General features: G+C 42.6%; 2 protein-coding genes across 3 annotated transcripts; both read right to left on the reverse strand.

The window, feature by feature from the left end:
- Positions 1–417: 417 nt before the first annotated feature.
- galnt16 (polypeptide N-acetylgalactosaminyltransferase 16) lies at positions 418–37,276 on the reverse strand. Its single transcript, XM_022751102.1, has 15 exons — positions 36,895–37,276; positions 26,788–26,969; positions 25,118–25,216; positions 24,949–25,016; positions 20,689–20,754; positions 16,899–17,020; positions 10,486–10,573; positions 10,056–10,140; positions 9,105–9,208; positions 7,877–8,003; positions 6,669–6,761; positions 6,227–6,310; positions 5,421–5,547; positions 4,360–4,476; positions 418–1,347 (listed from the first exon to the last, which is right to left on the reverse strand). The coding sequence occupies exons 1-15, from the start codon at positions 37,093–37,095 to the stop codon at positions 1,204–1,206; spliced, it is 1,707 nt and encodes a 568-aa protein (XP_022606823.1). The 5' UTR covers positions 37,096–37,276; the 3' UTR covers positions 418–1,203.
- Positions 37,277–49,012: 11,736 nt separating this feature from the next.
- Positions 49,013–70,897, reverse strand: vps39 (VPS39, HOPS complex subunit). Of its 2 annotated transcripts, none has more exons than XM_022751163.1 (24): positions 70,310–70,897; positions 70,001–70,066; positions 69,441–69,505; positions 68,906–68,948; positions 68,608–68,702; positions 67,596–67,694; positions 67,375–67,467; positions 66,407–66,590; positions 63,657–63,777; positions 62,720–62,840; positions 62,207–62,333; positions 61,516–61,658; positions 61,207–61,347; positions 59,893–60,034; positions 57,568–57,654; positions 56,154–56,227; positions 55,688–55,904; positions 54,376–54,504; positions 53,998–54,100; positions 53,610–53,655; positions 52,701–52,850; positions 50,262–50,396; positions 49,839–49,930; positions 49,013–49,374 (listed from the first exon to the last, which is right to left on the reverse strand). In XM_022751163.1, the coding sequence occupies exons 1-24, from the start codon at positions 70,380–70,382 to the stop codon at positions 49,293–49,295; spliced, it is 2,628 nt and encodes an 875-aa protein (XP_022606884.1). In that variant the 5' UTR covers positions 70,383–70,897; the 3' UTR covers positions 49,013–49,292. The 2 variants fall into 2 exon arrangements, with proteins under 2 accessions (XP_022606884.1, XP_022606883.1); XM_022751162.1 differs by having other exon boundaries at positions 62,207–62,336.
- Positions 70,898–72,089: the final 1,192 nt, after the last annotated feature.

A 72,089-nucleotide genomic window follows, 5' to 3' on the forward strand; every position in this document is an offset into this window, starting at 1 on the left:
CGCTCTGTAACTGGTTTCAGACTTATCCTGCTGTGGCGTGAAGTTTTGGATAAGTGAAAGTAAAATAAAAAATAAAAAGTCAGGGATTAACCTGTGAATCATTAATATTGATCCGCTGGAGAGCATCAAGGTTTGTGCCAAAGTCCATGGTAATTAATACAGATGTTGAAATATTTCACTCACAGACTAACCTGCTGACACTACCGGCATCTGAACTGCACTGTTAAAATACTAATGCTTGTTTGAAACATGTTTAATAGATGTCTCACACTTTAAAGTTTTTTGTTGCGGGTCAGAATTTCCTGTATTTGTATTATTTAGTAGAATTTACAAAGTGACTCCTCGTGTCTTTGTTGTGGTTTTTGATGCGGAGATGATTTCTGTAGATTCAAGACCAAAACAGCACAATCGTTTCTTTGTTACCACATTTTATTTTTCAAACAACATATAGAGTACTTTACACAAAAACCAAGCCATTATCTGCTTCAAATATTTACATAAAACTTTGTAGAGAGACAGAAAAAAACAAAAAAAAAAAACATTCTTTGGGTCTGACCATGCAAAACAATAAATAATGTTCCTGACGGCGCTCTGCATGGTGCTTTCAAGACTGCTATTCAGCAATAAAAATAAAAAACAAAGCTTCAGATTTTAGTTGGCGATACATAAAGCTGCCCTGGTCCACACAGTCATCAGACATGCCTCGACCTAAGACTAGGCAACAAGACAAGCAGGGACTTTGACTCAGAGTAGGTCAGGTGCACCTCAACACATTTGCCACAGCACAGTATGCACTCGTTTGTTCTGAGGCAATCCACACTATTCCAATTTTAAGCAAAGTGTTGACCAGGATAGATAAGAGAAATTAAAAAGTGAGATGTGCAACAGTTTTCAGTGAAAAGCTTAAGATTACGTAGAAGAACTGCAGCATCCTGGAAGGACGAAGCACTGTACACGAAGGACCTCAGATGTTTTGCTCAGCAAGGCCTTAAAATGTCGTCAGCGACGCTCTCGTCACCGAGACACAACGAGCGGGAGCTTGAAGTTGACATTACAAAAGTACAGTTCTCACTCCTTTCACCCCTCAGCAAGGCGACAGACAGTGTGCAGATGTGATCCCCCGAGCCCTCCTCCCGAAGGCCCGGGTCCAGAATCTGCTCCTCTCCTCCCTCTTCCTCCCTCTTCCTCCCCATCAGCGGTGGCTCAGGTGATAACTTGTGGCTCCCAGGTCTGGCTGGCCATCTGGGGGCGACACTGTGTGATGACTGGGGGACCCGTCGGGGTGTTGCTGTCCAGACAGAGGCCGCTGACCATGTGCTGCAGAGCCGTGCCTTTTGGTTTCCACTTCTGCAGCGAGAGGGAGAGAGGGAGAGAGGGAGAGAGAGAGAGAGAGAGAGAGAGAGAGAAGAAAAAACGGAAAAAACATCGATTCATCTCTGTCGTTCAGTTTTAGAGAAAGCACACACGTCCTCATGCGTCCTGTGTTGTGTAATATTCCCTGCACATGAATGATGTATATCAGCACCGGAGGTTCATGTTAGAAGTGAGTAATGGACTGAGTCAGACCTGGATTACAGTGATCAGACCAATGATTGACCGCCTCTACTCACAGTGGAAAAATCAAAGTAAAAGCAGGCTGCAGTGCACGGCAGCCTGCCACCCCACAACACAAGAAACTATTTGTTTTTGCTGATAAACGTCCTGTGTGTGCTCCATTAGTTCCTGAGATCAGCAGCGCTGGAGTGTAACTTACAGGGGCAAATAAAAAAGAAATGTGATGCACTGCGACTAATTACCTAGTAGTATTTAAACTTAATTAATCCAATTACGTAAAACGCTTTTAATCTAATAATATAATATATAACAGTGAACCACTCGCAGGGGCCGTTTTTCTGTGTTATGTAAACTTTTATTTTGACTTATAAAGTATATACGTACATGTAGGTGAAGGTGTCTGTGTTAGAGTCTAGTGAAATTTATTTTTACATAAACACAATATACAAACAATAATATATTGTTTGTAATAATATCTGACTAATCTATGCATCGAGCTCCAGTCTGTACGTGAATATTTGTCTGTACATAACATATCATATATAATAGTTGCATTTTTTAAATGTGCAAACTAATAAGTAATTAATATTTGTGATTAAGTGTCCAGCTCTCAGTATGATGCAACATAATTTAACAGCACTATATCCACTCTATCCAACAAACACTGGACATTATAACCTTCATGAGGGATTCACTGCAGGACTGTAAACCTGAATACAGAACATAATCCATACAATATCAAGAGGTATATTTAACTGTAGGATAGAGCTTATTACCAATTCATATTATCACCCTTGCTGCAAAAATTGGTGTGAAAAAGCCGTTGTAATTCTTTATTTTTATCTAGCTGTACTTTCTGCTAATGTCTATCAGTGGTTATCGTTGAATCAGTTAATCCTTCACCCTTCCCCACAATCAATCACAGCGCACTCCGATAAGGCGGATTCAGACATGTCATTTAATTTCACTTCTTTCTTACCAACGCACCAGATTAGTTTTTGTCTTGTGATGTTTTTTTGTAGTTTTTTTAATCTCCATAAAAGTGTGTGTAAAAGCGCCGGAGCGAGTTTGGCAAAAGAAACCTTTAGAACAAGAGTAAGAGAGAGTGAGAGAGTGTGTCCCTCATAAACAGGCAGTCTATAAATCAGCTGATATTAGTGGTTTGCTCATTAGCTCGCTGATTAAATAGTTGGAGCAGCAGCAGAGCAACAGAGTGCCACGTACAGATGTCTTGAGCAACGTGGAGGCGGATCATCAAAGTGCGGTGGTGAACGAGGGGTTAACCTTAAAATCCCAGAGGGGTGTGTCTGTGTGTGTGTGTGTGTGTGTGTGTGTGGTGTAACTGTGCAGAGAGGGAGGGAATGAAAATGTAACAGTCGAGTTTTAAAAGCTTGAAATATTATATACAACAGTAAATGTGTAATAAAGCTGCAGAGAGAGAAAAGATTCAGAGCCAGTTTTCTGTCTTGAAATGCAGCTCGTTCACGCCAAAGACTTTCCAAGTATTTCATTCTGTTTATTGTTGCTGGACGAGCCTCTAGAGCAGCTTTTAGACCAGGATCGGACAAAGCATCACCAGTAAAACCCAAACTAATGAAATTCTTCCAGGATTAAACTAAGAAATTATTTACAAAAAAACAAAAAAACACTCAATAAAAAAATTTATGCAGAGAAAATGAAATGTTGCAAAACTTACAGGGAAAACCCTCTCATTATACTGATGTCATGAAAGCTCGATATTTCTAACATCTGTCAATAATCTGTTTTGGTTTAATGATGAAATGTGACACATATTAACATTTAAAAAAAAAAAAAGGCACCACAAATCTGTTGTTGCTCCCAGAGTTAAACGCTTCAGTGCTCTTTCATTTAGACAGCAAAGTCAGAAACAAGAAAGAGCGCAAGTAACTTTTTCCTTTCTATGGGATTAAACACTGAGGACAAAGGAGCCAAATGTCTCCCACAGCACAAACTGATTGCTTGTTAATCTCCCAGTGAACTCTCGGAGGACTGCAGCGGGCCTGCAGAGAGATGAGAGGATGGTCTGGCAGGAGTCCCGCACACTCACACACATGGTTCAAGTTAATAACTCCCTTCTGCGATGTCGTAAATCAACCGCGCGGCCAACGCGGGGTCCACACGGGATGCGAGTGTTCGACATTCACAAAGGGCAGAAACGAGAGAGGAACAGGGTGGGGTCTGGAGTTATGGGAGCGCTTGTTCTACGAGCATCTACGAATTGGACTTCTCTTCCTTCGGACAGGGAGCTGTACCAATCGGGCCGCTCGGATCGCGTCAGCCTCCCGGCAGCTCAGCATCTGTCACGGAACCACCTCTTATCTCCAGATCGACTCAGATCGGTCCGAGTTCAGCGCTGTGAGTGGATGGTTCCACTATACTAACCTAAGACCTTCTGTTAACATGACTGATAGTGGAAGATTAAAGCCTGGAGTCCTGTTTCTGCTGTTAATCCTTAGTTTAACCCTTCGTTTACCTCATAACTACACAAATGTCACTACTATAAAACACAGTAGCTACAGATGTCAGAGAGGAAACTTCACTGTTAACTAGGTCTGAAATGATGCACTTCGCCTTCTATAAGTAAACTTATTTTATTTTAATGATTTATTATTTAATTTATTATTCTATTGTTATTTCTTCTCCTTTTACATTCATGTTATTAATGTTTTTCATTTTACATCAGTGTTTTGTTTTCATGTGAAGCCCTTGGTGCATGAAAGGTTGCAGGTGCTCTACAAATAAAGTTTATTATTATTATTATTGTCATTACTACGTTCTTCTTACCTGTCTGGGCTCTTTTGTGTTGCAGGGCTCCATCTTGACCTTTGACCCCGCTGTGAAGGCTGAAATGGCCAAGCAGAGGTCCTGCTGTCGGATCAGCGGCTCTATCAGCTCCCACCTCTGGAAAACACAGAGGAAAACACACAGGACACATACTGAGATTTTCAGAGGAACTTTTTTTTTTTTCTTTTATAATGCACAAATATCACATCTGACATAACAACCTTTCAGTTCACAATTAATCACAATAATTGATTTCCATACTGCACAGCAATCCAACAGGTTTGTGTAAACACTGGCACCAAGGCAGTTAACTTTACTGCATTGCATATTTGCACTGCTATCAATCAGAAAACCAAAATGTCTCTGTCCAGCTGATTTAAAGAGATGCAGTCTGAAATGAAGGAACTCGCTTGGATTTGCTTCCTGGAAAGAAAAGAGCTTTTCCAAGATTCTCTCACATTCACTGGCCTGAGCCACGTTTCCTCGTCGCTGATGTACTCCTGAATCTTTTTGTATCACTTGCCTGTTTTTTATCTGAACCGCAGAGTAGAGGTGTCGACCGAACGACTAATAATAACTGTGATGAAGTTGAGGGTAAAATCGCAGCAGTGATAAATGTTGACTAATGTGACCAAACTTAAATTAAGGTTTTAGCACGTTCTTCCTTATTTAGCATATGTTTCTCAGCTCTGTAACCCAGCAACAGACCAGGTTTTCTTTCACCTTGGCAACAGGATACGAAGCTTGAGATGAACATGTTGATAAATATGTCGTATTTTCCAAAAGGAAAAACACAACATGATGAAGGCATCTCATATCAGAGCCATTTATGTTCCTTCATTTGTCTTAAAAGAACATTGCTAAGTCACGCAGTCATTGCATTTTCTACACCTCTAAGGATCCATGTAATCGTCCCTGCGGCTTCTATATCCTCACATCAGCGCGTTAATTGTTAACACGCCCGCATGTCTGCGTCATCAGGTCAAATTCCTGCACATTTATTGTATTTAAAAGCAATTAATTCAGACTTTAAGAGCAGGGAGTCTCCTGAGAGTCCGGACCTGTGATGGTGGCCTGTTGGCGCCGATGCCCCTGCACTCCGCCAGGCCCAGGATGTCGGTCCCACGGGTCTCCAGACACAAACCGCCTTGTTTGAGCACACTGGACACCGCCTCCTGCTCGGGGACCCTGAGGGACGCGTTCACAGAGAGGAGAGAGGTCGGCGAAAGGTCGTGTTACGACAGCAGAGAACATTTGGATTGAACTGACTATTCGCCCTGTTGAGTAACTGAATCACACCACCACAGAGTAATCTGCCTTATTACAACATGTGCGATTACGATTTGAGAAACCAGTTATCTGGAAAGGAGCCACAGGTCCAGCTGGAGAGGTGGGGGCTTTCTCTTGAGAAACAAGCTGGTGGGACACACACTGATAAACCATCAAGAGATTCCCATCCAAATCAGATACAGACCCCGCTGTATATTTAGATTACTGGCTCTGAACTTGAGGGTCATGGCACCCCGAGGGGTTTCAAGATTATTTTGTGCTGGGGAAAAAAGAAAAAAGAAAAGAAATCCCTGGTGCATTTCTTATTGTGTCTTTTTTTTTTTTTTGATATGAAATGATGGTTGAAAGTGATTTCTGCCTCATTTCTGGCTCTTGGCCTCCTCCAATAATCAATCAAAACAAACACAGGTGAACAAACTTTTCAAGTATTTTCCATTTGTTGGTTTTTAATGGCGTTTGGAAGAAAACCTTGGTTCTCTTTGGTGTTACATAACAGACAGCACAACTAGAATATTAAGATTTTCATTAGGCCCACAGGTGAGACATGAGACAACCTGCATACGGCGACGTGTCGTACCTCAGCTCGGGATAGACGTTCTCCATGTACCAGCGGAAAGGTTTGCAGTTCAGCTTCCGCCGCAGGGTCAAACGGTCGGCGATGCTGCGCGAAACAAAAGGTGCGATGTCGAGACGAAGGGGGGAAAAGTAGGGATGAGAAAGACATTTAAAAGTTAGAGCTAAATCCAAACAGGAAACTAGAGCGTGTGGAGCCCAGAGGACGACAATCAGCAGCTTGGTGAAGAAAAACTCAGCTACAAACTCAGCTAATGGGGATTTTACTAACAGCAGTGTTAAACCAGCAACAACTCATTTCTGCTAATCAGGGCTTTTTGTTGTAATCCACAAACACAGCAGTGGCTTTCATGCAAATGCGCTGGTCCACGCATGCAAACGTCACTGCAGCTAGTGAGCCGCTGCCTCCGTAACACACTGAGAGAGACGAGGATGAAGGTACAAACCTCCCGAAAGCCTTGCCCTGGGCCGACGGCCTGGCAGAGTAGTAGTACTGTTTATACTCGTCCATCCACACCTCGGCAGCCCGCCGGGTGTTCCTGCACGGACACAGACACAACACCTGCTCAGACAAACAGTAATGACAGAGCTGCTGGCATTCCTGCAGCCAAAATCTAATGGCAAGTGTCGCAGACACAGACGCCCTCAGACGCCAGAGAAGCCAATAAACAACCAAAAAAAAAAAAAAGTTTCCATCAGGAATTTCATCATCCTTAAATTCCTGGTGTATTTGCAAGTGAAGACAAACAGGAAGATGAGATTTGAGGTTTTGGATTCTTTCAGAACACTTCAGCTTGTTTTCGACAGTGGAAGCACAAGATGTTTATACAAAAACTGCATCTATATTTTCAGCATCAGCTGATATACTGTGTTTATTATGTGTGTTCAGGGCAGAATGAAGCCTTTTAAAACTTTATTTTTCTTTATTTTATTTTGCATTTAATTTTGTTTCCTAAACTGATCATGAAGGCTAATAAGTAGTTAACAATCACTATACTGGTGCTAGGAGCACAGGGAGCAGGGTACCACTTCACAATCACACTAACCTCATAAAGGATTTATCTTACTATTATATCATTTATTTATCTTATTTATCTTATATCATCTTATATCAAATGATCAGATTCATACTTGTGTTGTCTAACTCGACACGCTATCAGCAGCCGTCCTCATGATAATCACAGGCGTTGATGTGACATGTGGTAACTCATTAATAAATGATGATGTGTTTTACACTTTACGATTATGATTTATTAAGTGTTGACAACCGAATGAATAACCTAACTGTAAATCATTTTGTAAGGGAAGTCTTACTGTGAAGTGGTGGCTAATAAAGTTGTATTGTCACTGTTGATCTTTCGACATCATTTCCTGTGAACGTTTCTCCCTCCAGAGAAGGTCAGATCTGGAGTTTAACAGTCAGTGTCCTGTTTTTAAATTACATAAGGTCTATAATGCCTTTTCTAAATCCCACTCGTTGCCACTTCTGGGTCAAAACGTGTGAAAAGTGTGAAATGTGTGAAATGTGTCCGCCGAGGCACTTAACTTGCAACATGCGACACTTCAGATTTTAAGCTTCTCTGCAGCTGGGAAATCGTTATGCAGTGTAACAACACAGGACGCCAGGTTTTCTCTCACAGATCGACCCACTCACTTAATGTAGGTGAGAGCGTTGCCTTCTGGGAAGTCGTACGGGTGTCGCTTCCTGAACACGTGACCCACGCGGCTACAGGGAAGAATCTCCAGACTTCCTCCACACATCCACACCCGGAAGGAAAGCTCTGCAGGGGAAGAGGGGTGGGGTGGGGGGGCGGAGATGATGAGGCAAAGAATGCAGACGTTACACCGTTTAACTTGCACCACCCCAGTTCCAGCCTGGTCTTGTTCACCTGCTTCATTTTTCATGCAGCACATCACTATAACCTGTTAATCAATACTATGAAAGCTGTTGTGGCCGAAGAGTTAACGCTCTGCTGCTGCCTTGTTTTAATTGCGAGGACACGTTTGTCCGCTCGACCTCCGCAGCATCCAAAAGGATCTGCAGTCGTCCGGAGTCAGACAGGCCGCGACACGACGGATTACTGGGGAATGGAGACACAGTCAACAGCAGCAGGAGGGAGGTGTGGCCATGACGACAGCATCACGTGACGACAAACAGCTAAACTAAAAGTTAAAGAACAAACACCCACGTCAAAAAAGAACCTGCTACCGCAGAGAAACCTAAATATATAAATGTATTTAAAACATAACAATCACAAAAAATATGATGTTTGTTCATTCGTATGATCTCAACAGAGAAAAAGATGATTTTGAGACTGAGAATGTTTCAAGGGAATTAAGACGTTAAAATTTCCACTTTTCCACTCTCCAATTTTGAACATTTCATTGTTATTTATGAGTTTAACTTCGTGACTCTTCAGTTGTGAGTTTCTCACATAAACAAACACTTTTCTTCACTCTTGAATAAACATATTTTTTTTCTTTGGTAAATGAATGATTTTTGTTCTTGTAAACACGAGACTCTTTATTAGTTTATGCTGAATGGGGAAAAACCATTATCCTTCTCATTGTGCACACTAATGGGGTGAATCCAGGTCAAACCCATTATCTCTCATGGATTTTCCTTTTAAAATAAGTGACCTGTGGCATGTCTAAGTTTAGAGACAACATATAGGAATCTGGTTCAGTTTTCCAATTCAGTGCTTTTTATCTCATCCTCCTATTTCCCATCTTCTAGCCTCTTATTTAAAGCAAAGCTCTTTTACAAAATGCCAAAGTATTAATTATTTAAAGATACTGCGAGTGGGATTTCTGCGGAGGATGATGAATAAAAAGTCATTATTCTGATTCAAGACAAAGTTCAAAATCATCAGTGAGCTCACCGAAGTTCTCCCCTCCCCAGATGTCCATGTGGGTGTCGTACTGGCCCAGGTGGTTGAACCAGCTCTTGTCCATGACGAAGATCCCGCCAGCGATGACGGGCGTCCTGCAGGGAGCGGAGGGAAGGAGTCAGCGAGGTTTTTAGGAGCCTGAAGACGGCACAGCTTTCTAACTCTGCAGATGAGTTTGACGTACTTCAATCCGAGTTATATATCCATGGAGAAAAACTACAGATCAAAGTAAGTAACTGAGTTTGGATTCCTATATTTCAGGATGTTATAAAGCAGCTGAATCCCGCCACGGGTAAAAGAATTTAATCTGTAAACAAGAGATATCACAAATGTTCCCACGTGACAGAAAATAAAAGACAGAAAAGGTTTTATATTGTTAAACAAGAAGAAATCCGCCAACTAACGACATGACTTGAACATAATTTGACCTTTTTGTCTTCGAGCATCACTGAAGGTCCCACTTCACAATAAGACTGGCCTTATAACGGATTTATGAACTTGCCAAATAATGAGACTGATTCTTCCCCCATCCATCTTCATGTTTCTTCATCTACTTTTTACAAACCGTTTATTTATCAGTTAAAAACATTTATAACTGGTAAAAGTGTGAAACACATCACCATTTATTAATCAGTTGCTATAAGGCTCCTTTTACCAGTTATACAAGGTAGTAAGCATTGATCAACTTGATCTTGCCAAATAGTGAGCCTGCATTAGTGTGTGAAAACTGTGTTACAATTTGTTCATAATTGTGTATTTATGAATAAAAAAATAAATCCTTTATAAGGGTGGTTTTATTGTGAAGTGGTTCCCAGTGTATTAATGAATGAATAATAATAATATTTCATACATATACATGATATACTGCACCATGTACACATGCACTGGATCCCTGCACCATGAAAGAGGAGGAAGAGGAGTGATGATGAGTAGCAGACGTACCTGATTGGCTGCGTGGGGTCACTCCTCGCCATTTTCTGCTCGATGGGAATCTGCTCCCATTTGAAATGGAGACTCCAGTCGAACCCTGACAAGAGAACGACAGTGAGACAGCGAGTCAAACCCGGCAGACATCAGTCCTGACGCAGCCGAGAAGACGACGAGAACGACCCCCACCGTTCAAACCCATCATGGCTACAAACACCGACAGGGAACCGTTGCTGTTGAATGAAAACTTTCTATCTTCACAAACTTTATATCCAGAGTGACTTCAATCAAAACTTTTAAAATTTGTTACTGGCTTCGAGTTGATCTGGCGAAGAACGGTGATGTCTCATCGAGGTATTTGTGAAACGGGGGTTTTCCTCGACGACAGCTGTGTGCTATTATCTGGTGCTGTTAGTGATTTGTTGTGTGTTTTTTGCGTCCTGACCTCCTCTCAGGTCCGCAGAGGCAGCCAAGTAGGCGAAGTTATCCAGGCTGATGACGTCAATGATGGGGCTGACCACACGCGTATGGTCCTGCACGGGAGGAGAAGACACATCACATCATCATCATCGAGACTCTCCACTGACGTGATTAAACGTGTCGCACTTGAACTCCTCAGAGTATTTCTGTGCTTCCCTTGCAAGGATGGAAGTCATAAAAGTTTTTAAAGTCAGCGTGTTTTATATTAGAATCCATTACATTTAAATCACAGACATATTTTCGGTATAAGAACATTAGAAAGTGGGTATGAAAATGAAAACATGTCGTGTAGAGATCACCAACAGAAATGCTCCCATCTAACCATCACAGTGGTTTCACTTGTATCTATCCTGCTGATGTCAAAAAGTCTTCTACAACAAACAACAAACAAACAGTGTAATATCACACACTGAACTCTCACTTCCTTCTTCAGAGAATGTTATATCACAACTTTTATCCTTTATAGCATCCTCTCCCTCTGTGCTGCAGATTAGATTTGACATCAATAAAAACACGACATGCAGAATAGTCATTGTAAGATGTAGTTAAATCTTGATGCACAGTTTCTGACTAACGATTAAAAGTGAACAAACGACGCAGCAAATAAAGAATATAAATGACAATTACTTGTTTTGCGCTGCTGTTTCCGCCTCGGGTGGATTTAACACCGAGTGAAACATTGACTCTTTATCAGAATAATTCTGTCTCTTTTATAAACTTCATTCACCGTTGGATTTTTCCGTGATAAATTTGACTTTGGACCAAGTAAAGAGATAAGAAAAAGGTACGACACGCTGTCTAAAGCCAGAACATTTCATCAAACAACGTTTTAATCAGATGAGAATCTTTCCCAGGATGTTGAAGTTCGGCAAATTAATCAAGTTGTCTTAGCGTGTGTCAAGAGAATAAATCAGTGCATACTGATGAATATTAAATATTGCACCACCCTGTGGGGGCAATGACTTCGTCTCCCGGTGGAATATGTGGCGAAATCCAGGCTTGATGATTAACTGCCTGAGGATCTTGTGGTTTTGATAAGCAGAGATGATTACTGGTAACAGAGCGCCGTTGTATGTTTGCAGTGTTTTTGTGTGTTCGGCTTATTAGAATAAAAATTAGAATAAAGAGAGAATGAAATAAATAAATGGCACCAGTTATTTGTGCAGAACACAGAGGGTTTTACCCACAGTTCATAGTGGACACGGACTCATGAGAAGTGAACTCTGAACCTCCTGCTGCACCAGCAACACGAACCCAGAGCGAACGCAGCAGAGCGAGGGAGCCGTTGATTGCTGATGAGTCTCTGCGTGTGAGCGTCGCCTGCATCTGTCCGCGAGAGCGCGTCTGTGCCAACGCCGCTGTTTGCCCATGAGGCATCGGTGCGACGGCTTCACATCGGGACGCCACAAATGACTGTTTCCAATTAGAGCTGTCCCTCTCTTCTGCTCACAATCTGAACCCAACCTGAACTTTGTGCTCATTGCACCAAAAAAAAAAAGTGCGGGGGAAGAGCGAGTGTGAAATGCCACTCTGCCAGAGAGCAATTTGGAAAGTGATGCTCTCAACAGCTTCAAGCAATAGACATTTATTGGGCTTTTAATGAGGCTGTGTGATTTTCGTAATGTGTGAGGAGGCTGCACTTCCAAAGTGGATGTCATCGATGATCTCTGGATATCTCTGCTCTCTTTTCCTCTTTTGTTCTTTTCTGTGTTTGAATCTATTACAGAGTGAGAGTGCTGTGATTTTTTTTTTTGATAAAATAATTTAAGCTTATTTCTTTTTGTATAAATATATATATAAATATATAGCTGTGGAAAACAGCTCTGATTTATATGAAAAGTAGAGAATTAAAAAGCTTTATCTGTGACTCGACATGAGTTTCTCCACACGACGTGCGACATGTGGAGATCTCTGTCCCTTTGCTTCATCACCCAGTAATGTCACATCAGTGTCTGAGTAATAGAGCAACAGAGGACACACTGTCCAGCTGGGGTTAAAGGTCAAGAGCCAGGCTTCTGTTCCTCTGCCTTGAATCATGTTCCTCTGCTGCTCGTGCTTATACCGCCTACACCATGTGGAGATATAGTATTCTGCCGCTGGTGGTGCCGATCACACGTTTGACTTCACAGAAACAAGGCAGCAGTGGATGAGGTTAAAATCTCAACACTTGTTATCTTGAGTGATTAAGAATGAAACTGGTCAATCAATACAATCAATTAAAAATGCAACAGATCTGTAGTACTGCAAGTGATCAGCCTAATTTACTAAATTAACAATCATCTCAATTTATTTCTTAAGATATTTAGTGTTTATATCAGCTCTGTCTATAATGACGCACCTTTCTTTATCCTGTTCCCTCTGTGCAAAGAGATAATTGATAAAAAAAACGGCACAACATGTGAGTAAAATCGTAAATAAACGTGTAATAAATGCCTAAAATGCATTTATAAAGTGTTGTCTGTCTCTCTGCTCTGAAGCCTTGTAGCTCCGCCTCTGAGTCAGGTGCGATCTCGCCAGAATATGAAACCGAGAGTGGAGAGTTCACAGACTTTTAACAACATTTAAACCACATATCTACATTGTAGATATTGATAGAAACATCCGTCGACCTCAGAGGGTTAATATAGAGCTGTACATTGGTATTAGTATTGTACTGAGGTATTTCTACTAAACCGGGGTATTTTAATCCTCTGCCACTTCCGCATTCACAAACTATCCAGACCCCGTCACAATGTCGCAGCCTCATGCTGAAATCGTTTAAATCTGGGCTTCCCACCCTGATTGTCCGCGGCCTCCTGGTGAACCGTGATGGCACCGCAGGGGGTCCCTCACCATGCATTCAATAATGTAGTTTCACTGTGGGAATCATAATGTTTTGATTTCTTTTTTACTCCCCTTCCTTTTTCTTGTCCCCATCCACCGCTGTATTCCCAATAACAGACAGACTGTGTGGGATTCACCACGCCCAGAAACGGACACTGGTTTAAATGAATTGTTTCCCTCATTAATCTACACTCAGTGACCTGCGGCATAATGATAAAGCAAAACATGTAAAAAGGAAAAACTTAACATCACCCTGCATCAGTAATAATGAGTTAATAATAAAGCGACAGGCGCCTTTTGGGACTTTCACTACATTATACTGACTCAACTATAACTTTACTTGTAACAGAGAGTTTTTACATTGTGGTTCTGCTACTTCAACTCAAGTCAACGACTCGAGTGTTGACTCCGCCCCCCCCCCGGCCCACAGGCCTGTCTGACTGCAGTTAAAACAAACAGCTATTCACAGTGATACTGAATTCCTCTTCTTTCGCTCGTTTCATTGGCTCTCATGCTAACGTCGGCCTACGGAACGTTTTGGCTCCAGCTTTCACTTCATCAGAGAGACTTTCTGCTTCAAGAGAGAGATGTTCTCATCTGAAATGCTAATTGTTTTTTGGTCTATTAGACAAACGGTTCCCGCCCTGGAGTCGGGTCCCAGGAGAAACATGAGAGGGCGACGGGGTTTGAAGATGAAAAAACATATTTTTATTGCACTTTGCTATCATCTGTGATTTTCTTTCTTGTGAATTAGGTTGATGTTGGTGACGAGAGGGTCGACAAGACGGAAAGGTTTTGTCATGAGAACAACAGGGAGGGGACAAACATATAACAAACAGGAGGGAAAAAAAGGGGGGAGAACCAACAGATATGAGGTCATAGGATGATCAATAAGTCTTATAAAGGATCCGCCTCACTGGCTAAATAAAAAAACATTTTTCCATCCTTTTTCTCCCAATTCTTTTTGGAGTCAGTCATCTTTTCTAGAAGATTCTATATAGACTCTATAATCTATAATGTTTGACAACACTGATCAGGAGTTTTCAGGAGACAGGTGTCTCGGTCCGTCAGGAGCGTGTCCGAGACAGAACGTTACATTGATATTAAAACCCTGAGTTTTTCAGATAGTTGTTGCTCCATCCTTCCAGAAAGAGCGGACAGAAGCTACTGTGAGTGTTCAGTGTGTAACTGAGGGAGCAGATTACCTTCAGCACATTACAGTTATTCTCTGTGGTGTACGGAAGGTATTAAATATCACCTCAACCCAAAGACCACAGCAGAGGGAGTGAATATTACAGGCTGTATCTTCAGCTGTAATCCCTCAACATGTGTGAGCGGAGAGCTCATTATTGGCACTTAATTACTAATTAACTTCAAAGCTTTTTTTCAGTTGCTGTTTTAATGAAAAGCATCGTTAAAGAACAGACTGGACGGTGACCCCCCCCCCCATCAGCACTCCTGCTCCCGGAGGCCTTTATGAACACGAGCCTGTGGCGGCGGGAGGATGAATGAATCCAGGCCCGAGGAGCCGTTACCGCTGAGCCCTGCGCTCTCATGACCGCCGGACCAAGAGACTGTAATACAAGCCGGATGATTCAGAGCCGGGGATGAGTGTACGGAAAGACAATGTGCACACACTCACTCGCAGCGTGTAGAGGCTCCTGAATAAAACATTGAGATTTTCTGAATATGTGGTTTGAATATGAGTTTTGTTGCATGCAGAGTTTCTGAATGAGTTCAGGTTGTTTTCTGGTTTGTTTACTTTCTGAACAAACTGCAGATCCTGTCCTTCAGCAAGGTGACTGCTCACTTTTTACACTGCGAGTAAATACCTCGACTTTTAAAGGAACAGTTCGGCAATTTGAGTCACTTCTTTTCTTGCAGAGCGTTAGATGAGAAGTATCGAACGACAGCACTCTCATGTCCGTACACTGAAACATGAAGCTACTTTCATTAGAGCAGTGGTTCCCTCCTTGCAATACCCTCACGGCCCACCAGGGGGGCGCGGCCCCACGGGTTGGGAACCACCACATTAGATGGTTAACTTTGCTTCGCATGAAGGCTGGAAAAAGGGGGAAACAGCTGTATCTGAAGGGAACAAAATCCACCGACTAAAACCTGTAAATCACATTATATCTTCTGTTTTTTCATCTGTACATGAACCTGTGTGAAACAGCAAACTTCTCTTTTGGCTCTTCAGGTTGTGTTTGAATAAAACGACATAATGTGTTAGTTAGTCAGCTTTAAAGGTGCTAATAGGCTAAATTACCTTCAGACAGAGCCCAGTCTTTATGCTAAGCTAAGCTAAGCTAAGATAACCAGCTGCTGGTTCCAGCTACAGAGAGTGGTATCAGTCTTCTCAGCTAACGCTCAGCAGACTGTTGAACTATTTCTATGATTAAAAGGCAGAGTTGAGTGAAGTGTTTTTTTGTGTGTTGACAGAACTTCCAGTGAATCGAGGTGGTGGATACAGATGCAGCGCCGCCTTGAAACCAGAGCGGAAAAGGGAGTGGGCGAAGTAATGAGGCGCATTGGAAGCAGCTCGGTCTTCAGAGTCAGACTCATGAGAGGAGACGCGATCACTGAGAGAAATATGAGATGAAACAGTTCCCGATGCAGAGTCGACGGGAGTGTTCGGCCGAGTGTGATGGGAGATTGGCAGCAGACTTGGGGGGAGCAGCTGTGCTGGTTAGAGCCCAGTTGCAGGTTCATAATGTCAGGGGAGGGAGGAGAGAGCCAGCAACGCTCTATCAGTCATTACTGAGTGATTCAGCTCTCTTTCCACAGCTACATCTCTCTTTATCAAAACGCCAGACCCTCATGTCTCAGTAAGTGCTCACAGTTCACTTAAGTGTCCGTGGATGCATGTGTTTACATGACACTGGTAGAGAAGAGCAGAAAGTGAGGGCTGACAGCCAAAAACCCCCCCCCCCCTCCCCCCGATGATGAAGAGTGGCTGGTTTTGCATTTCATCCTGTGCACATTTGAACAAACATTCATGTATGGATGCGGTGCTTCGGTGTCCCTGGTGCGCTGCATGACTTAATTTGTTAGGATGCGGTGAATTGGGAGAATCTTCCCACCGCATTAGGAATCAGAAAAGAGCCCAGCATGCAGCATGGAGCCGGAGCCAACGCTGTCACTATGCGCAACACAAACCACGGCTGCGACACAAAACAGACCACCTAATCTAGTGAGACGCTCCAGCGTCAAGTGGAAAACACATCGGTCGGGAAAATGGCACCGTGCTCTTTCCAGCAGTGGCGAAGCGGAGTGTGACATCTGGTCTACAATGACTTAAATCTGAGCTGAACAAATTGAGTGTTTATTTAACAATACGCCATGCCAACGTATTACATCATGGCCAATAAAATCTGCCCTGAAAGGAGCAAATTCCCCTGAAGCGTTACATCACAGGGGCAAAAAGAAAAAAGAAAAAGCAAATGTTCCACTTCCAAAATGTGTGTGTGTGTGTGTGTGTGTGTGTGTGTGTGAGTGAATGAGCTGCATGCAATAAGAGTCTAATTGGAGAGTGTGAATGACGGCAGACTGTACCTCCTTCACTCGCTGGATCATCGGCTGCAGCCAGTCGGCGTTGACCTCGCAGTGGCTGTCCAGGAAGGTCAAGATGGAGGCAGAGGCCGTGTTGGCTCCTCGCACACGCGATCGGATCAGACCTGAGGGGAAGCACAGGGCGGGAATGACACTGAAGTCTGAAACCAGCGTTGGATCTCACTCGATGCCAACAGGGAGGGAGTCGCCTGATGTTGAAAAGGAAAATGCCGCCGTGAAACCAAAGCACGTTTTCTGGGTCACTGTTAAAGTTGCACTCCGCTGCTTTAACACGTCATAGTGAAGACCTTTTGTAAACGATGACGCTCCCTGATTGGCTCTCATCAGCCTGGACTACCAGTGGTGAATACAACATGGATAATGAATTACAAGTATTAACTGACCTTGTCGTCTTTGCTAGCAGCTGTTGTTCAGTTAAATCCTGTATTTTAACACTGCAGCTGTTTTTGTTCTTGCTCGTTCGTAGTATTTTTTGCATCTAATCAACTGCAGAGGAGGCAAATCTGCTTCCTGTTGACACCAGCTCATGCACGCCCGGTGTACATGAATGCTCAGGACAGAGATCTTTATCGTTTCATTAAAATGAAAAGGTAGTGGACGTAGTCTGAAACTGAAATCATTGGTCACTCTTTATTTTCATCCATTTCTTCACCAAACTTCCCTGAACCACTTACAATGCTCAGCTTTTGACCGGGTCCTCCACAAGATCTCACACTGATCTAGATTTCTTTACTCCGGTTCTCCATCAAATTCACAACTCAACTTCAGATCCTTGTGATAACTTACAGAGCTCATTTTTACTCTTCTTTAATTTGCATTTTATTTCTGCGACCTTTATTCTTTGTGACGTTAAACTCTGTAAATAAACTCACAGTTCAACTCACTTCGCTTGAATCATCTCATCCTCGATTTGGAGACTCCACTTTTATGACCATTACAAATTAGCTGTGAGAGTTTGAAAGTTTATGGGCATGTGGAGTCTATCAAGCTATCAATTAAAAAAGAAAAAAGAAAAAATGAACCAGAGACATTGTGTTTTTTATTCCACCTATTCTTTTTCCTGAGCCTACATTACTCACAGTGTAACGCTCCAGCCAACAGTGTGGTAACTCCACACCCCCAGATTCATTTTTATATATATACTCACTGTCAGTTCCACCTCACACAGTTTTAAGACTTTTTTTTAATCCTACACAGTTTATCAGATTTTGTACAACTCCCTCTGGAGCCACAAAGGCTTTTATACAACTTCTCCCACATGCGCAGTACGTGACCCGAGACCTGTAAACACACTGTGATGTGTAAGATTGACGGAGTATCTTCTAATGTTGGGCTGAGCTTATGTATTTTTGTAATTTGACCAATATTAGGAACTAAAATTCAGGATATTTCAACCTCCTTATATATAAAACCAAGTCCAGTACTAAACAGCTGGAGCTCTGCTTTAAAAGTGTTGATTGACGCTGCCCACCCGCCCGTGCGTCGCCTTGTCTACTTCTAAGTTGACTGTCGTTTCCTGTTTCAGCAGCAGCATGTGAACAGGTAAGAGCTTGTCACTTCAGGTAAGGATCTCGTGTACAGGTGGAGGGAATGATGATGAAAGTTTTTCCAGACGGCTGCTTTGCATTCCAGCGCGCTGAGGCAACGTGTTGACAGACACGTCGGCCTCTCTGCCTCCTCTGTAATACATTCATCCTTCTTTATTATCGTTGAAAAACAGAAAGAAACTGCTGATATTTGATTCCGAGACACTGACATCATGTTTACAAGTGATGCTTTTAAATGGCTGAAGACGTTTTCTGCCGTCAAACTCAATTCAAACTGTAATCCGAGAGGTTATCGGAGGTCAGACTGGCTCTGTTTAGTCTGCAGAACAAAGCAAATGCGAAGAAGCTCTCCAGTGTGTTTGTCCGGAACAATTTGAAGACCTCTCTCATTGAAGTTATTAATCTGTTGAGAAGCAATCATCTGTTTCTGAGATATTTATATCTGACTTCAGCTGGCAAAGCTACAAAACAACCGGCCTTTAGAGATGAAACCAGTTAATTGGATTAGTCTGGAGTAGATACCAATATGCGTCTTGCTTTTTGCCCTCGCAACTGCTCTCAATTACTTGTTAAAAAACAACAACAACAACAACAAAAAAGTGTTTATTTGGAGCCGAGGGTTGAATCTATTTTAAAGCAAATCAAGTTAAGAAAAGAAGGGGGGAGGGGCGGCAGCGAAGGTGTATTTCTGCATCAAAAGTTCGTCTACAATCACAGTAATTTGCATTTAACATAACACAGGGATCGTGGAGGAGGTTAATTGTCTTTGCACTTTATTTATTTATTTTTTTTTTGTTTAATTAAACTGATGCATCTCATCATCTGAAGAGTCTAAAGATCATTAAAACAACACAAGATTGTGGAACTGTTATGAAAAGCAACGCCGGAGTTTAACAGGATTATTTGCACCTGCTCTATAGAAGAGATGAGTCGCAGGGACGGACGGATTATTGTGTTAAAAAATCACCACAGTTGTCCCAGTTAAAGATTCACATCTGACCTGCCTGTTTATTTGGGGTTTTTACACCGAGTGCTGTTTTAGCGGCTGACCTGAGCTCACTCCTGATCATGTGACCCGGCTGCCGGTCGGGAAACCACTGGCTTAAATCCAACCTGCTCATGTTTTGTCAGCATGTGGTCCGTAAACCCAAACAAAGCCTTCAGTCGGCAGCGAGAGCTGCAGCACGGGCGGCAACCTGACTGAGGGGAGTTTATTGTGACGGATCCAAACGCACCGGTAACACTGGTGCCTTTGGCTTTTAGTTTGGCTGAACTTTTGTTTTTGTGGGTTTGGATTTAATCTAATTCACAGATGAAATTAATTCAGTTCAGAAACCTGTGGCTGATGACTGTAACAAGGGCTGCATGTTGCTCTGCACTTTGTGGTTTTGCAGCATTGGAAAGAACAGTCACAGACTTTGTAGAGTTGAGTTTCTCCAAATGTATTTCCAATGTCAGGTGTGTACACCTGCGCACAGGAAGTGATGAATACAAATGAATGTTGTGTGTGTACCATGTGACCAAGCACTTATAGAGCAGCTTGAATATGAAGGTTATTGAGCATTTTATGACTAAAGCATGAAACTTTCTCCATGTTTCTATAAACCAGGACTTTTCTTCCTGGAGTAATGAGTGTGGTCCAGACCAAACTAGCATGTTAGCTTCTGAGTGTTCGCTAATGTGCTAGCTAGTCATGTAATTCCATAGAAGACACAGCAGAGGTTTTCAGTGTTTTTAACAAGCTATAGCTCATTAACACCTGGAAATAATAATAATAATAATAATAATAGAACAAACGATTATTATTGAGAAATGGGGCAAAAACTGGAAAAATGCAAGGCTGAGGTCAATGACCTCTCAAGGTCACCAGAGGTCAGATACAAACAAAGATAAAACCTCGGGGCGTGTAGATTATCTGCTGAAACCTTCGTGCTTTAATAAGATGAACAACATTTTGTCACAGTTTTATCATATTTGACTGACTAAACAAACAAGTGATGATTGGTTTCCAAACAGTTTCCTTTTATTTCTCTATTGTAACTGCATGTAAACTGTATTCCCTGTCCAATATTTTTTTGTCTATTTAATTTGACTTTATTTGGTTTATTTTTCTTGTTTTAACAGTTGTTTCTGATGTAACACCACCTTTAAGCTCAGTCTCTTTTCCATTAAGCCAATCTGTCTCCTCCCCCCACCCCCCCGGTCTCCCCTGTCCCTCCACTCACCCTCTCTCCTGCCGTTCCTCAGGCAGCGCACTTTGGGGATCTGAGAGAGCAGCTGGCAGTCCTCAGCTGGAGGAGGAGAGCAGAGGAGATGGGATGTTATGGTGGAAGCAGAACACACACCGAGAAAAACACATCTCCCCTCGCCGCCTCGCCTCACACTCTGTCACTCACACGGACCCACAAACACACCACACTCCCGCTCTTAGCTCGAGTCAGAGCACTCAAACACACATAAACACGGGCACTCGAGCACGTAGTTGTGCACATTACGCACACTCGGGAAAGGCCACTGACACCGCAGCGCAGTATGACCTCAACACATCGCATTCAATCACAACATCCATCACTGCTGCAAATAATCAGAAACACATAAACACAAAAAAAAGTGCACATTTCAGAGTGATTCAAACATAAGAGCTTCATCTCACTGGATAATTCAATTCAGAATCCATTTTCCATAAACAAACCCAGCGAGCAGCTCGGTCCCCTTCATCCGCTGCCTTTTCCTGCATGAGCAATATCTGGCGCAGGCCTTTTGTTGACGGACATCACAATCAGCACACAAACACAGGTAAACACACACACACGCACTTGAGAGGATTAGCATTAGCAGCCGAGAGTGAGTGTGATCTTGCTAAGGGATTGTGGGTAGATCAAGCAGACCCTCAACACCCCCACCCCCACCCCCCGAGCAGCGGTACGGCCATATGTTGACAGGAGCGAGCAGGACAAGTTGTAATCCTGTTTCATTAAATTTGTTGTGTGTACAAACCTGTTTGTTTGCATTTAAGCTGTCGTCTATGTGAGAGCGGGAGTGCTCCTACAGAGGGGACAGCTGGTGTGTGTGTGTGTATGTGTGTGCGTGTGTGTGTGTGTGTATGTGTGTGCGTGTGTGTGGTGAAGTGAAGAAGAGCACAAAGTCAGAGGTCACACCCACTGAGCAGATGTTGTATACTTTTAGCCAGATTGTGTCCGTGTGTGTGTGTGTGTGTGTGTGTGTGTGTGTGTGCGCATATGCATAAGTAAGAGCTTGCATACTTTCTACATTTACATGCGTGCCACTGCATACTGTGCATAATTAGAATATAAAGTACGTTTACAAGACTAAACAGAGGACAATAAAAATACAAGACTACTTACAAAAATTTAAGATTTTGTTGATAGGGTTTTTTTTTTTTCCCATGATGCAATGCTGGAACTATATAAGCTACTTTAAGCTGATGAAAACTGGAAAAGGGATATTCTACGCATGAATTTATCAAATTTAAAAACAGTGGATCCAAAGTTGCAGTTTGGTGGATTTTTTTTTTTTTTTTAAATTTCCTTTTAAATTCAATTAATTTCTTTGACCCTAACTGCCACAATAGCGCACTGTTAACTTTATCTCATAGTGGTTACTGCAGTGTATTCTCGTCCCGACACTATTGGAGTCACATGCTGTCGTCTGGACTTGCTGTAAAGATCACTGTCCTTGATTAAGGATGGTGTCCTTATGATTAAGGCGAGCCTTAACAGGATTACACTCAGGCAGGAGCCTCCCCTCCCCCTGCTGTTGACCAACATCCCCCACCGCCACCTCCACTTCCTCTCGATGTCTGCCTGCCAGGTCACATCTATCGACCAATCAGCTCGACTCTCACCCCTTGGCTGAACTTCACCTGCGCTCTGGACACAGCAGCTCCGTCTTAACTCTCTGTGTCGTATCGCGTTTTATCGTTGTTTCGAGTCATGTGAAAACTATACGATAAGAAAAACAAGCCACTCTGTCTAATCCTCCATGAGTTGTATTGTTGTTGGCCTCATTAACTCTCGGGTATTTCAACATTGTCGTATCTGCAGTGTTAAGAAGTTGAACGTGGGAAACACTGTGCTCTGAGAGAACTGAATAAGGAAGTTAAATGGTTTCAAAACAAACCAACGTCGATGTAACATTAAAAATCTTGTCCAACAGACCATGCTCCGCTGCCGATTCAGTCCATTTTGCCTTCATTTTGGTGGCATTTGAGGTTGTTTACAGTTTCTATATATGGCCGACATCAATCAGTCACATGACCTGAAAAATCACCACAAACAGACATTCGAATATTTGGCTTTAGTTTATGAACTTGTAAATCACACGACTCATTTTAAACTGAATTAAACTAATCTATCTATCTATCTATCTATCTATCTATCTATCTATCTATCTAATTTATGGACTGTATTTTGCAATGTGTTTACGTAATCTCATTGAAGTTGTGTGAACAATCTCCAAGAAATAATCCGTGTTCGTCTAACATCATGTAGTGATTTGGATATTAGAGAACATGCTCGACATCCTGCTTTAAAACGGCAGTTTTATTTTATTTTTCTTAGCGTGGGAGAATGGAGGCTTTTAATAAAACACAGCTTTAGGAAGTGGCATCACGGGGAGACGACAGAGAGGAGCAGGAGGGAACAGGATGGGAGGCCTATTTGAGTCAAAGCCACCGACTGGAACCGAAGTGTGTTTTCACATGATAATTAACACTGAAAATTGAAATTCCGTAACAGAGAGGACGCTAAGAGTGTTGCTCAAGGGCACTTTGGCAGAGACGGGATAATTCAGAGCGTGTTGGTGCAGCAGCTTCGTCGTGGTGCAGGTAGACTGGCAGCAGCAGCAGAGGGAGAATCAACGAGGCATTAGTGAGCTAATAGCCCTCCTGCTGCTGCTGCTGCTGCTGCTGCTGAGACACTGCTGTTTAGATGTCTGGCCAGCTATGACACCTCCGAGTGTGTCTGCATATATATATATATATATGTGTGTGTGTGTGTGCGTGTGCAACAGTGAATGTAGGTCGCTGTGCTGTTCCCGCAGATAGAAGATGCATGTGTTGGTAATTACAGAAAGCGCTGTGGACAGTGAGAAGCATGAGCTCATGTAATTCTCCTGCTGATTGCTGACAAAAGGGGAAGAATTACTAAAAACGTGGTTATCCTGTAGTTTCACAATCCCCGGTCAGTTGAATAAAAACATAACCCTGCTCTTTATGGTGCTATTAAGGCGCTCCTCATTTTATTGATGTCAAGGTTAATTAAACTGCTAATTTGCTTCTACATGAAGAGTGAGCAGATCGTCACGGCGTGAGCAGCTCCACCTCCTTTCTGCCGCGGCCGTGAGCAAACGCTCTCACCTCTGAATCAGTGTCTGATTGTCCGGTCTCTTGACATTATCCTCCGCCTACATTTTCCTCTTACTGGGCCTTTCTCCTCTGCTGGAATATTCTTTTGACATTTGCATCCCACATATTTACAGCAGATGGCAGAGTGATAAGAGCTGGCAACACCTGGCGCCCAGACTTAAAGCCAGGCTTTTAGAAATATTACAGGTAGTGAGCCCAAATTCCTTCAGTGCAGCCACAACCTCAGAGGGAATTTTTTATTATTATTTTAATTATTAATTAATTAATAATTTCCCTGTTTCATTTAATTGTCTGTAAACGTGTCTGTCTTCCTGATGATGCTGCTTCAAAGGCTTCTCCACACACTGCCAGTACTGTAAGTCATTTTTCTTACATTATCCTTTAGGGGATTTTATGCCTTTGTTAAACAGCGACGGTGGAGAGATGAGGCGGTTCACAGACAGCGCTTTCACCGCTAAACCGAAGGGGTGCTCCGGCTAGAGACAAAAACAGTCTCATTTAAACCTGATTTAACTTCTTTTAGCCACACTGGGCGGGAAGAAACGAGCTGGAAACACAAGATTAACATATTGTCCTTTTATCCACTGACACATTATCTGTTTTCCACCTTTTAAGTTGATATGGTGAACACTTTAAAGCTGTTTACACGTCCAGCAACATAATATCGTTCATTTAGTGGCGTTTATGAGGCCAACTGGAGAATTAAAGCCCAAATAGTCACTTTACTTTTAGTTCTGTTTTTGGTCTGAAACATCTGGCTGCTGTTCACCAGCTAGTTGCCAACTTTAAAGCTGCAAATGAAGAGCAGTTAGAGAGAGAGAGCCGGAACAGTAAAGTTCGTAAAGGCCGTAAAAACCAAAACGATGAGCTGAAAGACACTGACACAGTGGGAGGCGTAGGATTATGAGGTGAGCCGCTCCCGATAAAATTAAGTGTCCCACTCCGCCACTGCACCTTTCACATACTAGTAGTCACGTGATCCATTGTTGATATAAAAATATTGATTAAAGCTGCTTTAAAAACTCTCAAACTCCCAGAAACAACCTGTGCTTCGCTTGGCTTTCAGCTTTAACCGGCAGCAAGTAAAAGAGAAACTCACGGTCAGAGCTGAAGTCGTCTATCAGGATGATTTCTTGAATCAGAGATGGAGGACTTCTCATCAGGACGCTGAGGGAGGGAGGAGGAGAGAGATGGAGACCAGAGAGCAGGAACATGAGTCAGTGTTATTGCTGCCGTCTAATCAGACCGTTTATGTTCGACCTCATTACCTTTTGATGGTGCGAAGGAGAGTGGAGCGAGCCTCGTTGTGGAAAGTGATAATGATACTGGTGGAGGGGAGGTCGGCGTCATAATTCACAGAGGCGCATCTGCAGAGGGGACGAATATAACACAGAGTGTGAGCGGGTTTAACTTCCCTCTCTTCAGAAATCACGTGTGTGTGTTACATTTTTCAGTCGTCTCGCACACAGAAACATCCAGACACACACACACACACACACACACACACACACACACACACACACACACACACACACACACACACACACACACAGGGCAGGGTTCTGGGCAGCTGTGATTAGCGGCCGTACCCTCTGGAGTCGCCTCAGCATTGTCGCTGTAGTGACATGGAAATAGCTGGTTGCCTGGCAACGGTTGCCGAGATTTCTGACCCTCTGCTTTAATCTGCTACCTGTTGCTGGGAGCTCTGAGCCCGGGTCAGAAAGCATGAGGATGAAATATCGCACATCACTGACTCTGTTGTTGTGCAGCAATTAATTCACTGTTTGTTTACTGCAGCAAAACAACAAGAAATAAAATGATTGGCTAGAAAAGAAGGTAAGTTAAAGTTTATTGTTGTGTTTCATTTCTTTTTCTCTCATTTGAGTTTCCATGTGAGTTGATGACTTTGTTGTATAAACTCATATGAACTGGTCTCAGTACTAAACACAGCTACTGTATAATTGTCTTTTAACTGCTTCCAGCTGCTTTAATGGAGTTTGTACCTTGTTGTTTGTCTGTTATGTCGTTCTGTTTATGACTCACTCTGTTCCTGTAATTTTATTTCTCTGTGGAACTGTTTCCAGGACGTTGTTGAGTAACAGCCAACCTGCCACCCAAAAATACAGGTTCAGAAAACACTAGATCTGCATCTGATCACAATTTTCATTATCGATGAATCTGTTATCTGTTTCCCAAAGAACAAGACGGCGCCTTCAGAAGTTTTCAAAGTCACGAAGAAGCAAAGTGGAGGTTTCCGGCACAACCACATACTTTTGAGGTAAATGGAGTCTGAATGGGTCACTGTAATACACACTGTAATAATAGTGTTTTTGTGATGAACCTGATGAAGGACACAAGCTGAAATGCTTCAGTCTAACACTACAGTCCAATAATATCTGGTGTGGTGTAACAAAGAAAAGCATCAAATCTTCATATCTGAGAAGCTGGAAACAGCTAAATGTTTGCTTAAAAAATGACAAAATCGATTATGCAGTTAGAAAAACTGTAATATATTATAAAAGTTGACGATTTAATTTCATGAAATGCATAAAGATGCCGCAAAAATCACATGCAGGTACGTCATATAAGTTATAAGTCTGTGTCTTTATTCAAATTGCTCATAAACAGACCTCAAATCTTTTAAAAGTTCTCTTTTATTCTATGTTTTTTTTTCCAGGTGCTGATCATCATCTCATCATCCTCTGTCTGAGAAACCGGTTTCCAGTTCTTCAAAATAAGCCTCTTGGTATCAAACTAAGTGTTTATATTGTGTCTGCGTGGAAGGGATTGGATCCAGGATGCACAGGTCTGTATGAGACAGAGTTTCCTAAACCACTATAAATCCACGTGCAGCCTGAGCTTCAGATTAGTCCCTGATCCACTTGTGCAGATCAAAGCAGAGAGACAGCACCTGGGCCGCGGCTGTCACCCCGCTCACCTGTAGTGTCGGGTGTCTCTGATGGCTCGCTCGCTGCCCAGCCGGTCGCTCTCCTGCAGGTTGAAGGCGTGCTCTCTGTACGGGTCGTCCCCCGGCTTCAGCTGTTTCCCCGCCAGGTAGGCCTTCTCATCGAAGCCGCCCAGCAGCTGGCCCTGCTGCTCGGGCCGCGGGGGCTGGGTCACCTGCGGAGGACACGGCGAGGGTGTGTTTACAGTCTCGCATCAGCCAGAAAAACAGGGGCGATATCAACAGGTGAGACTCGACGGCGATGACGACGTAGAGTAAACGGTAAAAAATTGAAATCAAAGGAAGAATAAATGATGAATGTTGTGACATACAAACACAAATCGTCTCTCACACACATCAGCACGAGTTGGTTTTCGGTGTCAACATTCTGTCTCTCGCCGCCATCACTTCTGTCAACAAGCTCTTCCTCTGACACCTCCATTATTACCGCGGACGGGCTCAGTGCAGCATCCTCGTATCTGAGCTGTGTGTGTTAATAATAAGCTGCTCAGGAGGAGAGGCGGCGCATCACTTTTTAAATCCCGCTGTTGGTTTTGAATGAATTTCACAAGCCTTCAGGTCACAGATCTTTTATAAAAGACCGACTGAACCTTCGACTGAAGTGGAAACACAAATAAAACACAAACACTATTCTATTATTTCCAAACTGATTCACCACTCGCTGCAAAGACTAGACTGGACTCTATGTTCAGTTTTCACCTTGGAGAGAGAAGCTGATGGGAACACTACACCACCAGGTCCATGGAGTAGCTACTCTGGAGCTTTTGATCATATCACATGATCTTCCTCTGCAGATTGTAGACCTTCAAATTTCCATTTTTCAGAAAACTTTAAGGCTTATGCTGTATATTTTACAAAAGATCATTTTCATAATTGACTAATCACATAATTAAATGTTAGATTCATACAACGTCAGAAAAAGCTTCTGAAAACCGAAGGTGACGTCTTCAAATCGCTTCTTGTCTTGTTTGACTAAAAACCCTAAAACCTGGAGATATTCAGCTGCAGACCAGGAGATGTGGTTGAAAGCCCTTAAAAAAGTTAGTAAAGGGTTTTTATTTTTTCAAACCACAAGAGCTGAAACTATTAATTGAAGCGTTCACTTACTGCAGCTTCATCAAACTGGATATTTTCCTGCTTTTCTTTGTTTCAACATGAATATCGTCGAGTTTTGGGACCAAACACACAGAGTGAAGATTTGTTCTTTGACTCTCGCTATTCTGTGACATTTTATAAACTAAACAATTCATCAACTGATCAAAAAATAATAATTTAAAGAATAATCAATGATGAAAATAATCGTAAGCTTCTGTTTTCAGGGGCAACAATGAGCTTTCAAAGATATTCAAATTTACAATGATAGAAGACGTGAGAAGCGAAACAGCTTTGGGAGCGTGTGCAGATATGTTATACAATTCACAGATTATCAGAATTGTGGCTTATTATTTTAATTGAGCCTCGGCGGGCCACATCAACCAGTCAGCTGTTTCACCCATGTGCAACGCCTCCTCTGCTAATTTAGCCTTCAATCGCACGAACCTTTAAAGCAGTCTGAAGAAAAACGTATCAGCCAAATGATTCAAATTTAAATGCTATTTTATTATTCAGGTCACTGTGTCAGTGCTAACAGAACAAAATGGGATGGAAACTCATCAAATCAGAATACACAGTCGATAAATCCTCAGTAATTAATGAATTTTCCCCTGCAAGGAGGTTTAACACTCGCTGGCAGCCTGGGATGGGTGAGCGGGAGGTTAAAACAGCTGATGAATACATAGAGGCACGAGAGAAGCCCTCATCAAAGAGGAACAACGGCAAGATGGACAGATGGAAGAAGAAAAAGAAAAGGAAAGGCAGAGGCTCTGTTCTGTGCTGCATTATTAAAAGCCGGTGTAGATGGAGGATTAAGAAGAGCAGGTTCAGGTGAGTGTGATCTCATTTTCAGCCTCTCCAGGGGAGAAGCGCCCCCCCCCCCCCGAAAGTTTCAAAGATTCACACACAAACACGTCTGCAGCGCTTGGCTCACAGAGAGAGAGAGAGAGAGAGCGATCTAATATCACTGTTCACGTCACAGACTTAAAGCTCTACTAAAACCCAGAACCAAACAGCAGACGGACACAGTTAGAGGCTGACTGGTGAACACAGTGGAGAATTTAAATGGTGGAGACCCAAAACAGAGCTAAAAGTACCCAGAATATTAGACTATTAGACTAAAATACCTGTTAGACTGTCTGCTGACATGTTAGTGATATCATCTTAAAAATGTGTTAATATGTCCATGTTGTGTTTTTTGAACGTGTGAATGCATATTAACATATTACCACCTTATAATATGATATAATGAAGTTTTTAAACAGGTGCTTATTTACACATCCAGCAGTCAATCTCACTCACTCTGTCACTCACAATAGAGAGCTCATTGGCAAAATGAACAAACACTTTCGGACACACTCTCTTCCAGCACGAGCACAATGCATGATGGTATATACAGTATATTGCTTGGTTAGTGACCATTGGTTGTACACAACTTTTCACAGTCTATCATTAACACTGATTCACTACACGCTACGAAGCCTCGACTAGACTACTGCTGAGATTCAAAGTTCAGTTTTCACCTTGGAAAGAGAAGCTGACGGAAGATTACACTACCGGGTCCATGCAGTAGCTGTTCTGGAGCTTTTGATCATATCACATGATCTTCCTCAGCAGATGGAGTTTGCCCTGTCATGGAATTACAGACATTCAAATTTCCATTCTGGGAACTTTAAGGACTTCTTGTCTATGTTGACTTCAAAGTTGAGATTGAGGCTTTATGCTGTATATTTTGCAAAAGATTATTTTCATAATTTATTAATCACTTGATTATTATTATTTTCTAGGTTCAATGTTAGCTCTGTAAAAAGTCGGAAAATAGTTAGGGGTGGTTTTCTCTGCACCGTTTTCTTTCTTTCAGCACGAGCCCAATGCATGATGGTACATGCATATACTGCTTGGTTAGTGACACTACTTTTCACGGTGCATTGTGGGATACTATGAATCCACGAATCTAAAGGTATAATAATTCTCACTATACACACCCTGTCTTTCATCTTTGTGTCCACCAGATGAATGTAAGCTCTCTAATACTTCGTCTCTTTTAGCTCTGGCTTTGGTCTCCACCAACTCCTGAGGGAAATATGTGGCTCTTTAGCTGCTACACGCTCCATTAAGTTCACCTCACTGTGTCTGTAGCCTGGTGCTGGGAGCAGGAAGTGTTCAGCTGGGGTTTTTTAATATATATATATATTTTTTTAGAGCTTCTACACAATGAGAATCAGTGAGAGTGAACCTGAATAGTGAAGGTGTGGTCGGGACAAATAAACAATGAGCTGAAACTCATTATAACCTCTGTAGAGCTGATGAGAGCTGCAGATTCAGGAGATAATTCACTGTCAATTCATCACTATGTCACTTGATACTGTGTTATTATAAAAAATAGTGACTACAGCCGCTTTAAGAGGGCAAAACAGCAGTTAATGCAGGTTTGAATCGTCTAACCCCCGCCTGTCTCACCGCTAGCGGCTAAATTAGCTCCTGCACTTTAGCCAAAAGCTCTTCACACACACATTTCGGGCTGATTTACACAAACTAACACACTTTGTTTGAACAGATCATCCTACCGTGGAGGCGACAACCGGATAATTTACCACAGATCACAGAAAAACCGCTGTAGGTTGGCAAAAGTAAAGCAAACGTATGCTAATATAGACGGTATAAACCAGCTAGCTTAACAACGGCATAGCTACAGGCTACCCATAATTCAACACCAACCTGTACAGGCTGGTATTTCTATAGTTTTTTATTTTTATTAATTAATCTATTTATTTAATACAATATATATAATTTATTATTATGTTATTTTATATACGTTTTTTATTATTTTATTTTATTCAGTGAATGAATTGTTAAAGTAAATCCATTTACTCAAGCACTGTGCTATTACTTTTACTCCATGACATTTATTTGATAACTTCAGTTACTTTGCAGATTCAGATCAATAATACAAAATATGATCAACAAATAATGCATGATGTAGTATTTTGGATTAGGACTATACTTTATTGATCCCTGGGGGGAATCGATAAGGGAAGCTACCCAGCAGAATATGACGTAATTAAAGTTAGCTCCACCTTAACAGCTGCAATATCAAAGTGATGTAAGAATCAATATAATCCAATAACACGCTGTAGATTATTTTGAAATGGGCCATTCTAAATAAAGAGTATTTTTACTTTTGGTATTTTAAGTATATAAATCAATGCTTATAGGTACTTGTGTCTGAGTATTTCTACACTGCAAAAGATCAGAGTTCTTCCTCTTTCTTTACATTTGTCTCTCTCCTGAAATTCTTCTGTATTTGATGATATTATATTTAACGTGCACCTGTCGAGCATCTTATAACTCTCACTTACACCCTGTGCCAACGGGCTTATAGCAGCAGCTGCTGCTCGTTCTGGCACTTTTACTACTTACACTTTATATCCGGGTGTTTCATGCTGCATCGTAAAACGCTTTTTTTTTTATCTTGTTACATATGAAGTTGTATTATCAGTATTTCTTTAACTGGATTTACTTAACTTCATTTAGTTTTATTTAAAATAAAAATCAAACAGTTCCAGTAAAGTTACTGCTAGTGCATTAATCATACTGTTCTCTACCTCATCCAATATGTACATACATTTAAATATAAGGTTTATTATCACTGTCTGACATGTGGGCTCATTTATGCTGACGAACATATGAGCAGCAGTATAAGATCTGGGCACAAATGAGTACATCTTCATGGCATCATTATATGTGACTGTAAGTGTGTGCAGGCTGCACGGTGACATCTGCAGCCGGATGTCAGTGGAGTGCATGTGAAGTTATCTAACCATGTTGACCTCAGTGTACGGTTCAGTCAATCAAATCATCTGTGAAATGACCAACATGTTTGACTTCACTCTGCTACTTCAGGAGCATCTTTAACGACAAAAAATAAGAAATACAATTTTCTATCTTCTTTACATCTAATTACTTGTTGCGAATTATGTAGAGTCATGTCTAACAACACGGCTCCTCCGCAAGCAAAACATAGACAACTCATCTCATTTCACAAGCTGTTATCAGTGTATAAATTAAATATCCATCACAGCACAACCCCATTAGATTCATACAGCTTCACACGTATTTATTTGTATGATCTGATGGACAAGCCGGTGCACAGGAATTCAGGACCTGGGAAAGGACACAAGCAGGGAAACGTCTATATTTATCACTAGTCATTCGAGCAGTTTCATCTTTTCTGACAGGAAGTGGGTGCAAGAAGATGACAGAGTCAGGCCAGGACAACAAATGGAGGAAGAGTGGAACAAGTGGTTGAAGAGTATATTTAACATTTTTAGTTGTTATGTGATTAGTTTACGCTCATCTGGCTTCATACGATTAAAAGGTTAATTCTTCAACTGTATCCTACATTTCATCTGAGCCAGTTTCACCAGCAGTATTAGATAGAAAAGGTGTTTTACTCTTTATAGTCCAGACCTCCTTCCAAAACCTTACATCCTTTGGTAATCCAAAAGTATCATGATGATTAAACACAAAAAATGATACTCGGAGGATAGTAAGACAGAAATAACAGGAGGCACTTTGTGGCTCGGTCCACTGAATTAAATATGAATCTCGTCTGGGAGACGAACACGTGTCCGCTGCCTCTTTTCAAGCCCAGTTTAAAAAGACTCAACAAATCACTTAAAAGTCAAATCTGCCTGATTGGCTGGAGATGAAGCGGCGCCGCGGCTCTGAGTCTGTGATGACAGACGACCAAGTCCCACCGAGGACACACATCATATCAGATCGTGTAGTGGTGATGTTGCGGGTTTGAGTCCTAGTTATGATCTGTTTACATGTCATCCAGCCCAGAAGAGACATTAAGACAGTTTTCTGCCAAAGCTGTTACACTTCGGATCATTTCACATTCTGTATTTTCTCTTCTTTCTCGTTTGAGCCGGGTCCAGATTAGATGGAAAAATGTGGTGTCATGAATTTCTCTGGGCCGAGCAGGAAGCAGGATTCAAACACGATTTAACATGGGGTCGTTTGCTTGTGTGATCATGCCGCTGTCGATCAAATACAACGCCCACACAGAGCTGTAGAAACACATTAGCTGAAGTTAAACTCTTAAAAATAAATAATTCATTAATGGATGTGTTTTTATGAACTTTAACTTGGATTGTTTCACAGTTCCTAATGATGCATGTTAATGTTAGAAATTCATGTTTTCAGGGTTTTTACATGACAAAAAGTGATGATGTGTGCAGCTAATAAAAGTCCCCAAACGGTTTCGGCACCAGTGACTTTGTTCTCTTACAATGTCGTCCAAGTTTTGTGTGCATTACTCTAGTGGAAAATGTAGCTAATCTGAGCTCAAACAAGACTGTTGAGAGCTCATTTAACCCAATTCTCTCATGAACTGTTTATATGGTCACATGCTTCATCCACGTTGCCAGGTTAGTGAGAGAAAAAAGAGTCTAAAAGTCTGGGCGCCCAACCCAGCGGCCTGAGCTGAGCACTGACAGCTACTCAATGTCAAATAATAGATTAAAAATATTACAAGCTTCTCCTAATCTTTTGGTCTCATCTGTGCTTTAGAAAACACATGGGAGCCGTGACATCGCATGAAAGCCGAGGATAAAGACGAACTGACAAAGTGATTGGCTGGACGTGGCTCTGCGGTCCACATGTCCACTGCTGATGTCAGGCCACGGCGGCAGATGTGCAGGTCAAAGAGAGAGAGAGAGAGAGAGAGAGAGAGAGAGAGAGAGAGAGACCGCTGATTACCGCTGATGTGAAGGTTCAAATAGAATTAGACAGAGAGCGGCGTTCACACACTGTCGCTGTGGGAAGAGACGGAAGAGTGCTGCTGGGAAATGAGACCACTCAGCAGAGGAAATGAAGGAGGGGAAGAAAAAAAAAGTCGGTGGAGTCGGTGCAAACACATTTCACAGATGATGTCATCAGTGAATCAAATGCTGCTAATGAACGGACTTATGGGGGAAAGAAAGAGGGGGGTGGATATGAGGAAAGGAATGAAGGAAGGAGGAGAAGTTAAGAAAGGAAAGGAGAGGAAGAAATGATTCATGGTGTTAGTGAGTAAAACTTAAAATCAAGAGCTTTTACAGCTTAAAAACTTAAGTTTGTTACATGTACTTGTTCAATGTATTTTAAGAAGTTGGTCAAAATGAAAACGTAGAAAAACTTAAGCCTTAACTTAAATATATATCGATAGTGCAACAACATTTTCCCCTTCACTTAACAATAGAGAGGTATTAAGTTAGTACAACTTGTGGCGTATCTAATAAATGAAGTAATTTGGTCACTTAATGTCAGCAAAACTTTTTAATTAAAATTAAGTTGGTTCACCTTAATTAAGCTTTTAGATGACAAAGCATCACTAAAGTAATTGAGCTGGTCTAACTATAAAAGTCTTTTGGGATTTACTCGATAATGGCTAAATTGTTTTTTTTTAAGTTGAGCCAACGTATTTTTTTAAGAGAGTAGAATAAAATAAAGAAGAAGATGGAAGGAAGAGGACAGAAGAAACGACAAAAAGAGGGAGAATATGAGGAGAGGAATGAAGAAAGGAGGAGAAGTTAAGAGAGAAAGGAAAGGAGAGGAATGAAGGAAGGAGGAGGTAAGGACAGAAGAAACGACAAAAAGAGAGAGGGAGAGAAATTTCTCTCTGCAGCAGCCTGGAGTGGTTGAACTGTTGGACCCTGTCGTGTGGAGCTGGCAGCCTCCGAGCTCCGGGTCACATTACCTGAACAAACTACAGCGAGGAAATCTCAGTTTGGTGACAAAGGTCAACGACCTCGCTGAGCAAATCCAAGATTACATCAGAAAAGAAAAAAAAAGATCATATTCAAAGTGTACAGTTCAAAGACTGATCTGATTAGAGGTGATGTTTGTTGCAGTTTCCGGCAACTTCCCTGCAGAGATGAAACACCCCCTTTTTTCTTTTCTTTCTTCCCCCACCACAATCGGATTATTCAGAGTGGTTCCATATTTGTTTGCACGCATCTTCCCGAAACGTCACCACACTCTTGGCCGGCGTTCACACACTGATGCAAAAACCACGGTTTCAGCTTAAGTAGCAGGAATGCCACAACAGCTCCACCGTTTGGCATTTGCCCTTGAATTATTTAATCCTGTGAACAGCGTTTTAATGATTCTTTCTCCTGCCGGGGGGGTGAAACATCCCAACATGTTGGCGCACGTCCTCGGCCACAGCTGAGACTTTTTCATTGGTCTAGTAAATTGTGAAAAAAGGCTCCAGTGAGCTGCATTTCCTCAACAGTCCTCGTCTCCTAGAAATACAGTTGGATATACATGTTTAATTGATTTGCCTGGCAGCTCGGTTGTGGAGCGGTCGTATAGCTGTAAGCAGCTGCAGAGGGAAAACAAAGAACCAGATTGCCCCCCCCCCCCATGAAAATCTTATATTGTCATAGAAATTTAACGAGATTTACCTTCACGTTTACCGTCACAGACTTTTATCAGGATGAAAAGTTGTGCACACTGGATTCAAATAATCAAATTAGTGGCATTTACTCTAGAGCTGTGATGATTAGCTGATTAGTTGATTGATGGAATCATTTTTTTATCATTTCTCAAGGTTTCAGCTTCTTAAATATGAGGTTTCGATGGTCATACATTACAGACCAACCAACGCTCTAATAAAATAAACATGTGAATGTGTCGCCTTGAGCTGTAAGAAGCATTTTTCACTATTTTCTGTCATTTTATACTTTAAACGATTAATCGGTTAATCAAGACAGTAATCAGACCAATCGATCAATCGATAATGAAAATAACCATCATAACCATTTAATAGTTGATCATTTAGTCAAGAAAATGTCCAACCACCCAAAGATATTCAGTTTTCAATGATGTAAAGCAGCAGAGAAGCAGAATATTCTCATATTTAAGAAGCTTGAACCAGTAAATATTTAATATTGTGATGTGTTTCTCTTTAAAACGCAACAAAACCCACTTTTTCATTTGAATTTCACACAGATTTAAAGGTTGCAAAAGGTCGCAACAACCACTGATTATTTGTTTTTGTCAATGGACTGATCTATTCTGCCTCCAGCAGCGCAGTCCTCTCCACTCTCAGACTCCAAGCTCAAGCTACAGGTCTCAGTGTCTCTTCACACTTCATGCAGCAGAAACCCCTGAAGCCAAGTAGAGCAGATCTGCTCATCTGAGCTGGCGTGGACCCAGAAACAGTCCCAGCATTCTCTCTGTTCGGGCCGTGCGGAGAGGTTGCTGCCAAGCCGAGCCTGACGACCACCACACCTACACTCCCAGCGTGCACCACAGCTCGTTCTCACCGCTCTCCTGGCGCAGGCGACGCCAGGCGGATTCAGACCTGACCCGACTGAAACAGGCCTGTAATGACAGACTGTGGGGGCAGAGGAGGGCAGAGGAGGGCAGAGGAGGGATGCCTCTTCTTGCTCCGAAAGCCCGTGTTTTTCACTTCACATGTGCAATCAAAGGAAGGTCTCAGTATAATGTGGTTTACAAGGCGTTTGCGCACGACGCGCAGGACTTATGGAAAGCCTCTTACGGGTGCTTGAGGTTCCTCTCCGGCTCGGGGGGTGGGGGTGGGGGACACGGAAAGGCAGGAAAACACCAACAGACAGAGGTGTAAGCGGGCTGCTGATACCACAGCCTGGAGATGACTGGTGTGGCCGCACAGGAGGAGGTGGAGGACGGTGGTGGTGGAGGCGATGGTACGTGTCCGTCAAAAGCAGCGCGTTCCTGCCGTGACACCCAGCTGTGCACCACCACCACCACCACCACTCCAACTCCATCATCCCAGGTTTAACACACACACACACACACACACACATGCACATCAACATGCAGCACACACTCTCCTGCAGCTCGGCGCCTTCAGCGACAGCGCCGTGCGCAGCGTCCCCCCCGAGAAGGGGTAATCTTAGTTCTGTATGCCCCCCCTCCCTTTCTCTTTATCCCCCAGCAGCCGCGCTCACTCACTATCAGCGGGATGGTCCTGTCGTCCCGGTGGATCTCCAGCCGACCGGGGACCACCTTCTGCCCATGGCTCCTGCCGCGGGTCTGCGACGCCGACGACGACGGCGACGACGGCGGCTTGTTGTCCTGCCACAGGTAATAAAACGTCCCCAGGATCCACGCGACGGTCAGAATCGCGATGGCGTTGGCCCGTATCCTGCGCATGGTGAGCCCATACGGAGGGCTCCGGAGGCGAGCCCGGCTGGTTCAGGTCCGTCCGCGGCGGAAGGTGCAGCCTCCCCGCCGGTGATGGGTTGAATCGCAGCGCAGACAGACAACCTCTATCTCCCCGCGAACAGGCTCCTCTGCCGGAGCGCTGCCTCTCTGCTGGGATTTGCGCACTTACAGAGCCAAGGTCCTAGCGCCGAGTCATATCACCCACACACACACACACACACACACTCACACACACACACACACACACACTCTCACACACCCATCATCCATCTACTGGCTACAGAGCGGAGAGGATGTCCAATCTGCATCCAGCAGCTGAGACCGTGTTTGTTTCACGTCTCCACTTTCTCCACCTCTGATCCACATGATCCTCTGTTCTCACTCCCGCTGCGTGTCAAAGAATCCCGCGTTAACAACATGTCTTTATATCTTTCCCCTTTAAAACACAAAGACCTTCCCCTGGTTTAAACCGCCTTGTGTAATAAGTAGGAATAAGGAAAGTAACTAAGTACATTTACTCAAGTACTTAAGCACCAACTTGTATATTTTCCTTCCCCTGGCTGATCTGAGCTTTAGTTGCTTATGAGATGAAGGTTTTGATGGATGTTGCAGGAGAACAAGCTGCAGAAACACAACACATTGGTGAAGATTAAACCAGTGGTTTTTCCAGCTCTTACAAAAACCAGTGTGTGTGGTCGTGGTCACATTTCAGATGTACGGAAGAGGATTAGGGCCACACGTGACTCTATTCTTCAAATAGAATTTAATATTTAGTATGTAAGTATTTTAAGTTTGTTTTTACTTTTACTTCAGTAAGTATCTTAGTGCATCTTCTGTCTTATGGTTTATGGGGGAATATGGCTGCAATTAATGAATATATTTGTTTTTGATTAATCGAATCGTTTCCTTGATTAAAGTCTAGGAAGTTGCCTTCCTGTCAGCTGACAACAGAAACCTGAGACATGTTTGTATCTGAGCAGGATTTCTGCCTCCACCTTCGTACAACGGATGTGAACAGAATTTGATTTGTGGAGCCCTGAAGCGTTGGCAAATGACAATTAAAATATTCCAGAGCAGCATCTCTCTCCAGAAACAATATCACACATTAGAATGAGCCACAGGCCTCACTGTCAACACGCTCTGTGGAAAGTCGTTTCGCTGAAAATCCAAATTAAAACTTGAGCAAATGAAACTAAAACAATGTGTGAGGCTGCATAGATGAGAAAATATGTTAATTTGACGGAACTGACCCTTTAATTTCCTCCATACTGCCCCCCCCACACCCCCCCACACCCATCAGCCAGAGTCCAAATGAAATCTGCACATTTACTGCAACATATTTATTCAAAGTGTATAAGAAGACTCATTATTCTGCCTATGCATTTTAAATTATGCATTTAAATCAAGAGCCTCCAGCTCACTCGGAGGAAATTAAGCGATGCAGCTGAATTGATCATGAAGAAGAAAGATGCCTTTGCAGTCTTTGAACCAGCTCCATGAATATTCAACTCCTCCTGAGTTAATTCTGGATTTGCTTAGATGACCTCTGCAACTATGACTTATTCAGTGTAGGAATAAATCCGAGGAGTTAAAAAAATAAAATAAAAGTCTGAATACATTAGACTGAGAGGACCCCTCTCCAGAAATCCATAACAGCCTTTAAACGGCTGCACAGACCTGCAAAGAAATCAGAGCAGAGCAATAACACCCCCGAGGCATAACAGAGCTGAGGAGGCTGAAAATTTTCATCTTATTCCTTCTCTCCTAGAAGAAACATAAAAACAGTCCACAGTATGAGCTCATCCAACCCCACCTAACAGCAGTGAGAGTGTATACTGTGAGTGTGTGAGGCGTCCACACAGCTGGGCCCACCACCACCACCACCACCACCACCACCACAACAACAACATCAGGGATTAGGAGCGCCAAGTTTTCCCTCATCAGAAACATAAGCATAAAGAAACCTGATCCAGAGACAGCAGGGGAGAGGCAACGCCGAGTACGGTGAAATCAATAGCTGCAGGAAAAATCCATCCGCAGCTGCACGCTGTTGTATCATTAATCTGTGATGCATTCAAGCAATTACTTTGTGATGAAACATTGGAACTTTAATTGGTTGCTATACCAACGTTCTGTTTTAAAGCGCCTCAGTGAAGAGTAGCACTTAGCACAGCCTCCTTTACAAAGGGTTTATATTAGTGGCTTTATTAATAGTGAAGAGGTCGTTTACTACAACTCTATACATCAGTTATAAGATATTAATAAGTTTTAGTTTGTCCGGTCGTAAAAAAACAAACAAATCACCTCCTCGTGGTCGTATCCCTCCGCCACAGTTTCAGGTCACGTCCCTGTTCATCCAGAGTCATAAAAAATATCAACCATTTCTGTGTGTCAAAATTACTGTGAAGTCTTGAGTGAGTCACAGTGACCTTGACCTTTGACCTTTGATCTGTCGCCACCTTAAATCTCTTCAGTTTGTCCTCGAGTCCAGGTGAACGTTTTTTTACCAAATTTGAAGAAAAATTCCTTCGAGGCGTTACAGAGATATTGCATTCACAAGGCCAAAACTGCATTTTCTGGGGTCTCAGTGACCTTTGACCTTTTAACCTTGGACCACCAAAATCTAATCAGTTGATCCTCGAGTCCTAGTGAACGTTTGTGCCAAATTTGAAGAAGTTCCGTCGAAGTGTTACTGAGATATCGTGTCCACGAGAGTGTGACAACACAAAAACAATATGGCTGCTGCTCTGACTGTCGCCGCGGCGACGGCACAGGAATAAAAAAAAAAGAGATTCGACCGTTTATCATCTGGAAAAGTGCTGCAGAGAATCTGGCCCAAACTCCATTTAATAAACACATGATTAAGCATTTATTAATGGTCTGCCAACATGTGTAACTGCTTATGATTAAACGGAAAGGACAAACAGCAAGAGAGGACAGTTTGCACAACCTGGCAACCCAGCATCGGTTCTTATTAATGTTTGATCTGTAAAGTTTTCAGATATTATCAGCTGCTCAACGGTAAAGTTTGAGACCTGCATCCAGTAACACGACGTCTTGTATTGCCACAATGCATCCTGGTCTATTAAGGCCGCTGTCAGTGTTGAAGTGGCTCTCTGATCGGTTTCTTCTTGTATTATGATCAAACGTCAGTGCAAAAGGTTGAGTCTAGAAAGCAAGTTAAAAGGAACAAATTTAGCCCAAAGAAAACAAGACAAACAAAGAGAGTGTGTGCAGAACTTTGCAGTAAGTTCTAGTAAAAGTAATAAAATTGTGGCTTCAGGGTCGTTGGATGTGAGTTAACACCAGGCCTGAGAATGCAGAACAAAGTATGAAAATCAACTTTGTCGAAGGATAATAGGATAAAAATACATCCTCAGTTATATGTTGTGACATGTGTGAACACCTCATTAGATTTACTGCTGATGTTTTACGGTAGATTACCGAGAATCACTTTTATATCAAACTCCCCGGCTGCCGATGCGACGTCCTGGTGCTTATATTTCACCGGTTATCTTCAGGAGTAAGAATCACGTCACAGCCAGAAACAAAACAGACCCAGACATGAAAATGGCGCGTGAGCAAGTACGATGTTAAAAAATCTCCCAGGTTAGATTTTTATATCTGACAAATCGTTTGCATGTAAAGAGCGGCTTTTCCCCTTCATTTAATTTAATTACCACAATGTAAGTGTATGTAAAAATCAAATAGTCTTAACGAGCCGCAGGGCAGAGATCTCTCCGCTGTGTCTGCTGTCTCTCTGAAGCTTTGCACTTGGAGGTTAATCTCATTATACATGTAAGCCGTCTATTCCCTCTCCTCCACCCCGTCACGGAGAGAGCCGTCAGCCAACGTGATCTGCCCCGCATCCAGCCCGTGTACACAGAGATGGGAAGGTCACAGGGGTCACGGCCACATCTGGCTCAAGGCTGGGAGATATTTGTCTTCATTGGTAGGGACAGGGCTGCGCCTCTCTCGCTGACGCTGTCACTGTTATCTGCGGGAGAGACAGTGATGCCCCCAAAAGCCGGGAGGGAGAAGTCTCTACATAATCAGACGGGGGGGAGGGTGAAAGCCCGCTGCAGTCACAGGGAGGGTGTTGGTACTGGCAGCTTTGTTGGGAACGCTCCCCTCCTCTGAAGTCCCTTCAAATCTCAGGACCTGGCAACCCAGCCCTGAACTGACCTCGCTAATGTCAAGATTAGTGGGTGCAGAGAGGAAACGATGGCTCAGGCCGCCGCTCGCGTCCACAGACCCTCTCCTGAGACTCATGGAAAGACAAAGCTCCACGTTCCCATGTCGACAGCGGAAAAAAAAAAAGAAAAAAAAGGGAAAAAGTGGGAGAGTCTCCAGAGTTAAATAAACCGGGTGGGAACTCGAACAGAAAAGCCGGCTGATGGTGATAAAGGCATGATTCATCAGAAATCAGCACTGTGTCCTTCGACTTAATAATAATCCTCATTATCCTTTATAAAGAGGAAACTGATGGATTTGTTCATGTGTATTTATTTATCTGGATCCCCTCCACCAAGGTACCAACTGCTCCCCCTGGGCTCCGCTCGAGTTAACCTTACATCATAATGCAAAGCAAGGTAAATTAAATGATGACAAATACAATCAACAGTAAAACTACCGGTGACAATAACAACGACAAGTTCCCACGCTTCAATTAATGTTGATAAAATGATTTTTCGATGCTTTATAGATCAATTATAATCGATTATTAACGAGAGCAATGTTTGGGTTGCCAGGTTGTAAAACATTTATCCGACCGTCACTGATTGTTTTTGGTTTATTAGTCATTAATAAAGAGAAATAAGCATCAAGTCTGCAGTTACATTAAGCTCTAATGGGCCGACAGGAAATGTTAGTAAGCTAACTGAAGGTGCTAATAACTCACGGATAAACGTGTCGTAAAGTGTGAAGTTGTACATGTTGATAAGCTGATAATAAATCAATTCTGGCCCGGAGGTTCTGCAGCTCAGACTTTCCACTGGAGGAAACTTAGTGACGAAGGAAACGAGTGAAGAGACAAAGGAAGGATCAATGTTTCATTTCAAACCACGAATATGAAAAATCAAACAATCAGAAACATCACAAAGATCCATCCTTCAACCCATCCAGCATGTTGTTTGGTATATTTTCAGTCTAGACCAAAGTGGTGCACCGATCAATACCATTATTGATAAAGTCGCACAAGCTAACGTGGCTAAAGAGCATCGAACACGCAGGGCGATGTGAAAGCGGCTGTGAGCAGAAGTCGTTTGCACTTAAATTGTCAAACGGGCAACAGTTATGAGGAATGTGTGTGGGCGAGTGTTTATTCTGCTGCGACCAGCTCCAGGGTTTTTCCCCTGATCGTGACCTTTGACCTTTGACCATTTTGTCTTTGAGGAATTCAAAAAGTTAATTTCCCAACAGGGATTTTTATTATCCTTAGAAGCGCAAAAATTGTAGATAGACGACTAGATGAAACTTCGTATCTTCTCGTGAGTGTGTGTGTGTGTGTGTGTGTGTGTGTGTGTGTGTGTGTGTGTGTGTGTACACCAGCCTTTTAGTTCTGCCGAGAATCACTGCTGGTATTTCAGACGACTGTGCCAAAATGGTGAATCCAGAAAAGCAAACAAAGACATTCACAGAAATCCCAGCATGCCCACGCACACAGAGGCGCACACACACACACACACACACATCTTGTTTAAAATCTTGTTTCTAAAACGTGGATAATTCATAAAACTTTCCATTTCTAAAATGCTCTGGAGCTTATTCCATGAGTCTGGGGCGAGTTTACCTCGGGCACATGGAGTGTCGGCCGATCATGTGACCTGAGGTAAACGTAATATATGACGGTAATTTCTCAACAATATGATCCAGATTCTTGCAAGAACCTAAAAAAAAGGGTATCTACGGATTCTTGGGGTTTTGGCAAAGTGATGCTGCCCAACACAGGCTGGGACCTCCCTCGTGCCCCCGCCCCCACCCCCCTGATAATTGCCTGGGGTGTAGCCTACAGGTGTTCCTAATAAAGTGCTCGATGAGTGTTCTCATAAAAGAACCTCAGATGTTCCGAGCGGCCGTCAGACACGCGGAGATATTTAGTGAAGGACTGTTTCCCTCTTGTTCTCAGAGCTGCTGACTCTTTCCTTTGGGGGCCGTCCAAAGGAAAAGTGGGGACCAGCTTCGGGAGGTCACGGTTGCCAGGTGGATCGTCGCCGTGGTAACAGGACCATGGAGAAGCTCTGATGTCGTGGGTTTGATCCTCAGGCCACTTGTGGTACTTTAAAATCTCCCACCCAGAGGAAAAGACTCAAAGGCTACGAGAAAGAGAACAAGCTCTGCTGCAGGCGCACACACACACACACACACACACACACACACACACACACACACAAACACACACACACACACAAACACACAAAACTGTACTTCCCTGCCTCCAAAGACCACACACACAACAAAGACACACAGAAGTGTCATTATGCATGTTTGCACACTCATCTTGCAGAAGGTTAAGAAGAAAAACACAAAGGTAAATGCACGCACACACACACACACGCACGCACATACGCGCACACACACATACACACACACACAAAATCCCGTAAGCCTCAATGGAATTCCACTATGATAATAGTGGAAACTCAGCCAATCGCCTCTCGGCTGTAACCAGTGATCACCGAGCTCTGTGATGTACAAGTTCAATCTCGTGTGCATGTGTGTGTGCGTGCGTGTGTGTGTGTGTGTGTTATGCTAACACAGAGTTCCAGGGAGCAGACACGCAGCGAGAACAGGTTTATCCGAGCTTCTGTCCTGATGTGGAAAAGGAAAGCTGTGTGAGCGGCGGTCCACTCACACAGCTTTCCCATGATGCTTCACTGCAGACCAGAGGCAGGACTGTTCACAGTACGCTCCACTCTGGGAAACTCAAAGTCTTTCTGCATTAGGCCACGTTCCAGTGACACTCCACCCAAGATCTATCATCCTGGCACGGAGCGCTGCCTGAGACGAGGCCGTTAAACTTCCAGCTGACGGAGATCACAGACTTAATCTTAATGTTTTCACAGCAGCAAAAAAAATATCATATTGCTTTAATTTAGCTTTAAATTCCCTGAATCCTGACCATTAAACTATCACTGGACTGTTATCTGGAAGGCTTGGCACTGTGTATATATGTGTGTGTATGTTAAAATTAGGAAATTAAAAAGAAAAACATATCAACATGTTTATAATGAGATTTTTGCTTTCAAGTCTCAAGGTGAGAATGATATGGAGTAAGTGACGTACTCAGTCGACTTGCTGTGAGGAAGCAGCTGCTTCAGCTTGACGACAGACACAGTTTCAGAGGATATGATAATGTAGTTTGACAAGATAATCCTAACTCCGTGTCCGCTCACCAGCTTTTTCCAGAGGTTTTTCAACCGCATCTTAAATTCTTCACCAATGGGTGGAATTTGCTCGGTTGTCATGGAGTTTTTTAAAAAAAAAAGGAGTTTATGTGATGCGCTCCATCCCCGTTAAACTGTTTCATACAGACGCCCACGACGGATCTACTGAGGATGAAAAATGTGTCTAATAGGAAGTTTTTTGGTTTGTGATTGAACATGATGATCCCTGATCTCAAAGTCCAGTCTCAGCATGACGTCACATCCATCATCTTTCATCCTCTGCTGTTGGTTAGCTACCAGCAGGAAAAGTAAGACATCACACCAAACACTAAATGGCCCATACTAGTTGTTTTTCCCATGATGGATCTCCTCATTAAGTTACTATAAGGGCAACTGTTTTGTTAATCAGTCACTCGGGCAGAGGAGATACAGACTTTTTTTCCAAACACTGACGTCCGACGGAACAAAACATCATTTGTGGTTTGTTTCAAGCGAGTCACAGCAGACGGGTGGAGCTGCAGGATGCAGAAACTCATGAGCAGGAAAGTACACTGACCTGAAACACACACGTATTGTTTAAGTGGTGCCACTCACTTTTGTGTCCTCTGGTGTTTTTCAAACCGCGCCCGCCGGCTCACCTGAGCTGAACCGCACTTAAACCACCAGCAAATATTAGCAAATAAGTTGAACTGTTTGTTGTTGGGGAGATAACACACACACACACACACACACACACACAAACACACACTCGGCTGGAGTCGTGTCAAAGTGCTGGGTCACTAAACAGGACAACACATCCGCCTAGCTGTCTGAGTGCCGGAGGCGGGCGACTGGGAACCACCGAAGGCCGCGTTAAAACAAAGCACAGGGGAATTAGGAAGAAACACACACACACACACACACACCTCCTAAACACACATCTCAAGCACAATCTCACACATTGAGGATAATCCTGAGCAGGTAAGAGAAGAAGAAAACAGATGCTTACAAAGACATTTTTCAGAGAAACAGATTCTCAAGGACGCGTTTCATGATTCCTGCTCTTACTTTCTAAGACGTGTGTATTAATACCTCACTTCTACCCCAGCTGTGAGTCTGCATGCAGGCCAGCTGTCAATATGTGTGTGTGTGTGTGTGTGTGTGTGTGTGTTACTGTTAGTCTGTGACTGTCAGCAAAGAATAACTCTGGGGAAAAAGCTTTTCTACAACCCTCAAACTGTAAACCTCAGTGTTGAGTCTGCAGGCTGTGGGAGTCTGGGATCACCAGGAAACAGAAAACAACACCGCCAGGCTGCACTCAACTGTGCTGTGCTTTGAGCTGAATGCTAACAATGACAGTGCTAACATGCTGATGCTAAGGTGTAATGTTTACCATGAGATGTTGAGATATATATTTTTTTTTTTTAACTAGAAAGCCACAGATATCTAACTCGTGGCGGCACCGGAGGGAAAAGTCGTGGATCGCCAAAGTCAGGATTCGACCTTTGGAAGCGTGAATGTCCGAACCAGAAGATCTCTGGCTCTTCTGCTTTACAAAGGAACAGCAGTGCAGAAACACGAAAAGATTACAGCTGAATAAAAACACAAAGAATTCACAGAGAAGCAATTTTTTAAAAGAGCGCCTTCAGAGAAGAAACAGAGTTCTCATCCTTGATCTTGTGACGCATCTTGCCATATATTGGATGTTTGGAGAAAAGTCAAAAGGAGCAACAGAGTCGTCACAGGGTTCATCCTCTGGGGAACCGTGGATGTCTGAACTTCATGAATTTCATGGCGATCCATCCCACGGTTGTTGAGATATTTCAGTCTGGAAACAAAGCGGTGGACGGACCGACGATGCCATTCATAGAACCCAAACAAAACAAGAGTCTTAAAGTCACTCATCACATCAGCGTAATTCACTCCGTCTTTACACAAACGAGTCCTCCATAAAAAGTTAAAAAAAAAAACCATGGAGGTATTTTGTCCCTGCCAGCTCTGCAGAACATAAAGCCGAGGTGGGCCGGGTGAAACTGGGCAAACTCTTGCTGGAACATCTTTTCCATTTGCACACTGGCGCACCATTCCAAGACATGACAGCATCCCAGTAAAAACACACACACACACACACACTCTCACTCTCACACACTCAAAATGAGAGCTACAATAATTCAGAGCAGGATGAATTATTCAGTGTTTCTCTCTGCTTTTTCGAAGTCACAGGGGAGCCTCGGTACAATCATGTTGGAGCTCTCCATATGCTCCAGTGATGCGTCCATCAGCCAAACATATTCCGCCGGTCCGGGCCGAGTTCTCAGGCTCGATCCTGTCTCCCTGCCCAGACGATGGGGAGTCATCGGGATCCATCCGAGGCCCCGGTGCAGAGAGCAGTTGGCAGACTCCACCGCGAGTGTGTGTGTGTGTGTGTGTGTGTGTGTGTGACTAACTGCGTTGCTGAGCAGTCGAGCTGTTGTGATTCTGTTACTCCAGCTGGCTCGGCTCAGAGTAGGAAGTCCATTAGCGGGACAAGTAACAGTGTGGGTATTCTCCGGTGCCTCAGCCCCCGAGGATAATGGGTCTATCTGGGGAAAAAGGCTTCCAGATGAGACGGGGATGGTGGACCGTCCACGAAAAGATAAGGAGTGGAGCCACTCACAGAAAGAGGAAGTGCTCTTTGTCTGAAATGTCACAAACATTTAAGAAAATAACTTTCACATTTAACCATAAAAACGATCATTTAATGTTTTTAATCAGTGGTGGAAGAAGTACTCAGATCTTTTATTTAAACACCACGTTGTAGAAAAACTAAAGTACAAATCGTGCATTCATGTCAGCATCACTAATGTTGGAGCTGGTAAACGTGGGGCTAACTATATATATAGCTATGTATACTACGCATAAATTTACAATTTCATAATTTTGAATCATTTTGATTTAAATAATCACATAGAAATCACTTCATCTAGTAGCATGCATGGAAATGAAAATCACAATTATATTCGTCAAATTTATGACAAAAAACAAAAATAACTACTTAATATTTCACGTATTTGAAATATTATTCAATTATTTTACTTAATAAATCATAACTGTGACTTAGGAAGTAATAGTTCTGTGTAGCATATATAATATTTATGATCTATTATTCACATAATTAATTCATTTATTTATTTTCAGTTTTGGCACCACTGGGCTTCCATAAATTTGAACCATGTTTTATTTTATATATTTATAATAGAAATAGAGGATTAATTCCTGCAGGTCCTAAATCTAAATGTAAGCAAAAACAAGGAGATCACAGTGAGAAGCAGCAGCACCGGTGTGAACAGCTGTGAACAGTCAGTGACAGACAGACAGGGTGGAAATGCTTATTATTTATTACTGATTAAAGCCAGACACAGACGGGACCTGCTGGGTCCTCCATCAGAATCAAAGAACTTCATTGAGAAATCGTTCATTAACACCGTCGGTCTTCAGACAGCCTCACACACAGTGGTACAAATATTCCCATTCAAAAACAAAAACTCTGAAAACAGTCTTAGCTGAGGATGTGTGCAAACCTTGAAGAGCACAGGAGGAAGGGGGGAGGGGCATTTAAAGGAGCAGAAGACGCAGGAAATGCTACAACTTGTGAGATAGTTAACTTTAAAAAAAAAAAGTTTAGTGGTTAAAACAGACAGGTTTGAGTCATGGAAGTGAACCGTCCAGAGTCCGACTCACTCTAAAAACATTACATTCATTACCTGCATTTATGTTCAATAACCTGCTTCTTTAATTACCTCCTGGGCGGACGGTAAACACACACACACACACACACACACACACACGCGGTTCAGACCGATATTGCCATTAAAACGCCTGGATCACTCACACCTCTCGAGTCACTCACGTCACTTCCTGTTCGTATCGCGCAGATATGAGACTTTATAATAAATAAACGAGACATCCATCCACTTTTAAAGTGCTGCACTCCTGTGACCTATCTTAAAGAGAGACTCTGTGACACCAACCTTCCTCTTCACGAGTCTCGCTTTAGAAATTTGTTCTATTTTATAAACTTTTGATATGACTGGGAAAGAATGAAACACAAAACTAATACCAAGACGGACAACAACTTCAAAAACCAAAAAACAAAAGCATTAAAAGAGTGGATGCTGTCTGGCAGTAAGACACTAAATGAAGAGAAGAACACGGCTGTGAACAATGTTAGTCGGAGAAGTCGCCCTTCAAATGTTTCATTAAAATACGGATCCGTCAAACACGCTGTAACATGAACGCTGTTTTGCTTCGTCAGTAGCGGCACATGCTTAATAAAAAGACACTCATGACGGACATCAGACGTCACAATCTTCAGTCACAGAAGGCATCGAGCAGAACTCCTGCAGAGTCTATGTGGCGTACGAAGCAGTGTTGGAGGCCTACACAGTGTTAAGAGGAGGGGGGGGGGCTCCGTGGGCGACGTGTAGGGACGACGAATCCCCTCTAAAGTTACAGTGACACATACATTTCAAATGTCAGCCCCCCCCCCCCTGCTCCCCTCCTGCTGAGCGACCCCGGACATTCCTCCTGTTTCTTCATGCACAGAGAGACAGGAAGTGGAGCTCCGGTTCTGCTCAGAGAGTCGAGCATCAGGTGGGAGAAGAAAAAAAAAAGTTCTGCAAGGTGCTTTGGAAACAAGCGTCCAAATCTGAGCACTTCCAAGCTCCTGATGTATTTGTCGTTCATGGATTTCCAAGCACTGAAGTCCACAAGGAGGAAAAGGGGCGGAGAGGAGGAGGGCGGGGGGGCGGGGGGGGGTTATTTATTAGTAAACAGAACCTGTTACTGCTCAGTGGGACACACGGTGCGGTCTTTGCAGCAGAAGTAATGAACCACCACGCCGTTGGGATACCTGGCGAACGCGCTGAAAGAGAAGAGTTGAACAAACAGATGAAAAAAAAAAGGATTATTACTTGAGTCTCTGCGTCGCGGCAGATGAACGAGCGTTTAATTAAAAATTACAGGAGTAAACTAAAAAATGAACAGGGTATGAAATTAACAGCAGCACAACGGCGTAAAATCGTGTTCAAGTTAATAAAACCGAAACTGCAGACATAAAAAAAAATAAAAATAAAAATAAAAATCTGATAAAGAGAGATGAGAGATATAAAACGGGATGGTTACATTACATGGACAGAGTCGTAATCTCCACGTTAATGAGGATTTTCACGATAACCCCAAATAACTCCAAGATAAGCACTTAAAAAAATAATCAGCCCACTTTTTTTTTCAAGATTTAATATTCAAAGTTTCTTTGTCTAACTATTTTCAACATGTGCAGTGAAACGATAAGAATTAGAATAAGCATTAAAAAGAAACAGTTTTTACCTGTTTCCTATTTTCTTCTTGCAAACTCTGCAGGTCTTCTCCTCTGTGATGACACATTTGACCTGCTGGTGGAAGATTCGCTCCTCCTGCACCTGAAGCCGGAGAACGTGTTTAGTTATTATCTGGTTAATTATTTTCATTACTGATTGTTGTGCGATGATTTTGAGTCTCCCAGAGCTCCAGGTTTGGCGTGATGACACAGCTTCAGTTTCCTCTCTTGGATTGGTCACATGGTTCTGGATCTTCGGCTCAAGCTTCTTGTGCCACAGGTGCAGATATATCAACCACTCTGTCCTTAAACTATTATTAATTATCTTTTTCATTAGGAAGACAGAGGACCGGATTCTTTGTCAGAACAAAACAATCTGCACAATCTTTTTTTTTTACATTAACTACGGGGTAAACAAACCCAGCTGGACTCACCCTGAGGAACTCGGCCTGCAGCAGACTCTTCAGCACCTGGTTGCAGCGTTTCCTCTGAGCCCTCTCCTCCAGGACGCTCTCCAGGAAAACCCGGATCTCTCGGATCTGAGTATTCGCTGGGAGCAGATTGATGGCCTGGAAACCAAATAGTTAGCTTGTTAAAACACTGTAGACCGGACATCGTTAGTTTCTAATTTGCCTTTCTGATAACTGGCCAACAGTTACAGTTACACTTCTTGTGCGAGCGGATCGTTGACGTCTTCACCGAATCAGAAAATGAATGTTTGTCCTTGAAGTCGGGGAGATTTTCAGAGTGTACAGGTCTTCAGTCACGGTGGGAGAGGTTGAGCACTGAAGGACCGGACGGCGGCCGTGAGGTGCAAGAGGCTGATTTGTAAACGTAAAGCTGCAGACTTCTCTTGCTCCGGGGAACGTGAGTGAAAATGTTTTGCTGAAGTGTCCTTGAGCAGCAGCCCGGCCCCTGCTGGTCATACAGGGATACTCAGCAGCCTGCACAAGCAGACCGAGCTGAGATTTCAGGTTCGTTCTTGACCTCGGTCCACTCAGCAGCTGCTCTGGATTAAATTTACACATTTTCAGACTTTGTCTTCTTTGTGTCAAAGTCAAGAACAAACTTTCAGCCGCAGCTTTTTACACAGAGTTGGAGAAGTTTTGTACGGTACGTTGTCTCGGTCAGGTGAAGAAGTGTGGTAACGGTTTAAGAAGGTGAGAAGTTGTTGTGCAAAGAATGAAAAGAGTCTGCACTGCTGGCCAATCACAGCATGAAGCGGGGCGTGGGGCAGATTTCAGAAAGTTACAGCACCCTCCGACGCAGGGTGCACACCCGGCTGTTGACGGTTATCATGTGTAATCAGGGTTAACAGGAAACCGTGGTAACGACGACTCAGGTCGGGTTCTGACATAAAAACAAAAACAGAACACCTGTCGGGTTGGGTTCAGATTCGGACGGGAAAACCTCTATACCCAACTCCAATGTAAAAACGTGTGGGTGATCATCCAATGTGACCATCTACAATTAATAATATTTATTTTCTTAAAGAAAAAAGCAATAGTTGAAAAACTGCTTCAGTTTTGCCTGAAGTTTTGTTCAGTCTTGTCTTGTCTCCCCTTCTTCTCTCTTGGCGAGGCAGCGTCTGGGAGCGAGGCCAGGGGAAATGAAAGCGCGGTGCCATTAAAGTCAATGAGGGAGCGCTGCAGCGAGGCAGAGTGGCACAGGAAGACGAGGTGGAGAGGTCCAGTCTGTGGGATCTGAACCTCGACACGCTCACGTTCCCCCTCGAGAGCCTCTTAATTTTGACCTTTCTGTGTGACGGGGGGGGGGACGGGGGGGCACAGCTCAGCGGTGCCTCTCGCACACAATCGTATCCAAATCGCGGACACAGCAGCTTGTTACGGTGCATTTTACAACCTGAACACAACAGATGAAGTTTTCTATTAATACATTAAGAGTGACTCAGTGGAGGCGTTTCAAAGAGCGTGTCTCTTTGTGATAAGATATACGGGAAAGAAAGAAAACACAATCTGCTGACGTGGACTGTGCGGAGAAGAGTTGGCAGCTGATAAAAACACAGAACCAAACACCTTCACCAAGCATTCCTGAACGGGGATATTTTCTTTACTCGACAGAATTCGCTGGATTGTGACACAAAGGTTTGACAAGAAAAATAGGTCACGAGCTACTTTTCAACAGAAACGCTTTTATTCAATTAACTCTTTAGCTATTTTGGTTCTGGGTGCAGATACTGGAAACAGAAATGTGCGAGGAACTGCATCAGAGATATTCACGTTACAACACAGATGCTTCTCGTGGGAGACCGGCACCCTGCTGGAAATCTTTTTTTTGGGTTCTCTGGATCTTTTCTATCACAGAGGCAGCAGCTTGATTTACCCCCCCCTCCTCCCCCCCTCCCCCCAACAGCGCGAACCCGCCTGATCTCGCTCTAAAAACAAACTGATGAATCAAATCCTTTAAAAAGGAATTCTGCTCCGTTCAGTCGCCGCTTTAATTTTCACACCAAATGCCAAATGACTGAATTTGTGCGATTGCGTGTCGTCGTTAATCGTGTTATTTTATCCGATTTGGATCCATCTTAAACAAACCGAGTCTTATCAGTGTCACTTTCGCCGCCGCATCTCGTCTGAATTAGAAATGATTACGAAATCTGAGCGATTGCAAAGAGTCAACTAACAACAATAAAGCCCTGGGTTGAATTAGACACTAATTCATGCGTTCTGGTTTAATGAGCAGTTTGAAGTTTTCCGAGTACATTTCTGTGACTGACAACCTTCGGTCTGATCCGTCCTCAGGCAGTAAACATGTGTTATAAAGTAGTAGAATTATTTGTGAGTATTGCCAGACTGGGATTTGTTCTTAAGTCACCCTGCTGAGGAACAGAGTGCAGCTCTCCTCTTGTTTACCTTGGTGGTGTTGAGCTTGCTGTGGTGAAGCTCCAGGACCTGCAGGGCTGCCTGGAGGTTGGCCTGAGGCCCCGACAGCTCCATCTTGATGGGCCCCAGGCAGTGGACGTCGGGGGGTGACAGGTACATCCGCAGCAGAGACAGATAAACCTGCAGAGCATGAATATGTATAGAGTTTTAATAATAAGAGTCTTTTTTTTTCTATATTAAATGACCAGGGAGTAGTGAATGCATCATCATCACAAAGTCCTTCAACGAATGAAAACATCGTTCATTTATTGAAACAGGAAATAAGTCATGTATGTAATATTTGCCAAGATAAGTAATGAGAGAATAAATGATTAAATAGGAGAGATTACACAGGAAATATAGTCAAAATGTCAGAACAGAAGGTAAGTGTGAAGATGCTGAGGTTATAAAATCTAACCTTTAACAACAATAATAAGTTTAATATTAACAGGAGGCAATGATTTTATTTCTTTGTGACCTTGTGATTCATTGATTTTCACCAACAATCCAATGCTGCTTCTTTAACTGTCAGTATTAGTTTTGTCGAGCAACATTTGATTTTTGTTTCGGTTGAGAAGAAAACTGGAGTTTTTTTTTTTGTTTTTTTTTGGTAGAACTGGCAATGTGCATGTACCATAAATAATCCATTATATTTGTATAGCACTTCCTGCAAACACAAAGGCTCTTAACAGAAGGCAGCAGAGCGTGCCAAATGGAAAAAGTGGTCATAAAAACAAAAAAGAAAAAAAAAAAAGAAAAACAAAACAAAACGACATCAGAACGATGATAAAATCTACGAGGACACGACGAACAACAAAATCAAAGAGGAAAGGGCAACGAATCTAAAATGAACAAAACAGCGACACAAATCAAAATGAAATTACACTAAAAGCCACTTACGTCTTTATTTCCTTCAACCGAGCTGTTGTAGTGCCCGTGGCAGTATCTGCAGAGCGCACAGGGGAAAAACAGGAGCAAATGTAAAACGTGATAGTTCTACTTATTTTCAGGATGTTGATCGATGCTCACAGCGCTGTAACGAGGTAATCAGGATGGCTCAATTAGGTCACATGGGCCTTAAAAATCATTTAGCTGCCTGGCAGAGCAGGCTCATAATTAAATATGGTTTCAGGGCATAAAACAACTTTCCACTATTTTTGATTTTCTAATCTTTATCTCACTGATTTAAATATCTTTCACAGTCATAGAGTCACTGCTGAGGGAGTGTTCACTTCACACCCAGCTGTGCAGGAGGAGCATGTGGTGTTTGTCCTGTGGAGGTACTCACTCCTCAGCCATGCGGGTGTCTTTCAGGACGTGCACATAGATGAAGAGCGCCTGCTCGTGTTTACCCATCCGTCCCAGGAGCAGAGCCCGTTCCTCCAGCAGGCCTTAGATGTGGAAAACGAGGTCAAAAAGGTGCGAGTCACACCCCTCAGCTTCAACATATAAAACCCCAGTAAAACCTGCTTCTACAGCTGAGAACACGTGTACGTGAGGTCATGGGAACAAAAAGCAGATGCGCTGTTTTTACATCCTAAAATCTGTGGTTTATTATGAATTTCTACGGTTTTGATTTGTATTAAAAACAAATACTTCCCTTCCATATCTACGGAGTAAACACTACCACAATCTGCGTTCGTCACACCGAAACCTCAGTTCTTACCATCAAAGGGAAAGTCACTGATGAGTCTGGCCGGTTCGTAGCTGGTAGAAATATCCAGGAACGACAGCAGCTTGTTCCTGAACTCTCCCAGTTTGCCCTTCTCCTTTCCTGCGGCAACAGCTGGAACCCCTACAGCAACACAGAGGTTTTTATTTTAGTATCTACAGCTGAAATGTTTCTTCAGTTAACTGATTAGTACAGGAACAAAAACACCAGAAATTTACTGGTTCCACCTTCTCAGAAGAGACTTTTTGCTGCTTTACGGAGCCACATTTGCACTTTCCTTTTGGTTTTGGACCGTCCTGTTTTGTTTGTATTGTGCGTCGTGTGGAAGTGGTCTGTAGTCAAGTTTTAGGAATGGGCTTTTTAAATGTTTTATGAGGAAGGAAATACACCCCACACGTTTGTTGGACCTCAAAAGGGAAGTAACACGGCACATAAACATAACCTTTTGTTTTTTCCTGACACAGCAATTATAATTAAGGTATAGGAAACTAAACTGTGCAGTTACTGCTGAAACGGACATAATTATCGACAACCTTTGGACGCACACGGCCCCATCCTCGGACCACAACAGTCTCAGAGAAACAATATCTTAACATCGAGGGCCATATCCTGCAAGATGCTTCATAGAACGACGTGAAGCAATAAGCTGCCACAAGGACAGATTTATTTATTCCGTTAGCGGCGTTTATTAGTTTATTCCGCAGACAGAGTGCACATTAATGAGCCTCTCTGCAAACGCTGCCGTGTTGGCGGAGAGGTCCGTTTCACTGCGCGGTCCCTGGATGAGCATTAAAAAGGCACAAACGCACAGAGATAAATGGACTTCATAATGAGCCCTGACACAGGCTTTATTTGCAGAGCGATCGGAGACAACCCTCTGGATGAGGGAGCAAAGGCAAACCGAACCCATATGCAGTGATGTAATCACATGAAAATGCTATGATACATCAGATGAATAAACTATTCTCCTGGCAGAAAGTTGATTGACCAAAAATGGTGGGTGGGGGTTTTTGTGAAAAAGATATTAAAGCTCCAGGGTCTCGTTGCCTTTACAGCTCTGACACTACAATAACACACTTCCATTTAAAGTGTTTCCTTTATTTTCTAGCTTTGCTTCAGGTGGGCATCAATGAATCCGGACAAAAATGAAAAATAAGCCCAATTTATTGCTGAAATGTCTAAAAACATTTACTTTAATCCCTCTCACACTTTCTAAAAGTGGTAAAATAAGCTACTGTAAAACTTTCTTCAAGTGCCCAGAGATACTGTGACCTTAAATTAACTTTAGGTTTTCTCTTGCTTGTACCTTCTGGCAGTGAGCTGAGGTACTCTTTCATGAGGATCTGAACCCTCTCCAGGTACAGCTGGATCAGCACATTGTGAAACTCCGGACCCTTGTCGTCCCACACGTAGATGATGTGCTCCAAATACGGGATGGCGAGCTCCGTGAAACCCTCCTTCAGGAAATTCAGCACCTTGTCTCGGGGCAAAGTCTCCACCTCTGTCAAGTCCTCCGTGAAAATCTGGACGGGAAGAGATTTTTTAAACCGACATCAGCACTTTCCTTATGAGAAGTGGGAATAAAATAAATCCACAGTTTATAAAGAGAGGTCTGTTGTCATGGTGATATCTGGAGGTTATGTGAATTAAAAAGGTCGTATTCAAAACCAAACCACGGTAAAAAAAAAATACAAAAAGCATAACTCAGTTTTCTACATGTGAATATGGGTTGAAGGTGATTATGTGACGTGTTTAATGAGAATTTTCTGCACCTTCAGACCGTCGTCGGGACAGATCTTCAGCACCCAGGGAGAAAACTCAAAGATTATGCCCAGGTTCTCCACACCTGCGTCACAGGATTACAGTAAACAGGTAAGTTCAACTTCATCTGTGGAGCTCAGAGGAAAACAGGTGAGGAAGAAAATACAAAACATTTATGTAATTAGGCCGTATTCGGCTGTTAGAGTCACAAACACAGGAAGTATGATAATAAATCTCCCATCATGCTTCAGTGTGATTTATCAGAAGGTGTTACTTCTGGTAAATGCACATTCTTCTGAAATAAGAATCAATGCTGCAGCTCAGCTGATTAACTGGTTTGTCAACTGACAGAAAATTAAACGGCAACTATTTTGATGATAATATATCAATGATTTAAGTCATTTTTTCCCCCTTAATTCTCAGCCAATGGGAGGTTTGTTGCTTCTCTCTGTCTTATATTTTTCTAAAACTGTTGGACAAAACATTTGAAGACGTCACAGAATCCTAAACAACCGTCAATCACAATTTCTCATTCACTGATTCATTATGAAAATAAGAGTTACATTAATTTATAATGAAAATAATCGTTAAGCGCAGCCCAGTTATGCAGTGTCATAAATTAACTGATCATCTAAAATGCAAAACACAGCACACAAACACACGTATACATTATTAAAAAATATATCAACATGATTTTATTTCATCACTGAGGGAAAAAAAGAGATAATTCATCTAATAAATCATTTTATTGACCATCACTTGTCTATAATGAACGAATGAAACCACAGACGAAGAGGTTTGATGTTTTGTTTTTGGGAGTGCAACTAATTTCACTGAAAATTTTCTGGACTGATCTTTTGTTTAATCAGAAACAGGAGAAAATGTGACAGAAACAAACACAAACAAAATCTCAACCAACAGGTTTTTGTTTTGTTTTTTCTACAGTGAAGAGGAAACCTTCAGCCTGAAGTAATAACTTCCTCTTTGTGACTGAATTCAATGATTTTCTTTTTGGACAAGTGGCTTAAAACGATCGTCATTACGCCGCAGTGTCACGATGACACACACACACACACACACACACACAGTGCCTTTAACTGCCAAGTGCACAGTGAGGACAGGACTCATCTTTGCATCACTGCTGTGCAGGTAACAACTATTCACAGAGTGACACAGAAAACACACTGTAGAAAAACCTCGCGTTTAGTCGGTGCCAGAGATATGAAAGGCTGCGGATCGTGACATGCAACAGATGCAGGCTATACATCTCATCCAACAGCCACTATCAATCAGAGTGAAAGATTCCTCAGAGGCTTCCCCAACATCACGCCAAACAAAGCTGAACACATCTAGCGGGGGTGGGGGGGGGCACAACTTTTGACGCCGTGAGTTGAAACAGATTCGAGCCGGCGGGTGGATCCTTACCCAGTCTCTGGAGGTACTCCACTGTTCGCTCGTGGCCCTTCAGCGGAGAGTTGGCCTTGGTGGACTGGTCCAGCAGCACCTGCAGAGCTGCCAGAGGGCAAACAGGGTGAAGGGGAGCGAAGGGAGGGGGGTGAAAAGGGGAGGAAGAACAAATGTGAGATTAGTCCGAATGATGGAAAGTAGCAAGACGTCATCTACTCTGCTGTGCGCTGCGTTACATAATTCCTCTGTCAACAGAAATTGGACGGAGCACATACACACTGTTAATTGGTGGCCGGGAACAGCTGCTTTGAATTGGCAGAAGGAGAGAGAGAGAGAGAGAGAGAGTGAGCGAGCGAGGCAGACTTCAGCAGCATGACATCATGAACACAAACTGCAGCGGGCCGATTAAACCCAGCCGCGCTCACACCAAGAAATCTACCACAGCCCAGAATCCACCGCAAACCAAATAACACTAAGACGGCTCTGATCTACGAGGATGACGAGCTGACCACATGCGGGAAACCTCCTCGGAGATAAACCGCCGCCGTGGCCCCGAAACAGCCGAGGATACAAGCTCATAACTGGCACTTATTGAATTCACACACGACCCAGCTCACAATGGCTTTTGTGTGTGAATGAGGATGTGACGAGGAGGCCGCTGGCAGAGGCCGATGTAGGTCTGGCATCGAGTGATCCCTCATTTAAATACTAAACCCCAAATTCAACAACCCATTTGAAAGAGGAATTGGGAACAGATGTTTCATTGTGTTTTTAACGTGATGTGTTCAGTTGTCATGCTGAGGTCTGCAACAGATAAACTACACTCCTACACAAACCCACACAAATAAAACTGAACTCTGATATATCAGTCTTTACCCAGTGATTGACTTCTCTTGTTCGCAAGGATGAAAAACAAGAAAATAAAAGAAACAATCATCTCAGATGAAATGTCACTGGAAAGTGTTTCTTCTCAGAATTGTGTTTTCCTTTGAAAAGCTCTTAATGTATTTCCACAGACATTGACTTTTCTTTTCACCTTAATTTAACATTTTGAAAATATGTCGAGATTTCTTTCACCGCAGGAGAAAAATGACCTCCGATGTTCTTTCATATGTACTCCTTTTTCTACTAGCTGAAGAAGTTTCCTGTAGAATAAACTTATATATTAATATATATTATAATATATTAATTTCTACTCCTGTAATTAAAGCGACGGCGCAGTGATTACCAAGATCGAAAAAACCACCGCTGATACTTTTCTTACATTGTGGATGAGATTAGAAAGGAAGAAGCGCAAGTGTAATTAATAACGTCGATAATTGAGCGCGCCTCATTTAGGTGAGCCAGTTCTGGGGCGCTGGTATTGCACATGCACGGCTCACTGTCTCGGCTTCACGGAGGAACTGCTGCGAGAGGAGGTCTGAAAACCGTTTGGCTCTGCGTTGAATTAAGGTCGCTGCAGATTTCTTTGGAATAAAAACAGATTTCAGTTCATTCATCCAATGAAAGAGGGAGAATAAACTGAAAGAAAAAAAATCTATTTAATAAACCTGTAAAATCCAGCTTACAGTATATTACATAACATAAATTCTTGTGTGTACATTTTCCATTTGACTAGTTTCTAGGATATTCATACTGTCATACTTTACGCTCTTCTGTTTAATGTGTGTTTTTGTGTTTTTAATGTATGCAGCGCCTCTTATCTCCTTACGTAACACTGGCTATTGCTCATTCACGCAACAAAAGCGTATTTGACCTCGCACTTGAACTCGACAGAGAGAGTTTTCCAGGGGAGCCAACGACAGCTGAAAGAGGTGTATGAATCCCCACCGTGTCGGATTAATCTTTACGCCTGGAATCACACATAATCAAATGGAATTCAAATTAGTTTTTTTTGTTTCCCAAAGGAACACGGTTCAGTACAAAACACACAATTAGGGGCCGGGCATTAATGGCATGTTTTCTGAGACAGAGCTGGGTGAAAAGTCAAGTCTCTCTGCTTTTGTTCGTGTCAAGCACATGCAGAAGACGTTTTGATTTGAATTGAACACCAACGTCCTGATCTCAAACTGTTTGAGAGGAATTTGTAATTTTATGGTAAAAAAAAAGTGTTTAACATTGTTAAATCTGCTGCAGAACATATGTTGTATTCAAGACAGATTTAATAGGAGTCTTAGGACTGTGAAATGACTGTGGACGCCCCCAAAAAGGTCCGTCGTACATTTGTCATTACAGCGAGAGGAGAAGAGACAACTCCCATAATTATACGCAGCCTCTTTGTGCAGGTTGATACTCGATGATTCGTCAGATTAAGATCGCACTGGGTGGTTTGCACTCTCTTACCTTTCTGGTGCAGGCCCTTCTTCTCGTAAAGAATAATGAGCTCGCTGTACTTGTGAGCCTTCTTGAGGACGTACTCGCTCTCCTCGATGTGGCAGTGGTTGTTCTCCAGACGAAGGAGGGGGGACACCAGGGCCACATTGGTCTGAAGAAGAAGAGGGCGGGATACGAGGAGATTACGCAACATGAACACCAAAACATTTCCAAACACGAATCCCTCTCCAAACCCTTTTTAAAAGTTCAAGTTGTAGTTCACCCAAAGACTACAAGCAGGTGACTTCACTGATTAGCCGATCCCCTCCGCTTCACGATGTGTTTATCGTTGGAATAATCTGGCGCAGATGCTTGGCACTACCGAAGCAAGCGCTATCTCAGAAGGTTCTCCAGGCACTCTGAGGTTATCCATCCAGTGTAATCTAATCTAGGCCTGCCCTGGGAGCTGCACTGCTTAAACAGGGCTTATTATACCTCGGAAAAAAAAGAAGGACTTGGCGGCATTTTCCCTGAATTGAAGAGTCCCATTTCAACGTGGGGGGGTGGGAGGGGGGGGGCTGCTCTCACAGAACCCAGCCGCTCTGTGGAGGAACTTGGATGCTTATATCTGTGTCCCACTCGTGAATCCAACGTTTTTGCTTTGCTGCGCCAGGAATCTACTTCCCTCGAATCAACCCCACAAAGCGGTTACCGCGGCGACTACACCCGAATGACAGTCACACTCACAGACTCAGGTTCTGTTACCTCAAAGTAAATCCTGCCGGTGAGCCTGTTTAACACAGAGGACCCATCTGGCTACATGTGAGGTACAGCGAACCGCCAAGTGTTGCTGCCAGCTTCTATGAGTGTTAAGAATTACCGACTTATTTCACTCTGCTGTAAGCGGAGGGGCGAAGACCGCCAAGCTTTTAAGAGCTGATACAACTTTAAGCATGAAAATATAAACATTTGGACTAGCCTTCGCTAACAATTACAGGTTGGTTGTAAATCAAAAAGTATTATGTTGGACATGTGTGGCTTGTGTTTGTCTGTCCTGGGTTGATCCAACCTTCCTGTGTGTATCCATTCACCTTAAGTGTGAACAGATGCAGGCAGAGAACAAGGAAGTGCTTCAGATGAAAACATGAATAACTCTTTACAATCCAACAGTGATAACAAAAGGTGTCTTTCATTACAAAATAATAAAAAGCAAACAGTGGTACTTTGTAGAGAACATAAAGCCAGCGATGTGTTGCGATAACAAAACAGAGACTCGCTGAGAGGAGGGCATGTTATTAAATACATCAAGTAAAAGCAAGAAAAACAGGAAGATCGTGGTCTTACATGCAGGTAACATTTCAGTAAGGTGGTGTCAATGATCTGCAGGAGTTTTTTGCGGCTCTTAATGGTCGGTGTGCCCTCCATGAGTGGAGACGTTGTGGAGGGGTCAGAGTCGTTCAGCTGTTTCACCAGGTGGCTGCGTTTCTGTGACGACATTAAAGAACATAAAGAAAATGTAGATTATTAACTCGCACTTCCTTTGATTTACACCAATTTCCTTGATCCGTGTTTTCAATATAATATTACAACCTTTGAGCTTTTGTTAGTTTATGTAGAGGCCACACATTTAAAGCTAAAATCCTTTTTTAAAACCTGGGTGAGGTAATCGATCAGAGCGAGGTGAGCCTTCTCCAGCTCTGCCCCGGACAGCGTCGGCAGGGGGTTGGGATAGTGCAGCTGTTTGCGGTAGTCCGACGGGAGCAGGTCCGGGTACAGTCCAATCACGTGGGTGGGATCTGCAGAGCACAGGAGGTGGGGTTTGTTAAATCCTATTCCATGTGTGATAGTCGAGTTTGTTTAGCAGTCACTGATTAAAGGAAAATGTGTTCAGAGTTTGTGACATAAACACAGAACAATAACAACAACAACAACATCCAGACCTGAAATCAACTCAACTCATGTCATCACTGTGGAATAAATTCTCACACAGAGATTGTAAGTCATACTTAAATAAAAAACATTCACATCCAATTTACTCTACAATAAGCAGCAGATGTCTGATGAGTTCAAGGAAACAAAAAGAAAAGCAGAGTAAATGAAATCAAACTACGACCAGATTCCACCATGTGGGTGAAACCGGTGACGATCTGTCAACAGCAGAACATACGAGGTCTCAGATATCTGACACTTAACGTGTTCGCCTCCAGTATGGAGTGAATATGAGCAACGAGTGACAGGTCAAAACAGATAAACGCGGCCTTATGTTCACCTGCGGTTTGAACCAGGCCAGGATCTGTTTCACACAATTTGGCCTGAACAGAGAGAATTCAGCGGAGAGCTCTACCTGTGCCGAGTTTGGCAAACACCTGCATGGAGTCATCGAATCTCTTCTGGCAAAACAGATTGAAGGCGTAGAGATTCTGGATGTGATGTATCTGTTGCTTCTTGTCTCCGTCTGAATCATCCTTCATCTTCTGGCAGAAAAATAAAGAAAGAAAAAAAAAAGAAAGAAAGAAAGAAAGAAAATTTCATCACACTACAGCAAAAAAAAAAAAAGTTATCTCTCCAGTTTTACTTATCAGAGCTCCAGCTCCCAAGAACGTGAAAACTGCATGAATTCACTTTCTTTCTCTTTTTTTTTTTGTTCTTTGAAATGCCCCTGGAAAACTGGAAAGCTGGATTGCTAGATAAGCTGACCATAAAGAACAAAACCCTGAGCATTTTACCGTTTGGACGTACTGCTCCTAATCAAGATAAGTGATTCTGATGTTCCATCCTCTGAGCTAAAGCACAAAATTGAATCCTCAGGAATTTAATAACAAGGTTTATTAGTGAAGTGAGCGGCTCCGTTGCTCACCGCCAGCTGGAGAGCCAGCTCAAACTGCTTGTCCTGAAGAAGCTGCCGGATTTGGGTGGCTATTGAAACGGGCACCAGGCGCCACACAAAGTGGTTGCTGGCAACGTACACAATATTCTGCCTGTGGAAGATAAGAGGAGAAAACAAGATTAGAGAGGACAGGTTGGAACAAGAGTGTTTTTCTTTGCTCGGAGGAACTGACATTATCGGCATCATTATCACGGGAACTGATGAAAGCAGCAAGTGATACATGAGGCTCTTTTAGGGATGTTATGCATCGTAAACAGAGTGGGAGCATCAAAAAAAAAGAAAGGCCACAATTCATCATCAAACCGTGCAACTATAACTATAACCAACTGTGCTGCAAGAGCCACTGCAGGCTTTTCTTTCTTTCACCTCAAATGCTTTAGTACTGAACGAGTATCGCTGCCACCACAACAAAAAAGGACACACACACACACACACTTCAAGTTTTCATTTTAGCATGAAAGATTCTTTTCACAATATAACGTTAGACTTTTCATGTAATGACATATTTTCTTGTTTATACTTCTTATCTTGTCACATCTTGAAACTTTCCCATTTTGACGCAAACTGATGTAATGTTTCTCACCACAACACGGTCAGCTGTTAAAACAGGAACATACAACTGATCGTAAAATCTTTCAATATATTTTCTTTCTTTGACACAATTTGATAAATAAAACGTTAATAAAGTCTGAATTCTACTTCCTTTTAATCGACCACGCGACGAAGCAAAGCACAATGTGAACGGTTGAACTTCTACATGAAAATAAACATTTGTCTGCAAAGTCTGTTTGTGCTGAAGCTTGATCCGACTTCAGAATCTAGCTGCAGTTTGCTTTTGCACAGAACTGACAGAAAATCTACGAAATGAAAGGACAGAAACTTACAGCAGCCTGCCTGCCTGCCTCACCCTGCTGAGGTGATGAAGCGAGGTCTCTGCAGCTCCACACTCTGCACCAGCAGCCTCGGCTCAAAGGTCCGGATCTCCACGTACCGAGGGAGAACAGCGATGATGTACGGAGGCTGGTGCTCTGAGAAGGTTAGAACAGAGGCAGCAGTGTCACATTTCTGTGTGCGTCAGTCACAACCAAATTATCACAACTTGAGCCTGTGATATAAAACTATTAAATATCCTCAGCAAATCATTAAAACAACTGTGTTAATACACACGTCTGGAAATATGAATATTAAGACAAAATCTAAACAAGCGTTTCAACTTTTTGCAGGAAAGAAGGCGAGTAAAGTTTTTGGGTATTTAAAGACACTTTTATGAGATGGGGAACACACACTGGCCGCTGCATGTGAATCGACACCTGTGGCACGTACAAACAGAAGCAGTGGTTTCAGCACGGATGATAAAAATGTGATAAAAAATGGTTTTTCTGCAGATTTCAATAGCGAGGAAACAAGAAAGTGGTGAATCACGACAGGGTGCGTTTCCTTTCAGGATTTAAAAGAGAGAGAAAATTACATTCTTGATTTTTCAAAACAAGGGGACTTAGCACTAACTTTTATCTCTTTCTGTTGAATTTACCCTTTGCGAGTTTTGCTGTCCACGCAACAGAAACTGTGTCGTGACAGCAGGTGCTTCAGTTCTGATTAAGGAGTGAAAACCTTAAGGCTAATGGGGCAGGAAATCCACCCGGAGACAGCCATCTAGACGGGCCTGAGGATGGACAGACTACCCCTGCAGGCAAAGGCCCAGGCCCTCTGCTCCAGCCACGACCAGTCAGGAAAGTCAGTCAAAAGTATTTCAAACTGACCAGCGCTCATCCTCTGCTGATGCGCGCCCAAAGCCACAATGTCGACCATATCAAAACAAGGAAATTGCAAACTGTATGAAACCACTGCTTGGAGGCTTCATTTCCCCTTCATATTGTTCCTCTCTGCATTCCAATGAGCACAGACAGAGGGGCCTTTAAAACAATGAGAGAGCTCATCTGCATCACTTCTGTCACAAAGTTCATTAGTAACCCAGACCTGCGGTGTCTTAGTCACGGGATGAGAACGCTGATCTAAAACTGTCTTTTTCCTCCTCTGACATATGGAAAGCAGCAGCACGGCTCAGACGGGCTGGAAAGAAAAGACTTTACACAAGGGAAGGAGAGATTACGGAAGAGAAAAGAAAAAAGGCAGACAGCAGCGGGATGACTGCAGCTGACAGAACGATGCCGGTATTCAGGCCAAACGCTTTATCGAGCGTTTGTTTTAATATCCAATTACTACGTGAAGAGACCTGCTCTATTAGTGTGCAAAGGTTTTAATTACCAAGTCGTTTGTGACAAATAAAGAACTGGGCGCTACACCGACCCGACCGTGACCGGCTCCGGTCAGGGTCGGTGAGGGTTGATTGCTTATTGTGATTGGCCGGTCCTGACACACAGAGACGCTCGGTGAGAGACAGACAGGGATGGTAAAAACTTTATGGATTTTTTTTTTGTTTTTTTGATGACCCTCCCGGTGCTGCTGACGGCCCGGCCCAAATATAGCACACGGTCAGACAGTTGTCAATGTGTTTGTGAGAGAGAGAGGGAGTGACACGGGGCGAGGAGGGGCTGAGCGAATCAATGAGCTGCACACGGCTCTACGATAAAAACAAGATTTTAAACATTTAAAATAGTAAAGAAAGAAAAACAAAAATCAATATGTGGTGGTTAATGCTGATATTGTGGGTATTATATGTATGTGAAACGCTGAGATTGTCCTCTTACAGACACAGGCACAACATTTCTTAAATAGTCAGTAAAATCAAATAACATTGATGCGGCCTTGTGTACAGTTTCAGTAGCTCACTATTATCAGACGGGAACGGGAACTTTTATATTTTAAAAAAGAGGAAGGAAATGAATCTAAGATGATGCTCACACTCACGCAGGAAGACTCTCAGATGATGAATTAGTTTTCTAATTTCTGTGCCGAACAAAAACCTGCATGTGACCTCGAATTAGGTCAATTTCAAGCCGTCCACCGAAACAAAATGCGTCTCCACAGCAGCTCGTCTTCTGTTTCTCCCTGTGGTGTTCTCCTGTTTGGTCCTCTGCATTTATCTCTCTCTTGCCAGTGCAGATGGGTATTATCATGAACAAGCTTGTTAATGTTAAGTGGTCAAATTTATAGTCGACAATGTCCTCAGGGAAATCAATAGATGCTCGTCCTTGAGAGACAATAAACCGTAATAAAATGCAGTGTATGTTATTGAAATGTGACTAAGATGTTCACATTCTGTTTCTGTTTAAAAAGTGGATTTTTGAGGTTTGAAGGATTCATTGTTTAAAAAGACAACATAAAATGAAGCAGATTTAGTTTTCCCTGGGAGAAATGAGCTGCCAGGAGTGACACATTTTGACAAAAATATTTTCCGTGTTATCTGGAAGGCGAACTATAAACTATAGGGCGCTGGGGGAGAGTGTTTGGCTCTTGTGACTCTGCATTTGTGTCTCCTTTTGACTTTGCCGTCAGTGTCTATTGATATTGAATACAAGTTAACTCTAGCAAAGACACCAGGATAGAAACAGCAACTAGGATTAGGTATGAAGTGGTTTGTTTTTCATATGCATGGAAATATAACCTCTTTTTTTTTAATGGTATGTAACCTGATGTAAAATAAAGATGAATCTAAAATGAATCCTCACAGTGTTTGTTCTCGTGTTTCTTTCTTACCCATCGCTATGGGGATGTCTGTCCAGTTCAGGGCACACTTCTGGGTGCAAACGCCATCTTCATTTAGCACCACAGTTAGGTCATCCTGCCCGACAGCCACCTTCCCATCAGCCAGTGGGGCGACCAGAGGCTCTAACTGTTTCCCAGTGGGGAAGAGCTCCTTGATGGAGCCACGGCCATCCATCTGGTTGACAGGAGAGATGGCACGTGTGAGTCAGGAGATACAGATAATAATACCTTAGCGACGAAAACTTTCTCTGTGAGGTCAGTTACTTTATAGACAGTAAAACAACATTAAGGAAAAGCCAAGAAGAGGAATAACTCCAAGCATTACGAATAACAGAAATAAGAAAAGGAAAAAGCCTAAAATAAACACACACACACATCAAGGGCAACAGAAGAACAAGTTATATAACAGCCTGTGTCTGAAGTGTGTTTTCAGACGTGGTATAAAAAGTGACACCTCTCAAAGTCTGTCTATGAAACACTCTCTGCAGACTTGAAAGGCACCTGCAAAATGTTTGTAGCTTGCCTCTTCACAGAATAATGAATAAAGGATTCAGGCCAGTTCACGCAGGGGTCACCACAGAGACTTAACCGCTGAACGCTGAAAGTTTAACTGTGTTTTCTGCAGTCTTTCGGAAAAATATGAGAGTTTCAGAACAAACTCAACATGCAGATGAACAGTGAAGAAGTGAATTATGCTGCAGGTTTAAGTGGTTCCTATGAATCTTTTGATTGTTCCCTGAAAACCTGTTGCTACTGGAATCAAATCCACGACTGCCATTAATCAAGGCTACAGCCTCTCTTCTCCATTAATGAACACACTGCAAACGTTTTACAGCCTTCTTGCAAGTCGACAAGGAATGAGTGTTTAATATACAAATGACAGATAATGGGTTGAGGATCACTAAGTTGCGTGTATAAAGTGTATAAAGCTTAGTGTTACCCTCTCCTGCAGCACATACCCGAATAAGGTAATAGTCTCGTTTGAAACCAACACATATGGAGTTTTCGCACCAGGCCATGGACTTTGGAATATCTGGTGCACCAAAGTCGCCCTAACAGACAAAAAGAAAACATTAAGATGACTAAATATGTCAAAAGGATTTGGGAAAACAACAAAAAAAAAAGAAAAGAAATCTGGCTCACACTGCAGTGAGTCACACTCAGATATATTTTATTTTACCTGCAGCTCGTGGAACTCTCTATCCTTCCAGTAATACAGCTGGAGTTTCTTTTTTACTGCGACACACATTCTCAGCCTTTCCTCTCCTGAGACGGCTTGCTGAGGGAGGGAGGAGAAAAAAAAAATATACAAAAATCAGGGAAAATGTGAGTACAACACTGAAATGTGGAAATGAAAGGAAAGAATATCATTGTTATGACTGTCTTTTGGATACAACAATTGTGCCGTAAGATTTCTTTGGACTCACATCAGTCTTTTGCCTGTTTTAGTCCATTTACCGCAAATTACAGTTCAGTTTTAAAATATACTGTTTAATAGATGTTTCCTGTCTTCAAGGCGGCCATTGTACACTGCAAATAGACTGATACTTGCTTGAGCTTCACTTTAATGGACATCATGTTGCTTTTTATTGAAGGAAACTGTCACAAGGGAATGATTTGAAAACGTCTGCTGGTGTAGCGTGTGGTACAGTATGTGCTGGTGGGAAGCAGCAGCATGTTAGATTTGAGGATCGCTGCCAGTGTTGATGATGTCTGAGGAAGAGCGATGAACTTTACATGCACTGCAAATCTACATATAGGATTGTAACCACACTGTTATGTCTTGACTTTAGGTCTCTATTTGTTCCTAACCGTACTGAAATTTGGAGGATGCAGAGAACATAGGAATCACTTTTTCCGAAGGCTGAAACTCTATGGTGAGATCCAGGGAAGTTAATATTAATATGAGTTGACTAGAAATAAAAAAAAAAAGAAACAGATTATGACACATTCAAACTGAATAAACCAGTTTATTAAAGCTCCCTGGTCTTAAATTAGCTTACTATAAAGATACTGACTCATCCGCCTTTTCTCTCTTATTCATCCCCGAGCTGTTTGAATGATGCATTGTACATACTGCACATGTGAAAACTGTTCTCACTTGAGGGATTTAGAACAGGAAACAATACAAATGCACGAATATAATAGCATTATTGTACATTAACGGTATTGCACAATCTGCTGTAACTGACCTGCAGGTCACATGCGAAGAGCGTGGCTCCTTTGGCTTTGGACACCACAGTGATCTGCTGGAAGGTCAGGAGGTCGTGGACGTGGATGTTGTTCTCTGCAGAAGACAATCAAAGATATTTTATGTATTGCGGTGATAATGTAGACAAATGCTCCGCTGTGCGTGTCAATACACAGATGCAGACTGTTTACAAAGCATGATCTTTTAACTGTGAACAACTTTTTTCAAAAGTCAAGAATTAACTCTTACACTGAAATCACATTCTAATACATAAAAATGTGTTTGTGAGGAAAACTTACCCAGTAGACTGACAAGGATTTTGTACTGTGAGACAACGTAAAGCTGTGGGAAGAGTAGGAAACACAGTTAAAGGAGATTCAAAGCAGGCATTAGCGTGGACGTTAACACCTCAGCTAAGAACTGACATCTGTTAGCATGATACGTTGACAAAACCATGCTGTTCAAGCTGAAGCCGATGCTATAAATAAAATATTAAATAAATATAAATATAAATAAAGTATCTATCTATCTATCTATCTATCTATCTATCTATCTATCTATCTATCTATCTATCTGTGGTATTCTCGAGGTGTGTGAGACTGCCAGAATCATTCTGAGAGAGGGAGTTGGCCATTGACAATTAAAAGAGACGAACTGAGGTGAACAGAGTGAAGTGAGTCTAATGTTTATTAGTACTAATAACAGGAAAACACCAGAATGTAGTTCCAAAAAATCTGGAAGTATTTGAGTTGTGACTCTCTCAATAGACTTCAAATGCTCCTTCTTCACATAGTTTTTGATTTATGCAGAAATAAGTCTGTGGTTCTTCTCTACCTGCTGAATCTTCTTTGAGAAGTTCTTGTTGGATTTTTCCAGTGTGACCTCAAACCGGTTGGTCCCTGTTGAGAAAAGAGACATGTTCATCAAAAACCATCATCATCATCATTGTCAAATATAAATGTAAGCATGTTGTATATACTGTTTATGTACATGTTTACATGCATACACTGTATATAAGCACTCATTTCATGTATATAAAGTAACCTATGACGTTACGCACTCTTTCCACTTTTGTATTCTTATTTAGAATTTACAGAAACAGCTTCACTTGTATAGAAACTGTATGTTATTGTTCATTATAGCTTTTTATATACCTTGCATTTATATATGCAGCTTGTTTATGTTGTTTACATTTACTGTTTATCTTCCTTCAGCTTTGTTGTACTTGTTTTTAGTTGTATCTCTCTTTCTAGAGGTTGAGAGCAACTAAAAGCCCCGTAGAGCTGATTTTTGCTTCTGAAAATGACTCAAAGTTTTATTTAAAACAGGAATCGGTAAGTTGAGAAGGTCTGCAAACACACAGCATCCCACATCACTTTGACTTCCTTTTTTACCTGGATCTTTCTTTATTCGGTAGAGAAGGAGATGCCCTGGTTTTGTTCCAACAAGCAGCCAGTCCTCTGCGGAGAGAGAAACTCAAAGAGTCAATGACAGTTCAAAGGAGGCTGTCAGTCATTTTACGGTATCAAACACAAACTTTTTTCAGTCACAGCTTGCAGGGAGATCATTCATGTCAGCGGAGAAGCAACTCATCATAAACATGGGACACCTGAGACTGCAGTTCAATAAACGCCCATAGAGACGAGCTCAATGTCAAAGGATGAAAGAGTAGCTGAGGGATATATAAAATGTCAACAACTCACCCCAGGCCGCGAGACAGTCAATCTGAAGGGGAAGCTTTTCCAAAATAGGCACTGGTTCATACGCGTCATGCATCTTGAAGCGATATTGCTGATTCGATTACAGACCGCTCTGATGGATCAATCCCACACGGAGTTGACGCCTGTCGGACAACAGCTGACTGACGGACCGCTGACGACTCTGTTAGGGTGGTACGCCTGTGTGTGTCGCCATTAACAGACGGAGCAGTGCAGTGTTTAGACAGGCGACGAGGAAATTTGGTTTAGTAAACCCTGGCGTGGCTGACTGCAGCAATGAAAAGCAGTTTGGCTTGTAAGCCAGCTATCTCTCCGACCAAAACAACAGCTGATCGTTAGCCTGCTAGCTAAGAAGTTAGCAAGCCACGGCTACTGCTCCAAAACATTGTTCCCTCTCACTCCATGTCGGCTGAAAACCGAACAAAGACAGTCAGCTACTTCGTCGATAACAACTAACGTAACACTGAGTACCTCGATACGATTGGTAATAAAACAACGTATTGACCGTAGCACTTAGTTTACGTTAGCCAGGTTAGCTTCTTGCTACTTCCTCAGTTGTGTTGACGACGGCTGCGCGAGGGCAACGGGGTTTGACAGGCACGTGACTCAAGTCAGCGCACTCACGAGGAAAGCGTTAAAGGTGTAGTGATATGTATGTAGTCGTAGCACCGTAGCTCATGGTGATGTGGAATTCTCGCGAGATTTTGTTCATAGAGCCTCTATAGAAAATAATGTGTGCAAAAAACAAAATAAAAATAAAAATAACGTGAATGCTGCTTGGTGCGTGTACTTCACTCCTCACGTTTCAATCTGTATAAAGGACGTTACTTTCAGCTTCATTCATGTCGTAGAGACTCATCCTGACACTGACCTCTGTCACTACAGGTGTCCCTCAAAAAGCCTTTTGAAGCTGTCACATTAACCTCACACTGAGGGTTTCAAATACAAATGTGTCCCCACAACCACAGCAAGACATGTATACACACATGAACATGCCCTAACAGAGGGTGATCTGCAATAAAGCTATACCTCTATATAGCTTCTAAGACTGAACTTTTATTACCTACCTTACCTCCCGATGGCAAATTGATGCCGCACTGGAGGTATCATGGGCTCCGGAACGCATCTGAAAAACAGATGTAGAGGGAATTGTGAAACCATGCCAACACCGCTGCCATGAAATGGATGTGGCCCCTCGTGATGATGATTCTCATCAACCGTGTTTTCAAAACGATTCGTCTGTCTTTAGAGCATCGTCTGTTCATGGGTATGTCATGTTAATGTGTTCTCCAGGCTGTGCACGTTTGTCAGAACCATGGTAGGCATTGTGTTTCTTTGTGTTTTTAACAAAGGGCCAGGCTGGTGTGTCACAAATGACTGAGTCCAACTTCAGCTTCAATTTCTTCCCCTCAAACTCAAAACCCTTTTCAAGCTGTTGTAACTCAGACACAAAATCTCCAAGGAACTCTTTTGCTGAGCTGGGATGCAAAGAGTTACACAGAATTTTTTTCAGTGGAGTTCTAGAGCTTCTCCCACTCTAGCGATGATGTCATCCACTCTAGCAATGATGTCAGCCACTCTAGCGATGATGTCATCCACTCTAGTGATGTTGTCATCCACTCTAGCGATGATGTCATCCACTCTAGTGATGTTGTCATCCACTTGAGCAATGATGTCATCCACTCTAGCTAAAGTCATAGCACACCATTCCCGATCGAGCCGTACGCATTGATATATATATTGTCTGGGTTTCCTCAAAGCTACG

The sequence above is a fragment of the Seriola dumerili genome, unplaced genomic scaffold, assembly GCF_002260705.1.
Source record: "Seriola dumerili isolate Sdu_G_001 unplaced genomic scaffold, Sdu_1.0 BDQW01000149.1, whole genome shotgun sequence".
Taxonomy (NCBI): Eukaryota; Metazoa; Chordata; class Actinopteri; order Carangiformes; family Carangidae; genus Seriola; species Seriola dumerili.

Coding starts and splice junctions, on each gene's coding strand:
- galnt16 (XM_022751102.1), bottom strand. CDS start 37,095: ATGCGCAGGATACGGGCCAACGCCATCGCGATTCTGACCGTCGCGTGG. Junction 8,004..9,104: donor CTGGGGAGGGGAGAACTTCG/GTGAGCTCACTG, acceptor CTTCCCCTGCAG/AGCTTTCCTTCCGGGTGTGG. Junction 6,762..7,876: donor AACGCTCTCACCTACATTAA/GTGAGTGGGTCG, acceptor GTGTCCGTGCAG/GAACACCCGGCGGGCTGCCG.
- vps39 (XM_022751162.1), bottom strand. CDS start 70,382: ATGCATGACGCGTATGAACCAGTGCCTATTTTGGAAAAGCTTCCCCTT. Junction 56,228..57,567: donor GGAGTACCTCCAGAGACTGG/GTAAGGATCCAC, acceptor CCTGTGACGCAG/GTGTGGAGAACCTGGGCATA. Junction 54,505..55,687: donor CCTCAGCTCACTGCCAGAAG/GTACAAGCAAGA, acceptor GTGTTGCTGTAG/GGGTTCCAGCTGTTGCCGCA.